Below are 72089 nucleotides of genomic sequence, written 5' to 3'. Positions count from 1 at the left end.
TTTTTGTAATATCTTCTTTTGAACTTTTAAAAAAAGAATTAGAAAGCATATGTTTACTTTGGTAATCCTCTCCTCCCATATAGTGCTTCCCAGTTATCTCAACTCTCAATCTGAATTTTAATTATCTTTAAGAACCATGTTTGGAGAAATGTTTCTGGTGTGTCGAGGTTAGAAACTTTTCACTACTTACCAGAGGCAAGAGAGCTTACCTTGAGTTCTCAAAGATCCTTTTTAAAAGTTATTCTCTAATTGTTCAGTTTAGGGACTCTATTAATTAACCATAATCTATATTAAACGGTTTATAGTAACACTTATTTCTTTGTATGATTAAACCTGATTGTAATCCAAATACCTCACATTTATTAAAATGCACTGTTTGTTTTAAAATATATCAATTTACCAGAAGAGGGAGCAATCTATCTAGTCTCTGCTTAAATACTTGATCTGGCTACCTTTCTCTTTTTTTGTATAAACATAAGACTTTGAAAACTAGCTGCAGTTTTATGTGAGTGTTTTGGCACTTTAAGGTTTTATTTTGTATTTATCTAAATAAAAGGTAAAGGAAATTAAGATTCTTAAGTTATATTAAGTAAGATGAATAAATATTTATGGAACAAATTACTTTTTAATTAACTCTGTTTCCTGAAGAAATTAAATGAGCTGTTGATACAGTTAGGATGGAACCATGGCAGAAAGAGAATGTTAATTAGGCAGTATAATAACTGCAAGGTAGTTCTTCTTACCAATTTCTTTTTTCCATTGCATTGATGCCATTTTGACCATTTGCTATTACAGTTTTAAGTGGCAGGTGATTTTTTAATCTTTTCCCCCTGATTTGACAATATCTGATTAAAATTGCATGTATAAATTGACTAAAGACCAATGTAAAGTTGTTTTGACATCCTTTGGAGATTGGAGGCAAGGGATAATATGACAGATAATTTTTTCTTGTTTTTTAGCTACTTAGTAATATATCACATGTTATCTTAGATGAGTTTGCTGAAAAATTGTCGCTAATTATTTTGCAACTTAATCTGGAAAATATTTCTTTCATACTGGTTAGTCCCATGCTTAGACTGTTGTCTATGATAGATACACTGCTGATTGAGACAGTTCCATTTTTCTCCATATGTCTTTTAAATACTGAATTGCCTATATTAAATATTAGAAATAAGGAAAATATTGAAATATGAAACAATGGATGTACAGGTATAACATAAGGTGCACCTGCTACATTTAAATACAGAGCTAATTTTTGCTTAGGTTATGTTGTGGGAAGGTGAATTTTGGTAACTGAGACATGGATGTACTATCAATGTAGACCTGTGAATCAGGAGGAGCTACTATGCTCTACATAGCAGTTCACTGGCTCATCTGCCTGCAAGAACCATATTGTTGAGTATTCTGTCATATTGCTGAATGCCGTTTTTCAGTGTCTCTTTTGAGCAAAAAGGCACTCCTCAGCTCACTCAGTTTTGGGAGAGAGCCTTGGGAAGAGTGGATGCAATCCAAGGGTGTTACTGGAATTAGGGCTCCACAGGGCCAGGTTAGTGTGAGGATGGTTGTGGTGTGGTTTTAAGTTTTTTTTTTTTTTTTAAGTTGCCTTCTTTGTGAAGCTGTCCCTATTTGAACTCAGTTCCCTCTTCCTTGTGGCCTAGATGGAAAGGCAAAAGAGTTGGGCTTCACTCTGAGGCCTGTTTAACTCTGTGCCAAATGCACCATGTGTCTCTAATAACATGTATATCCTGCGGCTCCACGATGGTAACCCAGGATGCAGTGATTCTTTAAGCTGCCAGGGTTCCATGCAGCACACAGGAAGGTCTGTTAATGGTGACCCAATGGGCAACTGAATGCCATGTATTGTGTTCATCTCTCCTCTTTGGTGCAGTTTTCATAACTGAGCTTTAACAGTGTCAGTCAGACATTTCTAGCCTCAGAGTATTGAAGCATCTTCCCAGATACCTAATACATTGTCAGGGAGGAATGGAATTTTCTCCAAAGATAACAGAAGCCACTTCTGTCAAGTGGTATGACTTTAAACATCAATGAAATGGCATTTGGATTTTAATTTCTTTAACAGTGGAAGAATATGAGCTTTGGCAGGAAGGTGGTATTCTCTTCCATAGTTTCCACTAAAGAGGAGAGTTGAAATTCTCCAGTTTTTAAGGCAGGCTTGACAACTAATAATATTACCAGGTCAATAGGAACCAACAGAACTGGGAGGGATGCTCCTCTTCTCTCTACTCATTTATTAGTACCTAATTTTGTCCCTTTCTTGACATATTTTGATAGGTGGAAGACATGCGGAGGAAAGGCCCTGTTCAGAGGACCGATAGAGGCAGATAACCCTGAAGCTGATAAAGATTCAGGACCTGTGACTTGCCTGGACCCTTTCTGGGACTCCACTAAAAGCATTAGCAATGTTTTCTTTCATTTTGTTTTTTATAAAATCTGCACAATATTGTGTTTTGATAACAGCCATTAAAGAACTCTGGTTCTTTCCTTTCTGTCTCCTCCTCCATCACACCGTCATCTTGTCCAGCAATGTTGAAGTACTCCCGAGATTGCTAGATATATAGGAGATGAGTTGGGAAGTTATTCATTGAGTTTAGAATTACAGGGATGTTTGCATAGTTCACTTTCCTTATAGGTATAATAGATTATTGCCAGCTGTCTGCATTAAAAATGACTCCTTTGATCAATCTTCCTGGACAAAAAATGAAATATCTTTCCATTCTCCACTTGGGAATTAGTACAGAATCATTGTCATATAAAAAGATCACAAATACTATTCATTCAAAGCATAAAATATCAGGTATTATGGAAGTGTTTTATGTACTAATAGATAAATGTTATTTTTCTAAATCAGCCTGTACTCCTTTACAAGGTGTATTAGTACTTTACAAGGTATATTAGTCAACTTTTTGTCACTATAACAACATACCTGACAGAGGCTACATAAAAAGAAAAAAGGTTAATTTAGCTTACAGTTTTGGAGGTCCAGGGGCATGGGGTGTGAATCAGCTCAGTGTCCCTGGCAAATGACATATATGGTGGACACCAATGGTGAGAGTGCTTGCCTGGGCAAGCAGTTATATCTTGAGCCAGGAAACAAAGAGAAAGAATGGGGGAGGCTAGGCTTGTTCCTTTTATATCAACTTTTCCATGAGAATTCAAGGCTTTGCAGGAGAACTATCTTAACGAGAACAACACCCCCATTGACCAAGGACTTCTTACTAGGCCCCATCTCTTTTAGGTCCCACCACCTACCAGTAACACTAACACTTGGGAACAACCATTTAACACAGGAATCTTTGTGGGGACAAAATTAGACCACAATCCAATGACAGGACAGGTTAATGTATTTGTACGAAACTTTGATGAAGAGCTGACAATTCTGGTTAACTTCTAGTCTCCTGTATGGCAAGGTCAACTTTCTGTCAGCAAGTATTTACTGAATGCTTATTAGGTTCAAGACATTGTGCTAAGAAATGGTGACTTTAGGATTGCTACTTCCTAATCAGAAGAAATTGTCATTTCTTCTTCTAAAACAATTTGTCTGTAGCCTTGCATAAACCACATTGTATTTCATATCACATTTGACCATCATGACATCTCTCTGCTGGAGTGTTACTAGATCTCTTTTTGAGATGAGCAAATGAAGGCTCAGCAAGCCTAAGAGAACTTATGTGGCCTTATAGGTTCATGATGCTCATAAACAGCAGAGATCCTATTTAGACTTTATACCACTATATTCCTTCTGATAGAGCAAGTAGGAGGCCTTGCCACAAAATTTCTTGTAGCATATCAATTCTGGTTGACTCTCTCAGTTGCTAGCCTTGATCAAATCAATTAGTGTCTCTCAGTTTCTGTTTGATTGCATGCTCAGTGGAATAATAATCATTTCCTCAATTTGCTAAGCAATACTAAGAACAGGAGCTCTGGGAGGAGACTGCTACAGGATAGGGTAAAAAAGCTAAAGAACACACAATGTAAGGGTTATCCTCTTGAATGGGATCTCTCCATCTCTCTGTTCCTGTGTCTCAAGATGAAAGGTCACAGATACAGACACAACTTCTTGGTATCTATCCTCCCTGATTGCATTCTTCTCTCACTCTGTCATCTTTCTTAAAGGTAAGTTCTATTTCAAGATGATGTGTCCTTCCCATGCATTTTTATCATTCTTTACACATATATAAATTTATATCAGTAATGCTATGTACTTAGCAGAGTTCTTGGTCTGTAGTATGTCTCAATAATGTCAGAATGAGAATTCATCTTTTTTACATCTTGGTCAAAAATTGATATTATCAATATGATGGATTAATAATGTCCTCCATTATTTTAATTTTAATTTCTTTCATTACTAATGAGGCAATACATTTAAAAAGTTTATTAACTATTCAAATTTTCTCATTCTGTCTTTTGAGCATTTCCCCTTATTGGGTTGGATGGTTTATGTTCTTCTAAATTATTTTTGAGATATTTTTGCTTATTCTGAATACAAATCTGTCTGTGATTTGTCATTTAACTTTATTAACATTTTAAATTAAACAAAATACACTAATTTTATCATTGTTAAATGTATCAAGTTTTCTTTTGGGTGTTATGGCTTTTCTGTCTTGTTCAAGAAATTCTTTCTTTGCTTGGTTTTAAAAAGATATTCCTCCTACATTTATTCTACAAGTTTAAACCCCATTCCCACCCCCACCATAAGGATCTCTAATGGAAACAGCATTGTTCTTGTTTATGGTGTGAAATAAATGAATCCGTTCATTTTTCAACCATGAAGGCAATTTCTTATAGCACCATTTGTTGAATGGCCCAGTCTACTTCTTTCTACAAAAGGCCACAACTATTACATATCAAATTTTCAAATATGTGCATGTTTATGTTGTGCTGATCCATTGGTCAGATAGTTAATCCCTGAACCAGCAAGCATGTTTAATGACAGATATATAGGGCATTGTAAGTGGAACGTAACTAACAAGAGGTTCTATGGCCAAGCACCTGGACACCACTGACTATTTTTCCTTTAATTCACACTTAAAGACTGTAGACACTTCACTCTGGGTGAAATCATTATAGGATGCTACCTACAAAGACTGACTTCCTATCAAGTTAGTGGCACCTTCTTGATTTGACAAACACTTTAGTGGGTAATAAAATCCTTTTAAAAGGACACATGAAAATGATCCATTTTAGCTACCACATGACAGTTTATGTTGCTCAGTTAAGAGTATGATTTCTGAAAAAAGATAAATTGGAGGGGTTATAATTATAAAATATCCACTGGAAGTTCCTCTAACTAAAACAATTCCACCAAGTTTTGCTGACCACAGTGCTCCAACAATGGTAGTAACCACTGCTTTTCCTAATAGTTGATCTTTTCATGCCTTGATCAGAATAGGAGGCCTCACACAAGTTACCTACTTTTTATTTATGACTCAACTTGTTTTCTATTTTCTCCAGAATTCATAATTCTGAACTTTTTGAAATCACAGCTAGAATTATTCAATTTTTTCACATCCCATCCAGAACAATTCTAGAAAAGGAGAGAGCTGGTATCTGCATAGATGCACTTTGTCATGTTTTGGCCTTGGAAAGTAAAAAGAATATGTCTTTGATATATGAAAAGAGTTAAAATCCTCCTATGCATTAAATCTCTACTCTCAAGAACTAGGGCTAATAAAAACAATTGAAACGTCTCTGAAAACCTTCTATCTACACAGAGCGATGAAGTGAAACCCATTGACTCCAGTTTTGTAGTTAGACATTAATCTTATCAAAAGCTATATTTCCCCAGTGATTGTTATAACTCTTACCATTTTGCTATAAACACCTGTGGCAGGTGATGTATCTGGTCTTTATAGTAGTCAAAAAGCCATTATGTCTGAGAAATCCATCTGACATACCTTAAGTTTATTTTCATATTTAATTCAAAGTGGTAAAACCATTTAATTGGAAGTCAAATGAAGCAGACGCTTCTTTATGGTTTTAAACATTCAACTTTTAGATGCAACTTTGATATGTAATAAATACAAAGTTGATAGGTTGGATATCATTTGTAAACTTATTCTTCTAATTAGAAAATGAATAATTTGGCCATAAAAATAGGAAAGGACATAGAAAATGTTTGTGTGTGTTGAGTTCTACATTTTTTTAATTCCTTAAGTTATAGTGGTTAAACAGTGATTCTATCAGAGTGGAGTCTAGAAATAAAAGGGTTTTTTTTGTATTGAGATCTAGAAATAGCAAATGAACTAAAAAGAAAATAGAGAACTTTGCAAAATAGATAGAAATAGTTTCTCAGAACATGGAACCAATGTGGTGAGTTATCCTTAGGAGGCACGATGGCCTTTGAGCATACCATATTTAATTAAATGGGCATAGTAATGGAATAGATATCCTGAACACGTTTTGTCTTTGGAGATATAATCTCCATTGGTTAAACCTCAAGATTAGACTGACCTTTGACTTTTTACTGTTCATAAAATAGTCATAAAAGTCATGATTCTTACATATGAGAACAGACCAAGTCAAACCAAATTTTCCTGGTAGGGAGGTCTTGAAATTAGTGCAAATTTAATTTTTAAAAATTGACAATGTTTTGCCAATAATTCAGCTCAGTAAATGTATATACATAAACACAGTATTGGTGATCATGTCTTTTACCTGCACTTACTTTTAAATAAGCAAGAATAAAGAAAAATTTATTTTTTAATGTGCGTTTTTCATCTATGATTATGCCAATAATAATTTGGAATTGGTCATTTTTATAATCACCCAAAGGTATTTATCATGTTAAGTAAATAAAATGGATAAATAAATAAAAGTTAAATGATGAATAAAATACATTTCCAGAGGTCTGTCAAAACTCTCTGTAGGTATTCTCATGGTGTTGATTACCAATGGAAAACAACCAAAGTCATGCAGACTTATGAATCAGTAAGTCATAAGTATTCATAAATGCCAAGACAGAGCTACTTCTGTATAAGGATATTGTAATTCTCCCTTCAATGGTCACAGTGGTATAGCGATGCCAGGTTTATGCCACTAAATGAAGATCAATTGCAAAGGATATTTGACCAAATTAAAAAGCAAAAAAGAAAAAAGCTCAGAAAACAATTCTTAGCTACATGAGGATTTAAGGTATAAACTTGTCAATATTAAAATTAACATGGAGGGTCAGAAACAAGTAGTTGGCTTTTAAAGCAGATAGTAAAAAGGGGGAATTGTGGATGGAACAGTAAAAAGGAAATCAGGAAAAGAGAGTAAGTATATTGTATGAATTTAAATTATTTTTGTTCATGTTTGAATTCCTCTAATTCTATTCCTATCCCTGAGTTTAACAAAGGAAGTCAAGGGCAGACTTTAAACAAATTGTGAGAAGCCAGAAGTGGAATAGGAAACTTGGCTTGATAAAGTAAAGGCAATTTGTTCAACATGTGGGACCAGGGCTTCTTCTTGTTAATAGATGGTCTGTGAGCTGAATTGTTATGAACAGATAAGCTATTAATTTAAAATTGAAATTGAATCCATCTTATGGGATTTGCAGAGGTAATCGTTTTTCTTACATGTTCCTTTCCAGATGTTCTTTTTATAACTACAGGCAATCTTAATTTTCACATATTCCAAATGTATAATTAAAGTTACAGTTTCACCTCAATTTGAAGTATTAAATCTTGAATAAACTTGGATAGACTACTGCTTTGGCAAGCAGGGAAACGTGTCTTGAATTCTTCTGATTCCTCCTCCAGCCGTGCTGTCTGCCATCTGGATATTAGCCACTCTTCAGGTCTCAAAACACATACACCTACTTCTTCCTTCCTGGCACAAGTTTGACCTTACTTTTCAGAACATAACTTCCTTTATATAATATTCTTGAAGGCAGAAAGTCTTTGTACTTCATTTTTTCTTTTCCACATCAAGAAATATGTCTCACCTTGGATTTGACTCTATATACTTCCTGTTGTTCATTTCTTCATACAAGTGAATATGCTTTTTGCACCCCCAGGTCCCTCTAAATTCAAGAAGCCTGCTCAGTCTGAATTATTCTTTCAAGGTTGTTTTTTTCTCCCCATTATGTGCCTTCTTTCTTAAAATACTGTGTAACAATAGCTTAGAATTGACTAACACATACAATTTTTAAATCAAAAAATTCCTTTGGAAAGTGATAGAATTCTTCCAATGAAGAGCAATCTCTAGTCCTAGATAATTATGGTGTAGCATGATACAACTTTTTACACACCATCTTCCTGTTACTCTTTAAAAAGTTGGATTACATAGGCATCATTATTTGCATTTATTAGTTATTTCGTTAAGAGACAACAATCAACATTTGTTAAGGCAAAGAAAGAAAGGGAAAAAAAGAAGAAGAAAGAAAAGAGAAAAGAAAAAAAAAAAGAAACATTCTCAAACGACAAGTCACTGATGAGAATATTTAGCCATGAATATAATTTAGAAACTTTGAAACAAAATGCTTGGCACACAGGTTCTGTATTAGTTGGCTGCTTCTTCTCTACTGCTCCTTACTTCCAATGTCATTTTTGCATTTACAAAAGATTTTTTACTTGCACCTTAAAAAATAGAGTAGTGGGGTGGGGCAGCTGTGGTGGTAGGGATGGAGAGGTTCTGGTAAAGACATTAACTTTGAGAAAAAGATTTATCATCAAATTCTTTTCAGTTAATCTCTCTGAACATCAATAATATTTATTTCACAGGGACATTATAAGTTTGGTACATTAAATATAGTATTTATCAGTCAGCCTTGAACTGTGTGGTAGACAACATTAAAATCTTAGGAGCACAGAGAAACAGTATTCAGGAATCTGGAAGGTTGGCCATGGTCTTGGCTGACCTCAGCTAGAATAAGCTGGACTCTAGGGTTTAGGTCAATTCAGACATAAACAAACTAAAAGAGCCACAGCTACCTGGAAATGCGCTTCTCATGACAAAAAAAGTTCCAAGAGGACAGACAGAAACTTCCCTGTCCACAAAGGAGTTAGTTTAGTAGGCAATCATCTCTTCCACCCACATTCTATCATGCAAAGAAAGTCACATGGCCAAGACACTGAAATGAATGGCAAGATACAGATTTACAGGCACATAATTCAAACTACCACCACATTCATGGTTTGACGTGAATGCTTAAGAGTCACTTCCTTAGAAAAACACATTTTTACACATAAATTCTAGCAAGTACATGTTAAACCTAATTATGCTTATGTGTTTAGATTGCTAAATATTTATTCTAAATAAAATAGTTTCTACTTTTTAAAAATCCTAATACTGGATCACCTGTGTTATGTAACCTTCCACCTAAAGCCTGGATCATCTTAGATCTAAAAAACATGTTTCTAATCTCTAGCAATTAGATAAATGCAAAGCAAAACTACACTGAAATTCCATCTCACTACAGTCAGAATGGCAATTATCAAGAACACAAGCAATAATAAGTGTTGGCAAGGATATAGGGAAAAGGATATACTCATACATTGCTGGTGGAACTGCAAATTGGGACAACTCTGGAAAGCAGTATGGAGATTCCTCAGAAACTTAGAATGGAACCATAATCGGACCCAGTTATCCCACTCCTCAGTCTACACCCTAAGGACTTAAAATCAACACATTACAGTGATACAGCCACATCAGTGTTTACTGCAGCTCAATTCACAATAGGTAAGCTATGGAACCAACTTAGGTGGTCTTCAACGGATGAATGAATTAAAAAAATGTGGTATATATACACAATGGAAAATTAGTCATAAAAAGAATGATTTCATGACTTTTGCTGATAAATGGATGAAAATGAGGACTATCAGGATAAGTGAAATAAGCCAATTTTAAAAACCAAAAAGCCAAATGTTCTCTCTGATATGTGGATGCTAACCCACAACAAGGGAGGGCGGTGAGGGGAAGAATAGAAGTTCATTGGATTAGACAAAGGGGAACGAAGGGAAGGGAAGGGAGGGGAGATAGGAATAGGAAAGACAGTAGAATGAATTGGACATAGCTTTCCTATGTTCATATATGAATACATAGCCAGTGAAAATCCAAACCATGTACAGCAAGAATGGGATCCTAATTAGAATAAGTTATATTTCATATATGTATAATATGCCAAAATACACTCTACTGTTATGTATATCTGAAAATAATAAAAATTAATCAATTAATTAATAAAAATTTTAAAAAGTAAAAAAGCTGGGCATGGTGGCACAGACCTATTATCCCCGCAGCTCAGGAGGCTAAAACAGGAGGAACTCAAGTTCAAAGCCAGCGGCAACAAAAGTGAGGCACTAAGAAACTCAGCGAGACCCTGTCTCTAAATACAGGAAATAGGGCTGGGGATGTGGATCAGTGCTCGAGTGCCCCGAGTTCAATTCCAGGTACCATGCTCCAAAATATTGAAAATAATAAAAAAAATGAAAAAAATAAAAAAAGTGAAAAACAAAAAACAAAAAACAAACCATGGTTTCAGAGTTAACTTTGACTTTCTTTGAATATTTTGGAGTACATGGAGATTTTAGAGTATAGGTAGAATAATTCTATATATTGATAATTAGAAAGGTTTCTTGGAAGGAATAGAATTTCAGATGAAGGAAAAGGAAAAGGAAGAGAGATACATGTAGCAATTGAGAGATGTTTTAATTTGGGGAAGAATTTGGGCAAATGGCACAAAGTTAGAATATTTAGGAGGCAGAGAGATGCCAATAATGGGTATCCAAATTAAGGGCACAACACCAACTAAAATGGAAACAGAAGTAAAAGACACCTTTTGCAAACAATACCTCTGCATAGCATTTAGGTTACAATTGTTTGAGATTCATTTGTGAAAGTTTAAGTACTTAAGCATAGTTTCTATTTATTCATGCACTTATTCATTGTTTATAAAATCATTACCAAAGCTTTTACTTTATAGTTATTTCATTTTTTTTAGAACCAAATCATATCTAAAATCTGTGTTAATGCTTGACCTTTTCCTCAGGAGGTTAGAGGTAACATTGCAAATGAAAAGTTGCCCATTTTCTTCTACATTTTCAATGATTTTCCCTACAACCTATCTAGTTAAAATTAAATTTTATTAACTCTCTCCTACTATCTAGTAAAATAATGAGTTTAAGTTTCAAGTACTACATGTACATGCACACATACTATTTTTAATTGGAGAGGATATATATTTTCCAGATACTAGGAATTCCATTTCACTTTGTTAAATATCATTTTTAAAATCGTCATTAAAAGTGAGCTGCAGGGTTTTTTTTTTTTTTTCCAACTATTTCTTCATAAGCTAGTTAATGATAGTTGAGAAAGCTTTCATCCTCCTTATATTGGGATGAAAAGCCTGTCTCTGACATTAATTCTGCAGATGAAAGGGTGAGTACTTTTCCTTTTACAATGTCCGCCTTTCAACTGCCCTTCTTGGTAAACCTGACAGGCAACCTCTAACCCAAGCACATTGTGAAGTCCTTCTGTGGGATAAAGCGGCAGCTAGATTTCTTTAGCCACCTTGAATGTATTTCAGAAATACTCCTTAAGTTTTAAAATGTTTTAGTGTTACCAATTGTTTATGGCATTTGGATTGGGAGAAATTAAAATACAGTTCTTTAACCTGGATGAACAATTTCATATCAATGAATAACTTTCTTAGTTTTCTATCTATGGCTCTTGTTATAACTTAAAGTCTGCAGAAGTTAACACTGTGCATACTCCAGATCTTCATATTGGCCATAAAGAGACGTATGGAAATGTTAGCCATCAACTGAAAAAACATACATAAAAAAATGAATGAAGTAGAGCATCATTTTGAAATATAATTTGATTCTTCTGTCAATAGAAAACATTTTCTTACAAATGGTTAGGAAGGACATATTGAAAAGAAAAAAAAGATTTAGAAATAAATGCCATTACTTTCTTTCTGTCTTTTTTTTTTTTCTTTTAGAGAAGTGTGTATACATATTTTTTAATCCCAATGAATGGCTCAGGGCAGTACTCCTTAAATTGCTTTACTACTGGAAAAGGGCTAATGTAGTGAATCTGGACATATGGTAGACACTAGTTATGCTGTGCCTGGTTTTTACTTTTAAAATAACCTGAATTGTCTGTCTGTACTAATGTACGTTTATGACATTAATGCTTACTTAAGCATAGGTTGTTTTCTTCAAAGGAAATAGCTCTAGGTGACCACCATCCCCAGCATGGTGTGCTTTGCTCATTTTGTAGATTCTAGTTCTCCTGACCACAGGTTTGCACATCCACAGACATGCACGCGCTTTTCTGAAAAATATGATATATTCAACAAATTCAAATTTGTGCATTTAACATGCATTATAAGCAATAAAAGGTCATATAAATATGATTTCTTCTCTCAAGGAGCTTTTAGCATCGTTGTAGAAATACAAACATGTGAAGAACCGTTATTCACAATACCAAATGTTATCAGGTTTAGAGAAAAATGAAATAACAGAAAATGGCTGCATCAGTGAAAATCTTTGTGGAGAAGGATGGTTTGAGTGTAGATAAGTCAGAAAAAAATGAATCAAAAAGACTTTCAGCACTGGAAACAGTATCAAGAAAGGGTCACAAAAACATAGAAATTACTGACTTTGTCCCCCCCCCCCAATGCTTAGAGGGAAGCATGACTGGTAGAAGAAGAACATTTAAAAATGAATAACTGCATTTCATGATTGAAAACTAGTCAAACTGCAAAAAGACAATAAAATAGGTTTTCTGCAAATCTAAAAATAAGCTTAAATTATTATTTGTCTGCACATCAAGAAATAGGTTGAGAATACAAACAACAATAGGTGTTGGTGAGGATGTGGAGAAAAAGATACACTCATACATTGCTGGTGGGGTTGCAAATTAGTGCAGCCACTCTGGAAAGCAATGTGGAGATTCCTTAGAAAACTTGGACCATTTGACCCAGCTATCCCACTCCTTGGCCTATACCCAAAGGACTGAAAATCAGCATCCTTCAGAGATACAGCCACATCAATGTTCATAGCTGTTCAATTCACAATAGCCAGATTGTGGAACCAACCTAGATGACCTTTGATTGATGAATGGATAAAGAAATTGTGATATATATATACACACACACACACACACACACACACACACAATGGAGTATTACTCAGCCATAAAGAAGAATAAAATTATGGCATTTGCAGGCAAATGTATGAAACTGGAGAATATCATGCTAAGTGAGATAAGCCAATCCCCAAAAACCAAAGGTTGAATGATCTTGCTGATAAGTGGATGATGACACATAGTGGGGGAGTGGGAGGGGGGCAAGAATGGAGGAAGGAGGGACTGTATAGAGGGAAAAGAGGGGTGGGAGGGGTGGGGGGAAGGAAAAAAATAACAGAATGAATCAAAAACTATTACCCTATGTAAATGTATGATTACACAAATGGTATGCCTCTACTTCATGTACAGAGAAACAAGATGTATCGCATTTGTTTACAATAAAAATAAATCTACACAAACAAACAAACAAACAAAAAACAAACAAAAAAAGAAATAGGTTGAATTTCCAGCTAATAGCATCAGTATAGGTCTCAGCACTTATATTTTTAAATAATCCAATTGATTAATTTCAAATACCAGTGATATTTTTCTGTCTTTTAATTCTCAAATTTGAACTTTAAGCAGAGAAAAAGTTCATGAAGAGTTTTATCGTGATGATTGCAAATAATGTAGACTTTTTATATCATCATTGTAATCTTAAATTATTCCTTTTTTACATTATAACACAAAAATTCATTCCAGATGGATCAAAGACTTGAGTATAAAGACTTGAGTATACAATTTAAAATAATTAAATTAGAAGAAAATAAAGTGGGCTTTTGTTAATGATTTGGGGATGGGCAAATACTTCTCTGACAGATCTCACACAGCATTAACTATAAAGGAAAAGCTTAATAAATTAAAGTTTCTTGAAATTAGAATAGTCTGTTAAGAGACAAGAGTGAAAGGCAAATAATGGAGAAGAAAGAGAAATTTATATATATAATATATATATAATTTATAATATATATATATATATATATATATATATATATATATACAGAGAGAGAGAGAGAGAGAGAGAGAGAGAGAACATGTACCCAGCACTTACAAAAAGTTCCTTCAAGTCAATAAGAAAAAGGTCTACAACCCAGTTTATCCACTTGAGTTCTACTTAAGCATACTTTAGCATCCATCAGTTCTCCTACTAATTATATAGCCAATTTAAAAAAGTAGAAATGTGTGCACCAAAAGACACATATAACAATGTACTCAGCAACACTATTTTTAATTATGTTTAACAACTCTAATATTCAACAACATAATGAATAAATAACTTGTGGCATGGTCATCAAAGAAGAAGAACAAATTACTGTTAAGTAAAACAAAATGGATGACTCTTACAAACATATTGAATGAAAAAATCCACACACAAAAGTTATACAATGGACTCATCTGCTCTATATTTATGAGTGTGTGGTCGTGGACGCTAGTGGGTGAGGGGAGAGAGGGGCGGGGGAAGGAGACTCACCGGGGATTTGGGAATTAAACCCAGGATCTTGTGCGTCCTAGACAGGCACTCTACCACTGAACAACATCCTTGGTCACAGAATTATCTACTCTCTGATTCCACTTATATAAAGATTAAAAATAAGCACTGGCTTTCAATTAAAAACTAAGATTATAGTTCTCTTTGAAGAGGAAGGAGGCATGAAGGAGGGTTCTGGAGGATGGTTATGCTCTCTACCTGTAACTCAGTGGTCTTCACACAGGTGTGTTAACTTTGGAAAACTTCATTGAACTGCATACTTAAGATTTTTTCACTTTACTGCATGTGCATGATATTTCAACAATGACATTTTAATAATCAACTGTGCATTTGCAATTAATGTAGAATAAGTGTGTTAAAATTTTGTCATGTATAATTATAGTAAATAATAAAACATGCTAAAATATTGTATATTATATACATTATATACAAGACATTATATACAGGACCTCAAGAAATCATCTCTGTAGAAATGTTTCTGCTAGAATGTTTTAGGCTGCAAGTAACTGAATTCTGAAGTCAATGTAACTTCATTCATTACAACATCCATTACTTCTTGTAGCAAGAACATGGATGAAAGGTGTACAATGATTGGTTAATATCAGGGAGATTCAGGCAATGTCTGTTTTCATGTTTGACCAGTGTGATAGGTCTCTGCCTTCAGGTTCATCTCTCTTCTTTGCATGATAACAGCTGCATCTTTAAATTTCACAAACTTATTGTATAAATCACCTAAAGAGACACTTTCTCATTTTGCATTTCTTTTCATCAGAAAAGAAAACTTTTGCCAACACTTCTGCTCAATTTCAAGTAGATGTCTTCCTTCCTTTCAGTAACCAGGGTTTTATGACATGTCCATGCTGAATTAGTCACTAGCAGCAGGGACAGATTGTGATGACTGGCTTTGGCTTATCAACATTCACCTTCTGAGGATGTCAGCTTGATAATGTTGAAAAAGTGGACACCCTGAGTATATTGGAGGCTGTGGGTTTGGAAGGAAGAAAGGGGTAGAAATCTGGTTATTGATTAGGCAACCAACCCTGTTTGCCACAAGAAAGAAGTAATGCTAAAAATAGTCAGTCTTTACAAGAAATAGTTTAGCCACAGACCAGAGTCACTTTGACATGAATTCTGTGTGGAGAAGTCCCTTTATTCTGTTTACACAGATTTCTCAACGAGTAAACATGTACAGTGTTCTCTTTGAGTATTCAACAACATTATATTTGATTGTTCTTTTCAAAATGATGTATATACTGAATCAGGAATGACAAGATTTATCACTGAAATGTTAATGATTTTAATATGGTGAATTATTTAAAATCATTCTTTTAGATTAAAGTATGGCTTGTATTATCCCAATTGGAAGCCAATAAAAACACTGTTTTTTTTTCTTTTTTCTCTCTCTTACCTAGAGAAAGTTTGGAATTAAAACCTTAAAACTAAATTTTATTTTCTTTAATATAAGCATTTATGTGTCAGATTTGTCCATTGTGTGGAAAGGTTTATAATTGAAACATTCAAGGGTTATCAATGCATTTAACTTAATATCCTTATTATCTTAATTTCCTTTTTCCCAATTTGAGTTTTCTTTGAAAGTACTTTAAATAATATTATTACTTTTAATGTTTTTTATTCAATATTTGGTTTACTTTTATCGCCATGTAAACATTGCAGTATAGAAACCTGTTCTTCATCTGCTGTAACAAATCACTGTTTTGTTTTGTTTACCATGGACTTTGGGGACCTTCCATCAGTTTGTAGGAGGAAAAGTCAGTTTTCTGAACCCAGTGCATGAGAACTAGAAACAATCATTTGAAAAGTATGCATTTTGTGCTTAAGTTGCTATAAAATTGTGAAATTACACCTATGAAAGATTTATGTGCACCAGAACTTGACACCTTCCACACCTTTCAGAAAAATTATGCTTCCTCTTTCTTCCTGTGAGAAGCAAGTTCTCATGTTCACCAGAGGCTCAAAGCTGAGCTTTTCAACTTTGATTTAAAAAGATGGTTAAGACAGGCAGCCATTGCCATGTGAGAGTTGCCAGAATGTTTTACTTTATTTAATCATATGCTAGATACTCCAGTATTTAGACATTGAGATTATAACTCACTGCAAAGGGAAGCAAAGGTAAATGAATTAGGGTTAGAGATGTAGTTCACTAATAGAGGGCTTGCCCCACATGTGCAAACCTCTAGATTTGATCCCCAGTACCATCTCTCCCCTTTTCCCCACACAAAAGTAAATGGATTGAATAAATGCTTTTGAAACAAAAACGTGTCTATAGAAAGAACTGTATTCAGCAGGGTGAGCCTGTAACATTATGGATTGTAACCTATTAATGTTCTTACTCTAGATTACAAGATGAGCAAAAGGGCCACTCTCTCCTTTCACTACCTATTCTAGGACAGAGGTTTGAATTCTGTGAAATTAACTAACTGCTGGTACCTTTATATTAACTCCATAGATGTACACATTAATAGGAAGAAAAAAGGTGCTGGGATCACCTTGCTGCATATTTGATGGTGAAGTGTGGCTCTCAATTGTCAGGCAACCTTAATCACCCGTAGCCCCATCATTTTATGAAACCCATTCCCCATCTGGACCTCATAAAGTCTTAATGGAGCCAAAGAGAACAACTCCTCCATTCTAGATACTAGGTCCTGGAACAGATGCAGACCCCTGGAGAAAATGAAAGAAAACGCCTTGCTTTTTCCATCCCGCCCCGAGTTCTCCTTTTGTGTCTGCAGGATTGAAGGTGTGAAAATAACCCCATATCTAGCCCCTGTTTTCAGGCAGGGCAGTCACCTCTCTGTAAAGGCTATTGAAGCATTTTAGAATTTCCTCAGAAAGGAACTAGGAGGAGGATCTTTGAAAGTAGGGGAGCCGAAAGGGGCAGGAGGAATTGGGGGAACCTCCTTACACACACCTCCCACAGGGTGCAGACCATCCCCGCCTGGGTCTCTGAGGTCCAAAGCACGCCCACAAAGGCCGGGCGCCCTGGCTTCTCCGCGCCAGGAGAAGCGGGGCGGGCTGCTGCTGCGCTGCAGCGGGCCTGGGGCCAGGGCCGGGTGAGGTGGAGGTGGGGGTGGGCGAGGAGGAGCGCCCACGTCACGTGCGCGCGCAGGGACCGCAATAAATGCCCGGGAGCGCGAGGGAGCGGCGGAAGCGCTTGGCGCCTGGCTCTGCGCGCCGAGACTGCACCCGGCAGGAGCGCGAGGTCGCTGCCGAGCCCTGCTGGTGTCCCCGCCCCTTGCTCCTGCAGATAATGCTCAGAGACGCTCCGGCGCCCACCCTGGCAAGCTAAAGAGGCAGCTCTTTCCGCCCCAACCTCTTGGTCTAACTTTGGAGCGCTTTGCCTGCTACTTCTTCCAGGTTTGAAAGGAACCGAGGAGTCAGAGGCTCGCGATCCCCTGCAGTCAGCGCCCTCCTTACTCAGGGACGCGCTGTGCCCGGGTCCTTCCCGGACAGGGCTGTGTGTTTGCGTTGGAGTGTGAAGACTGGAGGCGGCTGCGGAGGCCGACCGTCCTGCTGGACTCATATCTCCTAGGGAACTTCACACTGGAGAGGTAAGGGCGTTTCTAAAACGCATCGTTCACTGGTCACGCTGCCACCTTTTCCTACCTCCCCTTTTCTTTTTAACTCTAAGAATAGTAAAAAGCCAATTTGTAGAGAATTGTACAGTATGGAGGGTAGGTGGGCTACCGAGAGAGCAGTGACTGTGGCGATGAGCGGGATCTTGTTCTTGTAAGTCACTTTGTTGGTTTCACCTCTCCTGGCGCGCGCTCTTCATTGGGTTAAGCGTGTGCCTGTGGTGTAAGGAGGAAAAACTCCAAAGTTGCTGGCTCTCTTCGAGGTACAGGTTAGGCACAAACCTTCCAAGAAAAAGTGATCGAGTTCTTGACCTAGTGCGTAGATAAGACTTTCCCAGGTGACTCGAACCATTCATTGGGTCCTCTCTGTGTATCCATGGGTACAAGTATGAATAGCATGTAATACTTCTTTAAAACATTCACCCTCAATTTCAGAATGTAATGGACATTATAAATGCCTTTTAACAAGAACACAGGCATCAAATAATGGCTTAAATTAAAAAAAAAAAAAAACTTTAAAAGTGAAACATTGAACCTCCAGATGGAAATAAACACCCTAGGTAGATACTACCTTTTTCAGGTTGTATGTAATGTATAGCCATTTAAAGTCTTGTAATTCAGAATTTTTTTTTTCAAGCTTGGACTCTCCTGAACTACTTTTCCCATTTGTTTTTGGCCTCATGGTTATCTTGGAAAATATAATTATCTATTTTGTGGAAACGGTGCATTGTTTAAAGTACTTACTCTGGAAGAAAAAAAATGAATTGGAGATAATTAATTTCAGAATGTAGATAATCAATTTAAGAAGGTGCAGGTTTTATATAGACAAACTGGCACATTCCCTTTATAACTACTGTTTTGCTTTTGTTAATAGAATATTTATATCTGTTGGTACATTCATCTTAATCACGTGACATGTCGTTATAGCCAAAAGGAGTGGAAGAGCCTGTCTTGGAGATTTTCCCGGGGAAATCCTGAGGTCATTCATTATGAAGTGTACCGTGCAGGAGTGGCTGAGAGTAACCACAGTGCTATTCATGGCTAGAGCAATTCCAGCCATGGTGGTTCCTAATGCCACTTTGTTGGAGAAACTGTTGGAAAAATACATGGATGAGGATGGTGAGTGGTGGACAGCCAAGCAAAGAGGCAAAAGGGCCATCACAGACAATGACATGCAGAGTATCTTGGACCTTCATAATAAATTACGAAGTCAGGTGTACCCAACAGCTTCAAATATGGAGTATATGGTAAGGACATTTTTCAAGTGGTATTTACAAAAGAAATGTTTATTGATGCTTTCAGCCCCCATGGTTAGATTCCTTCATGCTTTAATATTTCACCATTTGTCCTGTATGAAATAAAAAAGCTTTTTTTCAAGGATATCTTCCTCTGCACATTCTTTTATTAGTGTTCCCCTTGTTTCTAAGAGCTCTTTGAATGTTGAGAATTAACTACCTTCACATTCATTATTCCTACTTAGTGTTCCAAATTCTACTCTTACGGTAGGAAAGTTTCTATACTGCTGAACGGCAGGTGCATTGGCTTTTAAATGACTTAATAGAATAATGACATCCTAATACTTGATAGAATCTTTATGTATGGTGGTCTGGAAAGTTCAGAGATGATGAATTTGAAGAAGCTTTCTGGATATATATTGCATATATATGCAATATATACACACATATACACACACATATATACAATATGTACTACATATTGTGTATACAAGTTTCTAATGGGCCTTTGCCTCTTACACATATACAAATGACATTGTAAAGGAAATATTTCTGTGGTTGCTTTATATGTTATTGTGCTTTGGCAATGACTTTCTCCTTCCCTGAATTCATTATTTATGAACTTTGAAGTACAAAAAACAAGATAGGGCAAAATATTAAATAAAAATATCCACCTTATCCTTGATAACCTTATATTTACTCAGCATAAATTAACAAGTTTGGGATATTAAATTATTTCTGTAAGGCTATTAGTATACCCTCCATATTTAGAAATCTTCAAAAATTCATAATAGGCCATGGATTATCTATGCACTAGTAAAGCCTGATAAAACTAGTAGTTGTGACACCAAAGATTAATTAGTGAACATCAGAAATAATAATTCATAATAGGCCATGAATTACCTATGCACTAGTAAAGCCTGATAAAACTAGTAGTTGTGACACCAAAGATTAATTAGTGAACCTCAGAAATAATATTTCTCCTTTGGTTACATTGTAGGGTGCAGTTATTTTTAATGCATTCTGGTTTTTCCTTTTTTCTACATTTACAGTAGTTGTCTTGGGTATTCTTCAGTTAGATAACTTTCAAGAAATATGGAAGTCTAAGTTTCCATTACCCATTACAAATTATTACATTATATTGTTCTGATTTTTACTGGACCCAATATTTTACCCCAAAGAAGGTAGGTAGTACTCAAGAGAGCTTGAGAACTGGAGGCAAGGAATCAGGCTGTCTGGGTTTAAATTTTGGCACTGACCCCCACTAGTTGTGTGACATTGGGTAGTTTTTCTGTACTTCACTTTCCTTTTATCTGCTGCATGTACTCATCTTAGAGGGTTGTGAAGATTAAGTGAGATAGATAACCTGTGCAATGTTTAGCTCATTAGCTGGTGTATCGCAAGATCTCAGTAAGTATTCCTATGACATATATAACTAAATTTATTTCTTCCTCATGCTTAAAAATATCTACAGAAATCATTAACTCTTGACAAAATTCAGTAATGTCTTGTGTATCTTAAAGTGTGTGTGTAGTGAAAAATAGTTTGACTTCTTCATCTACCAACCTTCAAACACAGCCAGTTATGGAACATTTCCAAGTAGGCCACTATATGCTTATTCCATGTGGCTAGGTATTCAGTTGCTTTTTCTTTAAAATAAGGAAGAACTTTGGCATTCAAACCCACAAAAGGAAATCTGAAAATATTTGAGTGTGATTTAAGGATATGTATGGAAATCATGAAAGAAAAGTTCTGTAATTCCTTTTCATGTCTGAATTCCAAAAAAAATAACTGCCTATTGTATGATGTCTGTTCTGGGATGTTTATATGAGTTTCTTTTTAGTTTCATTGGTTTTATTCTGTTTTGAAATGTAGATTCAGAAACCAGCCAGGGTTTATGTTGTGTTGCCCTTAGATACTATTACCACTGGAACTCTGTCTTGGCCTTTAACCAGGCTTCAGAGGAGTTCAGAACCTCATTGTGATATTGGAATACAGGTTTTTTAAAAAATACACTTTCAAGGGGAAGTTTAAAAAATATTACTTGTTGGAAATACTGTTGATTTATATATTTTATGATGGTATAAATACAGATGTTGATCAATCTCCTAAAATACAATTTATTCAAATCATTTTGGGGAATGTGTTTATTCTGAGAAAACAAAATTAAAAACTGTCTGAAGGGCTGTTTTCATAAAATCTGCAATGTCCTGTGATAGAGGCCACCATTTTGGCCATGTATACCATGTATGTCATTTCTTATTACATGTTTGAATAACCAGTTACCTTATTTACAATTGGTGCTTATTTTAGTCCAGTGGTAGCCAAGCCACATCCACACTTATTAACATCACATCCCCACCCTACTCTTATCCACATTTAACTTGGAGGGTTAAACATTGACCCTGGAAGGATGAATCTTCCCTTGCAGAACTTATAGGTTGATTGAGAAGAAAGAGTAGAAATATCTGAAACCTTTGTAGTAAGCGAGGACACAGCATTCTTTGTTTATGGGCAATGCCAGGGGAACAGGGAAAGTTCTAACTGTGAGAGTTAGGATGCGAGTTGTTTGCTGTTTCTTGAAGGTGGTCAGCACCAGGAATCGTAGAAGAGATTGGAGGATAAAGGTCAGTGAGAGGAAGAGGAGCAGACACATGCAAGGTGGCAGGGATTGTCAGGCCGATTATCAGGCACTAGAAGCAGATTGGGCTGATGGACCCACACATGTGGCAGATAGGAAGGGGAGAGAGGAGTAATTGATGACAGGAACCAGTAATCCTGAAGGGAGAGTTTCTATATTTAATTTAGGGCAAATGGAGAAGTAGAAGCCTTTTCATCATTAAAGGAAGCTCTTGCTGAAGATACAATGGATTTTGAAGGAAAAAATCCTGTCTTTGGAATTGGATAGGGTCACATTTTGTCTCAGCCGCTTACTGGTATTAACTCTGATGGTTGGTAACCATTTTGGTTATTGTTTCTTTCATTGGTCAAATTGGTGAAAAAAATGAAAAGCCCACAGGTTGTAGTGAGAGGAAATATTTGAGTCCGTTGAACAGATCTGCTTTCTTCAAGCCTTCCCGTCCGTGAGCTGTGAGACCCCATTGTTTGGCTTAATTCCTATGTCCTTGTTTCTTGCTCATCCTTAAAATTTCTTTGCCAAGATTTTGTTTTTGTCTTCCTTCTACAGGGCCTTTTCTCCTCCTTGATTTTAAATACACTCTGATATTCATGGCTTCATGTTCCATGTCTCTGTCTGACCGCTCTCTGTGCACAGCTTTCTCATACTTCCTCCAGTCCATTGCATCATTTCCATGTGATATTTTTCCACAAAAATTTCAAGCAAAGGATGTCTGAAAAGGAAACTAACTACCTTTTCTTTCCCTTTACCCTCATTTGCCCACCTGCATGCCTTCCTGGCATCTTTCTCAGTGAGTGTCACTGATGTCCATTCAGGCCTAAGAGAGAGACTAATGAACAAGCAGGTAATTGGCCACATCCTCAAGTCCCGCCACCTCTTTCCACACACAAACACAAATCCCAACTATTGCCATATCAGTAGAGTTTGTCTCAGAATCTCTTCTTTTTCTTCCTCTTATTTCATTTGCTCATTGCCTCACATCTACATGGGCAGACTATACCAATCAGTTCCTACTTTATTTCTAATTTAGTCCACCCTCCTCGCTTTTACGGAAGTTGACTTTTTTCTTAAATGAACCTGAACTGATCACTCGGCTGCACTAAAGTTCTGTTGACACCTGAGCAACTCACAAGTTCATGTGCAGTCCAGTCTGCCCCATAACCCTCACCTTCCTTTACCTGTGTCCACATCGAGCTACTCACTGTTCTTAATGATGATCATGTTTCCTCATACTTCTGTCATTTGGTGTCATTCTGCTCATTCTGTGTCCTTGGGGCCTGAAGCACCTATACTCTGTGTCCTTCTAGCAAACTCCTCTTTCCCCCTCAAGACTAAGCTCAAACATTGTCTTTCCTATGAAGTTTTCTCTGGTGTAGTTATTCCTACCCTGTTCCTAAAGTACTTCATTGTAGCCTGTTTATAGTATTAAAGTTTTGTTGCAATAAAATATTTGCATCTCTTTTTTTCCTTTCCTAGAACATTAAGGATCATATCTTATTTATCTTTAGTATGTAGTGCTTGGTGCATAGAAGAGGTACTCATTAAGTGTTAAGTGAATATTATTGAATGTTCAGTAAATATGTGTTGAATAAAGGGATGGATAAAGAACAGATAAGATTATATATGATGTACCTATGGAGGTCAGGTATAAGAATTAAAATTATTATAAAAATAATAAAAATTCTAGAAGAAAGAATATCACCAGCACCAGAGGCATTGAATGGAAAATTAGAAACAACTTGAGAGGAAGGCATAAATACTTCAGATAATTCAGAACAAAAAAAATTTTTTTCAAATACTCAAGGAGTGCTAAAAATGATCAAGTGTCCTGGAACTTACATAGTAAAATGTAGTAATGGGTATTTACATCTTGTTAACGTTTTTAATATGTGGTCTCTTAAATCATTATATAGATCAACTAGAATCTAATATCATTTACTATTATACAAAGTGTAGCTATGTCTAGATTGTGCTTCAGCAACCAAGCGCTTGACCTAAGAAGGACACATTGCCCAATTATATAAATCATTTCCCGCTATTACTACTGTTTCCATGTCTTCCTGAAACCTGTTGGCAGCCATCAAGGAGGGCCGATGGCTGGGCATATTTACTTTCCCCTCACATGTGGGTGAGGATATGGGCAGAAGCTTGGCAGGACTTTATTCCAAATGTGAACAAAATACCACTGAAGGCCTCTCTTTTTACTAAGCAACCAGAGGCTATGAACCCAGTGGTACTTGTAATCTGCAATGTGTGAAGAGGTAAACAGTGGCCTGGTTCCAGTGTGTGTCCCTTGCATTCTTTCTAAGGCCACGCTTAAAATTGGAAATTGAGTTTTTCCTTATGTGTTTCAGTACATACATAATTCTAGAAACTCAACACGGGACAACCTCGTTTGTTGAACAAGGTGTTGCTAATCTGGGTTGTGCAAAGGATGTGCAAAAATATTTAGCTTGTGGGTTGCTGTTTGCTATCATAAATCTCTTATTTGCCCTCAGTGACATATATCTAAAATAAATGCAGATGATTACGTGATGACTTTAGACTCATTGATCCATAGCTTGGTGTTTACACATTTCTTATTCTAAAAGTGTCCAGAGTTTATCACAATTAAGGTTTCATTGTAATGGTTTCCTGTGAATAGTGCTTGTCCGGTTATTTTCAAAAATTAAATATTTTTAACTTTGTGCAATATCTACATGCACTTAAAGATACATGAAATCTCTTATGGTTCATAGAATATCATAATTATTTCAAGTTACTAGAATTTCTTTATTCTAAAATTAAAATAGCTTATTTAATTGGCCTAAAGTGTTACTTCACTTTAGTAGTAGTGCTTAGAAATAACAAAGTTAGTTTTGGTCTTTATAAAATTTTAAAGTTTATGAAAACTGAATTTTTAAAACTTCAATTTTCTTCTTTTGGAACTTGCACTGTAGAGAATAGTGCTTTTAGAAATAAAGTGATTTTATAGCCCAGTTCTACTGAACTTTATAACTGTACAGTAACTCCTTGGAGTTCTGGGAGTTACTAAATATAAGCAAGGTAGGGCTTTAGACAGGTAAGACATGGTCTGGAGTTTCAATGGAATAGTCAGAGCTAGAAGAATGTCACAAGATTTTGCAATTGTAGTATATTCATTCCTTTGTTTAACGTATGTTGGAATTTCCCCTGTACTGTTTGGGGCTCAGTACTGAACACAGCAAACATTGTTCCTAGCAAGGACTTAGATGTGAAGGCCCTGAATATCCAGACTCAGCAAGTAGGACCATGTGGCTGACAGAGAGAGCTGGGGAAGTGTAGCAAATGAGATTGGAGAACTAATTGGGGAGGGAAGATAATAGGTCATTATAGAGATTCTCACTTTCAGTGACTAAAAAAATTTTGAGCATTTGAATAGAGGAGGAGCTAATCTTCTGCTTACTCAGGACTGTTCTAGATTTGTTGAAAAATCATCCTTAGGTGGTGAACAGAGGGGCAATGATGTGGGCAGAGACCGACTGCAGTAATCACAGTGATGGTGGCTGGGACTGTGGTGGCAGCTGTGAAGGTGTTGAAAAGTGGCAAGAGTGTGAACGTAAACGTCTTTGTAATCATAACATCGATCCTAAAAAATTCAAGGAAGCCTTGTTGCAAGACTGTGCGATTGACTTTGCTGCTAGTAAGTTGGGATTTTCTGCATGTAGTACATGATCTAAATCTATCTGTGCCTAGGCTTCAGGAGTTTGAAAACTGAGGGCATTATTCACCCCGGTTTAAATATTGATGGGGAAGTTTCTGGATCCTTCAACTTGAGGGACTTCCAGAGTAATTACAGAGATTCCAGACATCACCAGTTGCTTGGTACCCATGTTATCAGCAGCATCCTAAAAGATTAAAGGTGGTAGAAATCAAACTCTGCCTTCTAACTTCCCTGAAAAGAGATGCCTGCTGTTTTCCTAATTTATCTCCTCCCCAATCCCTTAACCCAGCCATTTACAGTACTCTCTGAATAACAGAAGATGAGAACATTAGCATGAGATGTAGAACAGGACAACAGCCCCGTTCTTGTCCAGATCCCCACTGTACAATCATGGGGTGTGATGTTTTATTTCAGTTTTGAGGGTGCACAGAGAGATGTTGGATGTGAGATGTGACAGTGCAGTTTTTGCCTGAGAAACTGGAAGCATTAGAGATGCTCTTTTCTAAAATGGGAAGGAAGATACCAGCTTTGGGCAGAGAAAGCTGGAGCTCAGTTTTGGACATTAAACTTGAGATTCAGCTTAGATATCCAAGTGAATTTGTCAAATATGCAATTGGACATATGACAATTATATTTATATGGACCATTTTCAGTCATAAAGTTAAACTTTATAAGCACTTAGGTGTTAAAGTCAGGAGGAGAGATGAGAATTTGAAGTGAATAAATATAGACTGAGATGTTCAAGAAGTGAGCCCCTGACACCCTTTTAAAGTGTAGAACTGGAGAAGGTGAGGAGGAACTGCAAAGTGAATGGAGAATTAGAAAGAAAATCAGGGAACATGATGATTTTGAAGCCAAATGAAGAAAGGTAGGAAGGATATCAATTCCAGCTAATGCTGCCTATAAAATTCAAGTAAAATGTGACTATGACAATTTTATAAGATATTCCACAACATGGAAGCCATTGAAGATTTGATAAAATAGTTTGAGTATAGTCATAATGGTCCAAGAGTAGTTCATAGAAGAAACAGACAGGGGAAATCATCAGGCTTGTTCCCTCATTTTTGCATCAAACATGCAGCATCTCCTGTGGTCCAGGTGTTATTCATATTCTTTTCTAACAAATTTTTCAACTTAATTTTAGAAGAGATAATTCAGTTAGGGAACAGATCTCAAATTTAATGGCAGTTATATGAAAATTCAATTTCCTGGTGTGATTTTTTAATTTTGTTATCTTCACTGAATGTTTTTATGAAAAATGAAAATATTTATTGGTAGCTATATATAATCACAGTTAAGAGTGATAATTCAGGAACATTTGTTCTTTGCCATTCAGGTCGAATTCTCTGTTATTCCTTTTAGGAATTCATACAACCAAATAATTGTACATGGTTTAAGTGTCTGTTGAGGACATTACAATACCATGGCTAAGGAACTCTTTCCATATTTTCCTGAATTTTTGTTACCTTTATAATTTTAAAGAGGAGTTTGTAATAGATTAAGCAATTTAGTTGTATTGGAAATTTGTGTTTCAGAAAATGCATTTAGTTCAATAGATATTGACTGAGCATTTATGTGCCAGGCACTGTACTTGATTCTGGGAAATACATTAATGTAAGAAAAGTTCATCAAGTTATGAAAAGAAGCAGAGTGAGATGATAAAGAATGATAGCTATGAAACTAATCCTATCGTATAGTAGGGGAAGGTTTTTCTGAGTTGCTGGCTTTTGAAATGAGAGCTGAATTACAAGGAGCCATCTAAGCAGAGATACACAGACTATCATTCTAGGCAGAAGAAATACCAAGCACAAAGTTTTTAAGTCATCTTTTGGAGCTTCACAAAGATGGTCTTTGTGACTGTATGTTCTTCAGTAACAGGGGAAGTGAAAATGAAGTAGATATACAGGCATGGACCAGAGACCTTTTGGGTCTTGCTGGATTTTATTCCTAGTTATTGAAAGCCATTGGACGGTTTCTTTTTAGGAACTGATGTGACCTTATTGCCAGTGTCAATCTCTGGCAGCCCTCCAGAGTGTAATCTGAAAGAGGGCCAAGGCTGAAAGCAGAGAGCTGAGTTAGGAATCCATCACTACATTCTAGGTAAAAGACAATGGTGATTTAGACCATTGGTGACTGATAAAGATGGAGAGAGGCCTGTGCTTTTGGTGAATGTTTTGGCAATATTGCTGGTAGTTTTGTTGATTGCTTTAAAATAAATGGTTAAGTATAAGGAAGAAAGTAGAATGTTCTGAGGTTGTAAAAGCCCCTTTGTGGATAGTTGAAGCATTTGATGAAACAGGAGGAGAAACAGCAGGAGAAGGTGAAGGTGGAATCAGGAGTTTCATTTTGGCTAAGTTTAGTTTGAGGTTCTTTGACATCCTCAGTGCATTTAACTGTCAGTGAAGAAGGAAAAATAATTGAGATAATAATATTATTAGGAACTATCTGAACTAAATTTGTTGAACAACATTATTCAAGGAGAGGACTTATTTACAGGGGTCGGATGCCTTAGATGGAGCCCAGGAGCATATTACTGGGTAAAGGTCCAGCAGAAAGGAAAAGTCAACAAAGAAGTTGGGAACAAGTGTCCAGCAAGCTTGGTGGGGAAGACAGGATAGGCTGGTGTCTCAAAAGCCAGGAGAAGAGATATTGACATGAAGAGGTCACTTTTTTCAGTATTGTTGAAAAAGCTGCAAGAGTTGAAAAGTTGGTAATGGTTTTGTCAGTATGGAGGCCGTTGGTAACCTTCTTAGGAGGAATTTCAAGGATGAAGTGTGCCCAGAAGCCCTAGTGAAGAGTTAAAGAGAGAATGGAGGATGGTCAAGTGAAGTAACTTACCTGTTCAAGATGGCCCTTGGTGTGAGAGGGAGAAAATAGAACTACAAAATCAGTTCATTTATTCCAACAGGAAAGGCCGAGGCTTTTGGCACTAAAGCAGGTAGCTTGCTGTGTTTGATAAAGAAAAGGGAATTTTGATGTGAATGCTTTTATTACCTCCAGTGAACTACAAAGCAAAATCATCAGCTGGGATTGAGTGGGCAGGAAAGAAGGAAGAAGGGGGTCTAAGGATAGGACTGTTATCACTATTATGAAATAGTGATTATCGTGGTTCTGTGTAAGGGTACTTGCTGAATCAGATGTGTGGGAGTTGTTGAGGTACTTCAAGTTCACTTTTCTCTCAATACTTTAAAAAGTTCAAAAGTCAGCTAGGTATGGGAGAAGTTCACTAGTATGTCATGATGTTACCAAAATAAATCAGAGAAATGGTAAATAATGTTGCCTTCTCTGGTTTACTGTTGGTCATCCCACTTTATCCAGCCACCGCCTGTGGTATCACCATTTGCTGGACTGGGCAAGAAAGAGATGATTAAAGTCATGATAGTAGGGGATTCATTTTTTAAATATCTGGATATTACACAGTACAGATCAGAACATAGAACAGATAGTGTATTTGAGGTTTACATTGAAAACTGAATGCTAAATATAAATATTTGTATAGAAACTCTAAAAAGGAAATTAGGTACCATTGACCCAACTATGTAACTTGCATTCATGGGTCACTAACTGGCCAAAGATAAGAACCTAACACTGTGAATCTTACTGGTTTTATTTTCTTTCAATTAGTTAATAGAATCAAGAAGGTGTTATTATGTCAACTACTCACATATAACTTATTGGGGGAAAGACAACAGATAGCCTGTATTGGCAGCTCATCAGCCTCAGAGGCAAAATACGAAAACCAACACAATCTCTTTTGCAGACTGTGCATGCTTTATATTTTAAGCTTTTAGCCAACACATATTTTGAAATCAGTTATAGGATATGAAGGATAGAAAGTGTTTTTCATGAACAACAAGGTATGGTTTGTGGGATAGAAATAAGGGGTACCTGATTCTCATCTTCAAATTTTAATGTGCATAGAATTCCCTGGGAATCTTGTTAAAATGCAGATTTATGATCTAGTAGGTCTGGGGTGGATCCTGATATCCTACATTCCTAATAAGCCTCCAGGTGATACAGTAGCTGCTGTCCTGGGATCCCCACTTAAAGTAGAAAGAAGTCTTTCCACCTCCTGCAGGAAACAAGTTTTAAAATGAATGAATAACTGACTCCAGAATTCCGCTTCTTTAATTTTCCCTTCTTAATGATTACCTTCTCCTTCTCCCTTTTTATAAGATAGCAAGTGTAGAAGAGGCAGGAGAAGAGAAGCCCCCTTCACTCCCTTGTACATACTTAGACTTCAGAGATGAAGAGGCTTGGACAATATGATTCTCCAAGGCCTACTTTTTAGATCCATCTAATTGGAAAAGGAGTGGAAAATGAAATATCAAAATTAGGTAATGACCCAGTTCTGCTGGATAGTGAAAGTGCTGCCAGTGACAGGAGACATTTCAAAGGCATATGAGTGAGAAGGGAGGAGGGAGAATTTCAGAGTGGGCAGGTGTGAATGGAGTGGAAACTAGAAAATAGGATAATCAGCTATTAGGCAAGACCTTCCATGAACACAGGGTTACTGTTATGAGCTGTCCCTTGTATGTTGCAAACCCAATGATAAAGAGTAGCCACCCAAAGGCCAGCATGATAATGCATTGGGGTGGCTCTTGAATGAAGATGGAATAAGCACATTAGAACTTATCTGCAGAGAAAAAACCATGAGGTCTCTCATGCTGAGATTTTTGTGAACAGAATAAAATAGGAACAATAAAAAGCTGTGCTATCACATGGGGACATCTTTGTTCTCATTCCATATGCCTTGGGGTTTTGATGCCAGTCTAATCTTGCCAAGCTCACTCATCTCTGTAGATTCTTTCTCTCTAAGGAATTTCTACTTTTCCTCATAATCAGCTTTTGAATAAACCTTCCCTCCAAAGTCAGATACTGGCCCCACCCCAGTTCTGGCTTCCATAACCTCTTAGACATGCCTCTGCCTCTTCCCTATACATCCCTGTGTGTGTCTCTCTCTCTGTCCTTGCATTCCTTTGTGGTTAAAGGCTGTGCTGTGGTAATCTTTATAGTCCCTAGCTGAGCAGCTCACAGGTGCTCTAAGCTCAGTTTATGCTAGTTGGAAGGAGAAACAATGTGATGACCAGATTTTCAACATTTTCAAGTAGACTGAATGCAAAGGATTTGATTCTGTTTTGACAAGTTAGTTCCGTTAGGAAATTTCAAAGGCATTCTTCCCAGTGAAGTATAGAGCTTATGTTTTACTTAATTTTCCATTTTTAAGTGCGGCAGCTTTTTGATTAGGGGGAAAAACTTCCTTAATGAGCATGACAGGTTTTTAAATCATCATGGATTTTGGTGACTTTCAGAGTTATATGGGGTCACTGACATCTCCGTCATGTGATATGGGATGGCCAGAACCTCCCTGAAGGCAGGGAGGGGATCTTCTTGGAGATAGAATGACCACAGTGCCAGGATTTTGATGAGAATTGTCTTCAAAATATGAATCTCCATGTGGTAAGAAGAAAACATTAATATTCTATAAACTGCATAGACATAACAAATTCAAAATGAAGGGGAGGTGTATTAGAAAAGGTATATTTTGAAATGGTATTTGGAATAGGATATAGTCATTGTGTGGCAGGGACTATGGTAGGGAGCATTTGGATGGTTAGAACATTATAAGTTATTGATAGGGAAACATGAGTGCAGCTTTGAAGGGGAGCATGTGGCTGATGTGATCTGTGTGAACTGATCTGGGCCTTTATTTTGGAGCTATTTGAGGGCATTTTCCCCCAAATGATGGAGAAGCCTGTTCTATTGAGGGTTAATCATGGCATACTTGAGCAACATACTACTATTAATTTTTTTCTCTGCCTACCTATAAAGAAACATTTCATTGGAGGTAATTTGGCACCATTTAGTTTGTTTTTTGTAAGTTATTGTTTCAAAATTTGGGGTTTATTAATATTTAAAAAAATATTTGTCTTAGTATATCTAGTATATATAGATACATTTATATGTATATGTATATATACATATATGCATGTATGTATACATGTATATGTATTTACTATTGGTATCACCTGAACTCTAAAGGTAGTTAGAAGACTTAGTGGAAATGTCATCTTGGGAATGCTAACAAAGGTCACCAATTAGTTAACCGCTAAGGGATTCAAAACAATGCTAGGATAACTTACTCTAAATTTTTATATATATTCTGAGATTACACTTTCATTAGAACTGTAGATGGTAGTGATTATCTTGTTTTTAGATCATTCAAAACTTTGGAGTACAATGGATCAATGCAATCTGTAAAAATAAAAAAGATAAAAAATAATAATTATGTGCTACAGTTAAATAGGTCCTATTTCTGCATAAAATTAATGCTCTTATTTTAATTTCACTTTAAATTAAAGGAATTCCACTGAAATGCATAAAAACAACACACACACACAAACCTTTGGATTTAGGGAACTGAGGGCATAGCTTAGTACAGAGCACTTACTTGCCTGGCCTGCAAGAGGTCCTGAATTTGATCCCCAACACTGACAAAAAAAAAAAAAAAAAAAAAAAAACGGATTTGAAATTCAGCCTTGGTCATGTGAATATCAACAGGATTACAAATGGAAATTAAATTATTAATGACAGCAGATGTTGTGATTCTTAGAGTAATAGGAAGAAGAGAACATTTATTGAAATCTGATATGTTTCAGATAATATGTTAGATAGTTTGGTGATAAAAATTTTGAGATCCTTTTATTCTCAGGTATTTGTTTCTCACAGGAAACAAAAGATACAATAATGTGTGTTCTACAGAAAAAAAAAGAAAAACAAACAAACAGAAAAAAACAATGAGAGATCTATATGTAGAGTGTGGACTGGGTTAAGGTGACACACAGGAGATGGTTGGAGGCCTAGGCTCGAATGGTGGAGCCACAGTCTAATGGGCCTGGAACCTGAAGCAGGACTCTGTGAGAGAACACCATCACCACGGACAGGCGGAGAGGAGAGGGCCCAGAAGGCATAATTAGTACTTAAATTGCCCTGATTTCTCATCCATGTCTTCCATTGGCGAAATGCAACCAGAAATCAGAGAGCCTGAGGGGACTCAGTGTGGGTAGTGGAGCCTTTTGAAGCATAGTATATGACAGCTGTGGCTGAGATGGCTGTATGGGGACAAGGGAAGAATAGCACAAGGTTCTTTCTCAGGTATTCAGCTTTGGAAAGCTGTATATGTGTGTTTATCATCCTTATAGTCATTGTTTTAAATGTCAGGAAGGTGATGCTGAAGGCATATTTCCCAGAAAAGCTGAAGAATCCGACATAAAATGCTATGGTTATTGAAATAGCTTGCAGCTGCCTAGCAGTCAAGAAAACAGGAGACCATAGAATTTGCATGACTTTCACTGACTGGAGGCGTAGCAACTTATTCTTGAGGCAGGAATGATCAGTGAAAACACAGAATTCTCAATACAGTGATATAGGTAACATGAACAGTGTTATATTAGAGTTTCAGTGTTATATTAGAGTATACAACATGCATTTAATGTTTTTTATGTTAGTCATTGATTTAAGTGGGATGTTTGATGTTAAATTGTAGGTGTCTGTTTCTATATGTACCTGAACTTTTTCTTTTACTAAATTGTCCAAGATTTTCATTTGTTAATCTATTTGTTTTTAAAGTAGGCATCTCTAAGTGCAGTAAATAAAAAGCAATTTTTAATTATCTTCAAACTCTAAGTTACTATTATTTTGATACTAAAATATAAAAAAAAATTAAAAAGTGAAAACTGAAGTCTGCTCAAACATTTGAGAATATAGTAGTCCTGAGGAGTAAACTACTCCTATCTTTACATGACAATGAATATAGTAATGGCATTATTGTAGCCTTTGATTTATCAAGAAGTCTATAAAAAGTTATGACATTTACAAAAAGAATTCAAGTTCAACTGTGTAGGGACTTACCTTTATGTAACATAGGTGTGTAATGGACATCCTTCCACTTAAATTTATATCATCACATATGTCTGAGGCTGAGAACGTAGATTCTTGTGGATCTGACCTAAGTTATTACCCAGTCCCCGGCCAACTGTGAGACTGGAAATAATCAATAAATGCTTATCTTTGTTCTAAGCCAAATTTTATATCGGGTACAGTGGAAAAAAACATAAAAAGTATAAGGCACAGTTTTGATTTAAAATTCTGGTTTAGTAAGACTCAAAGCAATAGAAAGAATTAGGAGAATATATAGCATGGTAGTTAGCTTTTCATTCATGTGACAAATACCTGAGAAAATCAGCTTACAAGGAGGAAAGATTTATTTTGGTTCAGGGTTTCAGAGGATTCAGTCCATTGTGTGCTGGCTCCAAGGCAAAAATATGGTGGAAGGGAGTGGCAGAGTAACACCGTTCAGATCATGGTGGCCACAAAGCAGAGAGTAAGAGAGAAAAAGAGATAGAAAGTGAGAGAAGAGAAAGAGTGTGTGAGAGGGCATGGGAAGAGGGAACTTGAGACATGGTATACTCTTCCAGGACATGCACTCACTGACCTACTTCCTCCTACTAGGCCTCACCTCTCATACAGTTTCGACTACCTCTCAATAATGCCATCAAATTATGAATCTGTCAGTGGATTAATCCACTGTGAGATCAGAACCTTCAGGATCCTACCACATCTACAGAGACCCACTCTGAACACTGCTGCATTGGGGTCCATGCCTGCAATACATGTAATACATGAACCTTGGGGGACATTACAGATCCAAACCACAAAGCATACAGACCATAACGTATAGTAATAGGTAACTTTTATGTTTAAAAAAGATTCAGAGGAGGGTGAGATAAAGGGAGTTTTGTAGTTGCAGTTGGTTCCAGTAGCAGGGACTTTCCAGGAGGAGAAAGGATAAGGCTTAAGTAATTAAGGAGGAGAGGTGAGAACAATCCTGCTGAAGGTAACCTGTGGTTATCTCTGATATGACCATGAAGTATAAATGGACTGCTACTGAAAGCATGGCTCCTCAGAGGATGTCCTGGCACCAGGTGATAGACATATCATTTCTCTCCTGACCAAATGAGTCAGAATCTATATTTTGACAGAATTCCCTAGTGGTTTATAAGCATGTATATCTGAGACTGGGAACTTAGGTTATTGTGCATCTGACCTAAGTTATTGCCCAGTCCCAGGCCAACTAGAAATAATCAACAAATGTTTATTTGTGATCCATTCTAAGCCAAATTTTATATTAGGTGCCATGGGAATAGTTTATTAGAGCAGCTGTAAGGGCCCATTTTGAGGAGAGTGGGGCTATAAGGGCCTTAATGGTGAAATGAGATGAGATTAGTTAATAGATATTCTGTAGAAAATGTAACATAAGGGTTGTGTCAAATTAATGGCTCTACTGCCCCATGTGTACAATCTGCCCTGTATCATGCATCTGTTATAATATTAAATATAGTATTAGTGTACTATTAAAACAATGGGGTTATTTGGATATTGAATTTCCATATCAGAAATTAATTTTAGTAAAATTAAGAGGCATTTCTTTCAGTGGTTACTTCTTTTCTTTTAAGGTGATGAGGCTTTTTTTGAGAGTCTATTTTAAGGGAACTTTACCTGACATACCTCACAGTCTCTCTAGTTCCCAGGAGACCTCAGTGTATGCATGGCCTTGAGGTGATTCTGCTGTCTCAGAAGCTGGCAGTGCCTCTGTGCTGGTGACTTAAGTGCTTCCTTTGAAACCTGAGCCTTGTGCACTTTCCCCACAACTACAAAGTCTTCTCAGGACAGGCGAAGCATAGCAGTTGCATACCTGTAGTAACCCTGAATGGCCAGGAGCGCATAGTGGCTCTTTTCCATTGTGCTTTTTAATACTAAGTGACTTGCTGACTAAAACATCAGACGTCTTTTCAGCACAGAATTATTTATTTCGTTGATGTCTGTTTGGAAGAAAAGAAAATGACTTTAGAGACTTGGAATGAGGAATTGTATTCAGAATTTGAACTGGATGTCTTTTGAACTATCTGATGTGTTGCTTCCATAGAATAATGAATTGTTGAGATATCCTGGTGATCAAGTTATTGCCAAAGAGAGGATCACATGAGCATCATATTTCATCAGTTTTTTTATTGCAATTTTTGATTTAAATAAGAAAACACAAGTAACTGGGGAGGAATTTAAGTTTGAAATAAGATAGTTAATTTAAGAACCTGTCTTTCAGAAGTGGTGAGATAGCAAGAATAATTTTGTAACGCTGTTATTTAAAAAGATAATTTTATGTATATTTAAATTACTTTGACATTCATGAATTGACAGAAAAATCACTGTGTTCCTGTTAACTGTCAGAAAAATTACACAGAGTTGTCTGTGCTTTATTTCTTAGGTATTACAAACGTTTTCAGGACAAGGCTGAAGAGAGTCCTGGTTTTAACTTCTTAATAAAAATATATTCGTATTCTCTTAATTGGAAATTTATACTATTTTGTTATATTTATCCATTTTTGAAGAGTGTTAGATCAAGTGACTCAAACAATTGAGCTCTACTTTAATAATTAACTCACAATTACTGGAACATCTGAAACCTACTTGGTTATGTGATCTGGTAAATCACAAAACTGCTATTTCCCCACAGTTGAGAATCTCTTTGTTGCCAGCAAAAAGATTATTTTACTGTTAATAAGTTCTTATGGGGTGCTGCAAGTAATATAGGGTATCTCCAAGAGACTGTAAGTACAAATAATAGCATTTAAAGCTAAAAGAAAGGAAGAACACTTATTCAATTTCTCTGATGTTACAGATAAGAAAAACAGAAACCAAACTTGACATCATCAAGAGATAGAGATGAAAATGTACAATTTAAATAGTAAAGAGAATTCTTTCATGGTGTATTTAATTATAGTTGAGTAGTTTTTACCCTGGTCTCTGCCTATAGAAGAAAATGGGAGGAAAATCTGTTACTCATGCCCTTGCAGTGTATGTCCAGAACATACAGCACTCAGGAAGGGACATTTCAGCCTCACAGAAGGCTGCTGTCATTGTTCAGAGGTGGGGTGGGTAGTATGGGAGATACAGAGGGGTGGTTTTCTGAATTAAGTAAAGTATTGTGAGTCCCCAATGAAAGATGTTTGTGAAATTAATTATTTTTCCTCAAAGTGAAGTATTCCCACCCCTTCCATAATTAATTTTTTATTTTTATATTTTATTTTTCCTATATCATATTGATGCATTGTAATTATACATATGAGAAGATAGAACAAAATAATCTGTTCGATATCATTGTTATTTCCTCATTTCCTCCCCTTCTTCCCCACCTGGCCTCTTTCCTCTACTCTACTGGTCTCCTTTCTACTTTTACCACTGAAAGAAATGCCTCTTAATTTTACTAAAATTAATTTCTGATATGGAAATTCAATATCCAAATAACCCCATTGTTTTAATAGTACACTAATACTATATTTAATATTATAACAGATGCATGATCAAAAAGTAGAAAGTAGATCAAAGCCCCATGTTTTTTCCTGTTTCCTTTCTAGCTTCCCCATATGAGAGAAAAACATATCACCCTTGACCATGGAATTCATTTTTCAAAGTTTATTACAAATGTTTAAACAGTTTTAGAAAATAATTTTGTCATGTTACTTGAAATTTTCAGTGGTGGGAGGGTAATACCAGAGCATCCAACCTACATCCAGACTTCCAGCATAACTGCTTTTTCAATGCCACCATGTTTATGTTAGATTATTACTTTGCCAGAAAGCAGTGAATATTTTAAAAGTCCACATTAAATTGCAAATTATGTCCTGGGCTTGCATTTGTCATTTGATTAGGTTATCTAATAGTATGTACTACCATTTAAGATTGTTTAAATCACATTCATCTTGGGAATAAATGAAAGGTATGTTACCTTTGTGAAAAAGTAACAAATTTAGTCTTATGTATTTTTGTGCTATTTACAGTTTTTCAGTAATTACAATGAATTCTGTGTGAAATGAATGTTTAAATTTTACTTGGAATATGATCTGTCTTCTACTTTTAATGTTGTGTTAGTCAGCTTCACATTACTACAACCAAATACATTAGACATTTAACTTTATAAAGACAAAAGGTTCATTTAGCTCTCAGTTCATTTAACTCTCAGTTTTTAAGGCTTAAATTTAGGCTTAGGTTGCCCATTGCTTTGGGCCTGTGGTGAGGACAGCACATGACAATGGTGTGAGCGATCATAGAACAGGCTGTCAATCTTGAGCAAGAAGCAGAGAAGATGAGCAAAGCCTACAATCTCATGAGGTTATGCCCCCAATGACTCTCATAAGGCCACACCTCCTAAAAGTTTCTCAACACCTCCCAACAGAGCAACTCTGGGACCAAGTCTTCACATATGTACTTTTGGAGGGCACTGTTCACATTCAAATGATAGCAACTACCAATCTGGAAAACTCAGTTATCACACAATGCTCATCCTCAGGCAGTTCTTAGTGACTAATCAACAGTCATCTTCAACTCTTGTATGACCTAGTGCAATAATAATTTTGAAGCTATGAAAAGTAAATAATTCCCCAAAGCATGAATTTCCAAATTATATAAATCTGAAAATAGCTATAAATTTACTATGTTCAAGAAGATATATTTGTAGATACTTAAACTTTTCAAGAAAAAACTTCTCAATAACAAAGAGAAAGAAAAAGCTAAATTTCTAATGAGATTTTTGCTTAATACACAGTGATATAATTACTGGTAGGCTAGCAGTATTAACTCTACTAAAAACCACCTTTTTGAATGATTTCCAACTACCACTGAATGTTTTTTTGAGCAGAGTAGCAGGCATCCTGGTGGGAATATGAACTGCACATGCTCATTCATATTTCACAAAGGAAATTATTCAAAGTTTCATGTGTGTCCAGATACCTGCCTAATATCCACTTTCTACAAATACAGTATATTAGTATTAATGCCATTATGTGTTAGAAGTCTTTCGTTAAGATTTAAATTCACACACACACATACTTGAAATAAGTAAGCCTCCGTGTTGGGTTGGCTTAAAAATGTAGAGCTAGGGATACAGCTCAGTGGTAGAGCACATGCCTAGTGCACACAAGGCTCTGGGTTCAACCCCCAGAACCCCCAGAAGCAAAAACCAGGAAAAAAAAAGTACTAATAAAAAGAAGAATGTCCACAGTATTCTCAGTTTCTTTTAGCAATAAAAATTCATTGAAGACATAACTATGTTCTAAGAAGGAACAACTTGTAGATGTTGCTGGAAAACGAAGATGTTTCATTTCTATATACCCCACAGATTTTATAAGAAATGGTAATTTTAATGTGGTTTGACTTGTGTGCTGGGTGAATAGTTCACAGAGGGAAAGAAACAAAGCAAAGACCCCTACCACCATCTTGGCTTAATTTTCTCAAACCTGAATTTAAATAGCAATACTTAGAGACCACCCTACATTTAAATAGGATGGGTTGCATGAATTATTGGCAGTCTTAAAACCTGAAATATCATGTTGTAGAATAAAAATATACACATATCATACTGTTGTCATGTCATGACAGTATTTCTTCCAGAACTGCTACATTTCCAGTACTTTATTTTTTAAGAACCTTTTTGATTTGTATTATTGAAGTTGATCTAAACATCTATTCTTGATTACATTCTTTCAATAGATAATTTATTTTAAATTGTCACTAATTAATATTTATCAATTATTGATAAAGAACTGAATTTGGTTGTATGCCACCTCTGCCACTGTTCTTATGTTAAAATAATAATGCCCTTATTGGCAATTTTATAGTTTATTCACTATGTTTTCCTGTTTTCAGTAGGCTGAACAAAAATTGAGGTTGCAAGTTAAAAACAACTTCTACATGGTATATACACAATAAATAAATTTTAGTCCTCAAAGTCATCTTTCTGAGTAACCAAATTTCAGCTGACATGTTTTATAAACAAGAAAAATTAGCCAAAAGCATATGAATGATATAATTTAGATTTTATTTCAAATTTCACATAATATGTATAAACAAACTTGAAATGTACAAATTTATAAGTTTGAAACTAGTTGTATATCTTCTCAAAAATGGGTCCATCTACAATTTCATCAGGAAAAAAAATTATATCTAAGATTATAGAATCTTGTGAAACAAGAGCAAAATGACCTTGAGTGAAGATCTTCAGGACTCTAATACAGGCTCATCTGGTGGCACTCCCTTGGGGTCTTACATGACCTTGACCCTGACCTGGACCTCCATCATCTGAGGCCTTGCACAGGCTCAGGCTTCATGCCTGGGCTGGAGCTCACAAAGCGGAGCAAAGAGTTCTTGATCTCTGTCTCTGTAGTTTGTCTATCCACATTGTCTTTCTAGCTCTTTCTTTGCTGTGGTTCAACTTGTAAATTGTTGATCAAGGTATTCAAAATGTTTCTTAAAATTGAAAATAAACATAAACCAAAAGCTGATAGAAGCTCTATTTCCTAACCTAATCTCAGAAGTCTCACAACCTTATTCTGTTTATCAGAAGTCACTATGCAGTTCAGACTGAAGGAGAGAGAGGGCAATTCATCTATATCTTTTGTGGGGAGGACATTTTAAAATAATCACAGTGGTTATTAGGCATTATTTCCTTAGCCATCTAGATCTGTTTATGATCTTCCTCTGGCTCCTGACTGCTTCTGACAGGAGGTAGCTGGATTGGACACCTTGGAATAGCATAGTTTTGTAGTTTGTCTTAGCAAGATGCAAGAACCTGATTTCCAGCATTGAGGACAATTTGTTTGTCCCTTAGGGACAACCTACTTTGCAGACAGTTCTACCTGGAAACATGACTGCTTTTGAGAGATGATTATTTCTCCAACTTTTTGGAAATAAGAGGAAAATCAGCATTTTGCCCATTTTCTGGGACTTGAGCCAAATTCATTAGTTTTTACTTAAATTTTGTTTGGACAGATAATGATAGCAACTTGAATTATATCTTTGCATAATAGATAAAATTGTAATTATAAAGTTGTCAAACTAATTAATAGATACAAGTAATGAATAGTATGCCCAAATTAACAAAAAATACTTGTCTGATAAATATTTGTCACATGCATTTCTCACATCTGTTGTAAAACTGGTTATCTTGAATATTTGCATTAATTAACAGTAAAATTTAAGTTTTTCTGAAAGTCAATCATTCTTACAGCTCCTAAATTTTTAGCTGCATGTTAATATATTTCCTTGTATTTTCCTAGTCAATAAAAGTGTGCAGTAATAGGAATATACTTATTCTAACTTGAATAAATTTTACTTTGTCACTTTGAAAACATGATTTTCTTTATTTTAGATTCACAGTTGAATGGGGAATAATGATTATTTAGGAAAAATTATATGGATGAATTAAGAGACAACTCCTCACACTTGTCTTTGTGTGTGTGTGTGTGTGTGTGTGTGTGTTTGTGTGTTTCCATGGTTTCTTTCAGTTTTTAAAATCAAAGCAACAAATTCTCCCCACACTGACTTCTTCCTTTCTTCAACTTCTGCCTCACCTTTCTTCCTTCTGTGCAAAATACTAATTTGCCCACACTTGATTTATTCTTCATTTTCTTTCCATCCATTTATTAAGATTTCTCCCTCTCTCACCCATCTGAAATTGCTCTTAATCAAGAACTGGTACTTAGCAAACCTCATATTTCTTGACCTTTCCATGGCACTGGGTCTCATTGCCTGTTCTTTATTCCCCAAATCTCTCTTTCCATCATTCCTGTAATCAAGTCCTTTTTAGAGTCTCTTTCAACTTTCCGATCCCATTTTCCTGACGTAATTACTATCTTAATTGTTTCTTCTCCTCTTTGATTTTGGTAACCCTAGAATTTTTTTTTTCATTACTCTTCTCATTGCACATTTTTTTTCCTGAAGAAATTAATCTCTGGGTGAATAACTGCAAAATTCTGCACATAGTTTTTTCCTCAGAACCCCAATTATTTATTTCTGTGTTCTACTTGGCAAATATATAGCCTTCAGACCTCCTGCCAAGATTCTGCAAGGGAAAGCCCGAGATACATACTTCTTTTGCAACAATCTAGTTCTCTTGCCCTTTTTCCTTTCTGCCCATTTGATAACATGTCAGTCTTCACCTTTTCTTTTTCTTTACCACAACTTCAGTCTTTCGTCAACTTCGAGGAATTTAAATTCCTCAGTGTTATTTCAGTCTGTCTGCTCTTCTGCAATCTCATCACTAGTCTTGTGGTTGTTCTCATGTTCTCTTCCCAGAACTCTTGAACCCAGTTCTACCTGACTCTATGGTTTTACTATCATATTTAGCACACTGCCTATTTCAAATTAATAACAAGTTGAATAACTAAACCCAGGAAAGCTATTTCTGTAATCATTTTTATAAATTCAATAATTTCCTCATAAATTATTTTAAAGTGAATTGGTTGTCATTGAATTTTATGTATAAAAACCATGTATATTTTATAGGAATCAAATTTATTATTCATTCATGTATTCAACAAGCATTTATTAGTCACCTTGTCTCTATGACAGACTCAGAAAATGCATGAGGTAAATTGCCCTGTGACAACTCCATGTCTCAGGAACATGATCAGATATGTAAACAGACATTAACACTATAGTAATAGATGCTAAGTAAAGAAATATAAAAAGTCTTTGAGAACTCCAAGGAGAGTATAGCTTACATCTAAAGAACTGAAGAGGTATTGCAGAGACTATGTTATGTAAAGTTGGATAGGAAAGAAGAGTAGAGGTCTATGTGACAAATAACTGAAGTTTAAGGCAGAGGAAACAGTGCCAGTAAGGAATAGCATGTCATCATATGGAACATGGACTGTGGGTTTTATGTGTTTGGGATTTTATTGGGTGTGTGTAGGCAGAAAAATATATTTGTGATTGCTTTAGTAGCTCTCAACATTTGTAAGACATATTGGTTAGAGAAACTACATAGTCGAAGAGATTAATTAGAAGGCTAATGCAAAAAGCTAGATGCTAGATAAGAAGATTAAGATGATAAGACCAAGATGTTGACTTTACAGAGAAGAAAGAAATCCTAAGAACGGAATAATGCTAGAATCCTAAGAAGTGTCCATACTCTCTATATGCACACCTTATGCTTGTAACTATTTTATTTCTGTTTTGAATTGTAGACCTGGGATGTAGAGCTGGAAAGATCTGCAGAATCCTGGGCTGAAACTTGTTTGTGGGAGCATGGACCTGCAAGTCTGCTTCCATCCATTGGACAAAATTTGGGAGCACATTGGGGAAGGTAGCTTAAAATGTGAATTTTTGTTTTTGGAAACGTAGTGCTAGCAATGATATACTTATTCATTTCTCATTACAAACTTTCAAAGACTTAGTGCTTTAAAGAAAAAAATCATAAAACAAATAACAAAAAACAAATATCACACCAGAATTGTCAGCAGGCTTTTAGGCTTATTTTAAATTATTGATATATTGGTAGTATAATGGTCACAAGTGTTTAAAATATGTAACTTACACAAAACTATCTTTCTACCAAGTTTTATTATATGTTTTGCCATATTTTGTTTTAAAGTTTTTCAAACTTTATTATTCTTGTGATTTTTTTTTCCTGTAATAGATATAGACCCCCAACATTTCATGTGCAAGCGTGGTATGATGAAGTGAGAGACTTTAGCTACCCTTATGAACATGAATGCAACCCATATTGTCCATTCAGATGTTCTGGTCCTGTATGTACTCATTACACACAGGTATGTTTTGGGTATGTTACACTCCATTCTTCCAAATCTAATTATGCAACAGGAGGAGAACATAGCTTACTGAGTGTGTTTTTATTATGTTATTTGATATGGTTATTATTTTAAAAATTTACATAATTACTGATTACATGAAACAGCTTATAAAAAGTCCAAAATATTTAAAAAGACATTATTTCAATGATTTTTACATATGAAACATCTTTTAAAAAGGCCTTAATAAATGCATATGGGGAGCAGTTTTTTATCTTCAATGTCAAAGTTTTATTCCAAATAATAAAATTGTAGTTCTATTTACCAATGGCAATTCAATTTTTATAAAAATAGGTGTGCAACATTTATGTATTTTTTTATATTTGTGTTACTATTTGGTATTTAATGCGTTCTAAATTTCTAAATCCAACAATAGGCAGATTAGACTAAACAAAACTCACTACTGATCTCAGTTTCTAGAATTTGTACAGCCTATTATCAGTGAGACTAATCTATCAGTGAGATGAACCCTATATGTCTTTGCCATGTGATAAGATTTAAGATCAACTTGGACCTTCCTAATTATAGTGGCACAATGAAAAGATCCTGTTATATAAGAAGTCTCAACACTTAAGTTTTTATCTGAGTGTTCTTTGTTTAAGATGTAAAATTCAGTTCATAGACACGTTAATATGGCAAACAGGTTTGCGAAGATATTAAATTGTGAATTATTTAGTAAGTTTATATTTCATAAATGCTGACATTTTATTCAAGAAAGAACTATTTACCTTTAGACTGCTTTTAAAAATTTAATTCGGCAAAAGCCAAAGTCTCGGGGAAGATAGTTGGATGATAAATGTTGGTTTCTCAAGTTCAGTTTTTATCCATTTTTCTCCGAGATGTGTTATCTTATTTCATCTTAGCCTGCTTTTTCTGAATCTTTCTTTTCTAGGTGGTTTGGGCAACAAGTAACAGAATAGGCTGTGCCATTAACTTGTGCCACAACATGAACATCTGGGGGCAGATATGGCCCAAAGCTGTCTACTTGGTGTGCAATTATTCCCCAAAGTAAGTAGACAAAACATTACATGTAACTTTGTCTTAACAACATGAAAATAATTTATATTTGTGACTTTTTTTCTCATTTTCAGTGTATATTGAGTAAAAGCACATTGTTTTAATTCAGCTTATCTAATATGATACTGATTATAGTTGCATAGTGTATAAAATCAGTGCTTAAAGGGTCTATAAAAATTGAAAATATAATCTTTGTGAAGACAGGAATCATAGTTTTATGTCTTCGGTTTCACTCATTGAACTATTTTGTTCCATAGATGTTTAGTAATTTTGATTAGAGATTATCAAATATAGATTAACTGAGAAATATATTTTTTATCTTTATAAAGATCATTTGAATGACTAAAAAAATTATACAACCATTCTTAGGGTCAAATTTAAATTTGTGAGCTATTTTTATTAAAGCATGTGGGATATAGTTTAGTTTTAGTTTTCTGTAATTTTTTAAAATCTTAAACAGTATGTAGCAAACTGTTTTGATTATTTTCAGAAGAATGAGACAGAAATCTATATTTAAACCTAGTAACCAAAGGACTTCATACTTAAATATATACATGCAATAAATACATCAAGATCATTACTTAGAATATTCAAATATGGTGATATGTTGCAATGTCTTATAAATCATGCCATTAGACCATCTCTTAATGGAGTGGATCATCTCTTTAAGGGGAAACTGGTGGGGCCATGCCCCTTACAAACATGGACGACCCTGTTCTGCTTGCCCACCTAGTTTTGGAGGGGGCTGTAGAGAAAATCTGTGCTACAAAGGTAAATGCTATTTTGTTGTAATGTTCACTTTGGTTTATATTTTAATTCAGTTTCTGCATTAATTTACATTAAAAATATAAAAAAATAAAACTGGGGGTGAGGCTCAGGGTAGAGTGCTTGCTTAGCTTGTGAGAGGCTCTGGATTCACTTCACAGCACCACACACATTTGAAAAACAATAATAATTAATTCAAAAATGCACTTAATTATACAAAAGTACACTTAGTTTCCAGAGCTATGTTTTAAATATTTTAAGAAGCCATTTTAAAAATGTGTATAATTTATTTTAAAATAATTGTTATAATAGTATTATGTCTATTATACCAATGTATATTTAAAAGAAAGTTACATGATTCTTTCAGATAACCACTTCTAATTCTACTTTGAAATTACTCCAGAGGTACAGTTTATATTCTTAAGAATGACAGTATATATTCTAAAAGCTCTCTGGATATATTGTTCACTAGAGTTGTTTTCATAACATCATAATTGTTTAAGACTTTGACAATTTAATATAGTTCATTTTTAGTGATTTTAGAGTTTTCACAAAACTATCTCTCCATGTACCTTATGCTCAATGAATTATATTGCTTCTCCACTTCTCACTGTAGGCTATACAATTGTTTATGCCAAAATATCCAAAAATATTATAATGGTTCTATAAAACTGTTAAAATATTAGTGCATTTGTGGTATCATAAAACTGTTATAATAGTGCACTCACATGTATTTGAAATCTTAAAAAGTCAATATAAATATGGTGTCATATTTATAGTACACAAAGACACAATATATGCGACAGAGCTTTTCCAAGGCTTTACTTCTCTTAGTTGACTTTCCCCTGCCTTCATACTTCCTTTTTCCTAGATTTTGAGTTCTGGACACACGTAAACATAATACACTCCTTCAAAACATGCTTCTGATGAGCGCTTGCTATAGAAGTGTCTGAGAAAAAAAAATTATATTTAAAGCTTAAAACTAACTCCTGTTGTCAAGTTAATATTTTTGCACACTGAATTCCTTCTGAAAACAAAACAAAACAAAAAAACTTTCTAAGGAAATGAATATTTTAGTAAATAACAACAGCACATCAATCCTTCTTTCCAAATTTCCATGTGGGAGAATCCTAAGAATATGATTCATTTGGGAAAGTAAGACTTGCATTTCCTAAGCCCTGGCATTATTGTAGATTTTCTGATGTCATTATGAAAACCAAACACTGATAACATACTGAAATATAAGCAGAGTTTAGAAATGACTCCATTGACTATTAGTCAGACACGAACAGAGATGAATCAAGCCAGATACTAACACAGATGAATCAAGGGCTCAAAACCCTGTATGTGTATTTCATGTACTTCAGTGCAGGAAATAACATTATGACCTTGCACCAAAATCTTTGCCAAAGGATTACTGATTTTTCTAGTTTTAAATGTTGAACTTTGTATACAGGCGTTTCATTATTTAGTAATTTTTGCTCTTGTAAACTGGGATTCATATTTCTCAAACATTTCTTTCTTTCTGACAGAAGGGTCAGACAGCTATTATCCTCCTCGAGAAGAAGAAACCAATGAGATTGAGCGGCAGCAGGCACAAGTACGTGACACTCATGTCCGGACACGATCCGATGACAGCAACAGAAATGAAGTCATCAGCACACAGCAAATGTGTAAGACCTCTCTCTGTATCACGTATAGGAGTTTAAATTTTTTTTATCGATGACCAGGCTGTGTATATTTTATTAATTCGAATGTTTTTAGAATGAACCCAAAACTTGTCATTACATTATACATAACAAATGTGTCAGCTTTTACGTTATCTAGATGATGTTGGTGATTTCTTTTCCTTTTAGCCCAAATTGTTTCTTGTGAAGTAAGATTACGAGACCAGTGCAAAGGGACAACCTGCAATAGGTATTACTTAATATTATTCTCAAAATCAACTAACAAAATATAAGAAATATTTTCATGGTATACTGATGTACAGAGAAGCTAAATTTTTGTCCCCATTACTTTCATTTAGGTATGAATGTCCTGCTGGCTGTTTGGATAGTAAAGCTAAAGTAATTGGCAGTGTACACTATGAAATGGTAGGTATTATAAATGTTAATTTTATGGAAATTGAATCCTTCCATATAATTTTTAAGTTTTGCATGTGGAATGTTAGCAACTTATATTAAGTATATTTTTCTTAGAAATATTTAATTTAGATTCATATAAGTAGTAAATAGTTGTATCTTAGGCAAAGCTTAAATATTTTAACTTTCTTATGTCTCTTCTTTATATTTCAAGCAATCTAGCATCTGTAGAGCTGCAATTCATTATGGTATCATAGACAATGATGGTGGTTGGGTTGATATCACTAGACAAGGAAGAAAACATTATTTCATCAAGTCCAATAGAAATGGTGTTCAAACAATTGGGTAAGTACTCAAATGATCTTTTGGACCAGATGATTTTAAATTGTAACAATGAACTAAAACATTCTTTTAGAGCAAAGTGTAGAAGCATTTAATTTATGAAGAGAGAAGTTGGTAATTTTCAAGATTTATTTTAGCTACATGATTTCCATAGATTAAAAAGGAGAAAAAGGATCTAAATTCAAAGGTGAAACCTTTTTACTTATAAAGGGCATGGTCTCAATTTTCAGTAGGTTCATTAAGAATGTGTGAATTTACAGTTGATCCTTAATGTAAAGCAGTGACTTTTTCAGCTATTACAGATAATACCCCAGAGAAGACTAATTAATTTGCATATTCTTTCTACCCTGTTTAGAGAAAATGGCTTATTTCATGCAACAGTAATTTTTTAATCAATTAAATTAGATCACTAGGTAAAGAGCATTTGGAAAAGTTAACTAAGTCTATAATGTACCTTATTGCCTTCCTTTGTCAGTCTAAATATAATTCAATACCATAAGAAGCATTGGTTACCTTTTTCAGTGTTTTTTATATTATGTACCCTATGTAACTTATTCTGAAACACTACATTTTTGTTCATTTTCTGTAGAAGTTGAAATAATTTTTTGAAATATCTTTGTGTGGTAACTTTTTTCTTATTTTGATACTGAGGATTGAGCCCAGGGGTACTTTACCACTGAGTTATATCCCCTTTTTATTTTTTTTATTTTGAGATGGGATCTTATTAAGTTGCTAAGATACTTGCTAAATTGCTGAGGCTGGCCTTGAACTTGCAATGTCCTGCCTCAGCCTTCCAGCCAAATCACTGGGATTACAGGTATGAGCACTGTGCTTAGCAGCATTCTTTTTTTTTTTTTTCTTTTTTTCTAAGTAAAACAGCAATAACAATTAAAAAGAAAGAAAAAGAAACCATTGTTGAACTTCAGATGAATGTTTTTCTTAGCACATATAATGTAGTCTCTTTTCTTTGTAACTGTATAAGTTCATCAAACTCCACAGCAGGATTAAGCTGGAATTCATAGTTATAAAAAATAAGTTATTAAAATCCCTTAAAATTTATGGAATAAATTTTGATATAGATATTTTGTTCAGAGACTTGATATGTAGGTTTTAGCTACTTGTAAAACACTCTCTAGTAAAATATATTTGTAGAAATATTTGTTAATTTATTCAGCAAAATTTATAAATTACATCAATAAATAATTATTAGTTATAAGTTTTATTAAGCCAAGCATTGAATATTGTATTAAAGAACATTTATTGTATTATTTTTTTCCCTTAAGGTTAATTTTTGCTTGTCTATTATAGAAATTCTCTTGAAATATGAAGTGTACTACATTTGATAGGTTATATACTTTTCGACTCAAATGATGTTATTGGGAGGGGCTGTCACATTACAGATGATAAATATTAAATATTGAATTTGAAACCAAAAGAAAGAAAAGATTTTTGAGATTTTACACCTTTAGTCCTGAGCTAATGTGTTCAGAGGGTAAACACATTATATCCATGTTAAAGTACCATCACAAAATTCTTTACTTTCTGCAATAAGTGTTTATCTGAAAATCTGGGTATGCATAAGCCAATTAAAATTTTGACATGTAATGGTGTACCTAATTTATATTCCTAGTTTTAATAATTTATATTATGAGGAGAGGTTCGTCTGCTGTAGAACTTCACTAAATATGAGGGTAAATAAAAATTGATTAATGCACACTCCTTTAAGGTACTTTTTATTTTGTAACCTTTTATAACACTGTCTTGTATTTGCTACCGTGGGTTCCATGGAAACAAGGAATTAGGGTTTGAGAATTTTAATTTTGATATGAAGCCAATGTATAGATTATGTGTATTGCTTTGTGCTATTATCAATTTTTGAGATTTATAATGAAAAGAAACTACCCTCTAATGCTAAGAATTGAAAGTAATATTGATTTAGCCTAAGCAATATATTCTTATGTCACTACTGACTAAGTATTTTAATGAAAAATGTTTTTAAAATATAGTGTGCATGACTCTGAAAGGCTCCAGGAGTTATACTGATGATGATGTCTAAAAAGTAAATGATTGATATTTCTGTTTTTTATCTTCAGCAAATATCAGTCTGCTAATTCCTTCACAGTCTCTAAAGTAACAGGTGAGCTCTTTTTTATTTTATTTCCTTATTACTGTGTGTTGGGTTTTTACTTAACAGTCACTTATTGTTTTGTGCTTTTATTCTTCAGTTCAGGCTGTGACTTGTGAAACTACTGTGGAACAGCTTTGTCCATTTCATAAGCCTGCTTCACATTGCCCAAGGTAATGTTTTCAGAATTTTCTTATTTTTAACTGTGTGTGTGTGTGTGTCTGTGTGTGTGTGTGCACGCACGTATGTGTGACTTTGCCTGTTTTTACATGAAATGCTGTGTCTCCGGGATTCAAAGTTGTGTATGATTTTTAACTGATAAGCAGGAAGGAGTGATGGGACTTCACAAACTCCACACACTCCTGGCCCTCCTGTTGTGTATCTTTTCCAAATGCAAAAGTACTTCCTGCTATTCTTTATAGCAGGGCTTTTGCATATGATTTGTATGTTCCAAAGAGTTCTGTATCAGTCTGCTTGGGTTATTGTAACAAAATGCCTCAGACCAGATGGTATAAACAACAGAAATGTATTTTTCATAGTTCTGGAGGTTTGGGATATCCAAGATCGTGTTGCCATATGATTTGGTTACTGATGGGGGCTCTTTGTAGCTGGAAGGCAGCCCCATATATGTTTTGTCCTCACATGGTGGCCAGAACAAAGAGCTTGCTTCCTTGTATTTCTTCTTATAGGTCTCTAATCCTTATATTTGGTAAAGGGCCCTCTCTTATGACATCAGTTAACCTTAATTCCCTCCATAAAGGCCCTGTCTCCAAATAGAGTCACACTGGGATTTGGACTTCAACATATGAATTTTGAGAGACAAAAACATTCCTTCTATAACATGTTCTTTCCACAGAAACTGAAATGATATATTTTTAGCATCATCACTCAGTTTCAATTAATTGCAACTTGTAAGTCAAAAGACCTACCTCTGCTTTTCTGTTATAATGGAATTTATCTACTAAAAAATAATGAAGAAAAGACTTTACTTTTTCTTGGCCAAACTAAGATGAAAACTATGAGAGAAGAATTATGTCCACAAGCCATCATCAACACAGAGGAAAAGTAAACTATGTGCCTACACCTCCTATCTTAGTAGTAGACATTCTGCCTCCCAAACTGGTAATGAGATTTAGAGAAATAACGGTAGTTTGATGATTTATATTTTCTAAGAAATTTAAGAAATCTAATTATATGGTAAATGTATGTACTTAGGAAAAGCCTTTTTAAAACTGCAGTAGTATCTCACTGAAAGAATGAGCTTGTTGACAAGGTAACAGAAGACTATGTTATTGATACAGGAAAGCAAGTACTTCATTTTTTTTGTTGGGAAGAAGTTTCTCAATTATAGATATGATGTAAACAATCAGTTCCTTCACATAGGAATATCTAACTTGTTTCCTTTTGAACACCAGTTCCTTTTGTTTCTACTCTAATGCAAAAATACTGTTGTCATGTTTTTGGTCAGCTATCTTGGTGCACACTGATTTGATACTTCTTAATTCTTCAGCATATATGTTTTATGAAGTCAGCAGATTACAAAGTGAATGGAATATTTTGAGGATCCCTTACTGTATGAAATTCTTTGTATACTTTTTTATCATCTGACTACAATTGAACTATATGAACATTTTTGACCTAGGGAGCACTTGACCACTGAACCACATCCCCAGCCTGATTTTGTATTTTATTTAGAGACAGGGTCTTGCTGAGTTGCTTAGCACCTCGCTTTTGCTGAGGCTGGCTTTGAACTCTTGAACCTCCTGCCTCAGCCTGCCAAGCTGCTGGGATTATAGGCATGTGCCACCATATCTGGCTATGTTAAACATTTTTGTTATGAAAATATGATCTTCTGAGGCTGGGATTGTGACTCGGTGGTAGAGCGCTTGCCTAGCATGTGTGAGGCACCAGGTTCAATTCCCAGCACTGCATGTAAGTAAATAAACTAAAGTTTTATCAACTAATAAAAAATATTTTAAAAAATAGATAATCTTCTGTTACTAGAGCTTCACCAATTATACTATTATGAAAGTCAGATTTGATTAAATCACTTTATTGCAATTTTAGAGAATTTTGTAGGAATTTTCCAGATTAATCCTGTATTTACAGACTGTATTTTTACAGGGGGAAGTAGAGATATATTGCTAGGTGAAGTTGGTAAACTTTAGAATCATAATATATAAGAAATGTGGGGATTTTAGAATTATACATTTGTAAATATTTCTTACCATATGCCAATACTATGATAGGGCCCATGCAGCCAAATGAGTAGGACTAAATAACAAGCTTAATCTCTGTGGAGCATTCCCCTATAAAGCCTTTCTCTAGTAAATGCTCCATAAATGATAATTTTATCTCTCTCACAGTCTGTATATCAAATTTTTTTCCCAAAGATAAAAATCATTCAAGTAAAATATTAATTGATATTTCCTACTTCTTGGCTTGTTCCAGGAAGGGAAGCATTCAAAAAAGAAAAATGATATATGGTTTTGAATTTTAATTTTATTATATTTTCACCAATATAAATAAATCTATAGAAGTAATAATTTATAGATAATTTTTTTAACTTTTTAAAAATTTTAGACATTAGTAAAACCAAGATTGTCTTTTCTCATAAAATTTTTAATAGTTCATAAGGTAGGTCCTAATGATATCATTGATATAAAAATTTATAACTTTTAGGGAACCATGTAATTGATGTATTTGCCTTAGAGTTTCATTTCACTTACAGGGTATATTCTGGAGAAGAATGGAAAGAATAATAAAAGTAAATTAGCTAACAAAGGACGTGAAGAAACAGAACTTACTTGCATGCTTCTGTAATGGGCAGAACAACCCAAAATAAACTGTAGAAATTTGTGTGTGTGTGTGTGTGTACGCGTGCACATGTGTATTAGTGGAAATCTTATCCTACTTTATGTAGATCTATAAATAATTAGGTGTTTAAAATCTTTTGAATTCTTAAGATGTAAAAGTAGGTGTCAAATGGGTCAACATATTTATTCAAGGTTTACTGGCAGAACATAAGTAACGAATGTTTGTTTACTAGATCATTGCCTACCTTCTCTGTAGAATGTAACAAGATGTTAAAAATAGAGATATTACACAAGCAAGAAAGTTCCCGTCTTTTTTTTTTTTTTTCTTTTTTAATCTGAACTTAAGTAGCTATTAACTCAACTTGAGGCTGCTGACCTTGGCCTTCCACAAGCCAAATGCCAACCAAATATGAGCAAGGTAGAGTTCACACAGCATGACCCTAAGGGCACAACAGGTAGTTTTACAAGCAAAGGGAAGGCAGTGAGTGTCCAACAGTTCCCAAATACAGTCAGCTCATTTTCCAGTCTATGGAGACACCCTTCATTCTGCAAAATGCCAGACACTGTCTTTTATGACAGTCAGTTGTTTAATTCAAAGTTACAAAAACTAAGATTAATTTATGTCTTATTTTTTAAATGTTTCTGGTTTAGACATTGTATGAAATATGTACATTCCAAAGTGTATAGTGTTATACATATTTTAGAAATAAGAACTGTAGCTGTTTTTTAAAGGCTATCCTAAGGAAGAGGTGCCTTAATTGGCAAAGGTAGTTTCAATGGAAGTTTCTGGAATACTTTTGGAAAAATAATTGATAGCATCATCCACTAGTGATTTTCATGTAGTTGTTATGTTGAGAATCTCATTTAATATGTAAAAATCAGTTATATTTTTCCAGTGTTAGTTTTTATGTGTTGGCATGTCCGCTTGCGTGTGTGCAGGTGCGCAATAGGGGGTAGAGAATGAACTAAGAAGAACGATTGATTTTTAAAAAATGTGCCACATGACAGTTTCTTGAACTGTGGGAGTAGATTTGAAAATATTTTTGATTAGACACTGAGAGTTGGACTTTATGTTTAAATAAAAAAAAGTTTTTGTAAATTTGTTTTAAATGAACTAAACCAGTCAGATAACAGGCAATAGGATATCTGGAGAAAGAACGTTCTATGAAAAGAAAAAGATAAGCACAAAGGATTATATCCTGAGGCAGGTTCATATTGTGTTTGAGAAGTAATCATCAGATCACAATGACTAGAGCAGTGAGAAAGGAGGAGTATTCTATAAAATCGGAAAGTTAATGGGGTACTGAATATGCAGGACTTATTGGCCATTCTAAGCATCTTGCCATTTCTTGTGAATGAGATGGAAAGCACTTGGAGAATTTGAAGCAGAGAAATGACATGTTTCAACTTGTAGACATAGTAGATTAGAGAGGGCCAATAAGGAGCAAGGAGATCACAGGAGAGCCCTGTTCCTGTTTGACAGTAGATGATAGAAAGAGTTACTGAGCTTAAAATGCTTAGGGATGCTCTGATCTTAGATATATCTTAAGGTATAGCCAATAGAAATGGCTAGGTTGAATGTAAGGTGTGAGATAAAGAAAGGGACCATGGGTAGAATGAAGGTTCTGGCTGAGATTCCTATAATAATGGATTTATGATGTATTGTGTTGGGGATCCTACAAAGTAATGGATTTGGGGAGTAGAGATTAGGTATTCTGATTTATATGAAATAAATTTGAGATATTTATTACATCTAACAGGAGGTGTTGAATAAGCAGTAGGACATACAATTTTTTTAATAAAAGAAGTCCCAACTGCAGATACGAATTTGGAAATCAAGTGTTTGCAGATGATGATTAAAGCCATGAATTGAAAGTAAGACAAAAAATGTAAACAGAAAAGAGAAACTCCGAGATGTTATGATAGTGACTCAGATTTTCCTAGTTGTCTGTTTAGTACATTCTACAGACAAAATGAGTATCAGATTCTCAAGTTCATAGGGGTGCTTCTGATGTTTTCTTCTGCTTTGAATCCCCAAGTTAGAAGGCTTTCTGAGTAAATTTTAAAAATCACATTTGCTCTGGATCCTGGAATAGATAAAATAAACAGAAGCAATTGTGCCAGCTGCCTGCTTGTACAATTGACCTACTTCAGGAGAGAAAACAATGAATAGGGTTTACAATGTTGAATTTAGTTCTGTGTATGAATGACTATGTTTTTCTTAATAAGAACGACTGAAGTGAGCAGCCTACTTATACATTTTTTTTCAGAGTATACTGTCCTCGTAACTGTATGCAGGCAAATCCACATTATGCTCGTGTAATTGGATCTCGAATTTACTCTGATGTAAGTATCTTAATTAACACAGATCTCAATATTCATGCATATATAAAAATATATACCTGTATTTAAATGTATATATGTGCCTTTATGATCAGAATAAGGAAACAGTTTCTTTACCAACAGAGATATTCTTGGAACGGTTACTTAATAATATCACTGAAAGATGGATAGTCAGATGAGTGTACGATAATTTATTTTGCACAAATCTTTCTTTATATCTTTTAAATATATCTTTTTTCTCACATTTTTTGTTGTTGCATTGTAACGATGAGATTTGTTACATATTCCTACATACACACAATATAACAATATAATTTGACCACTATCACTCCCCAGCATATATCTTTCCCATATATCTTATATCAGGCACTTAAAGAAATAACCTGGAGGCATTCTTAGAAAGGAAAATGCATTTTGATTTTCTTTAGTCATCGACATCTGAAATATGCATTGGACAATTACCAGTTTGCTAAATGTTTAGACAATATTCTAGTGGTTACACGACTATGTTTGTCAAAGTTGCTGAACTGTATGCCTTTTTTAAAAAGGTTGAATTGGTAAATTTTGCTCTATGTAAATTATTCCTTAGTAAACCTAGACAAAAATTTTAAAAAGGTGCACTTGAAAAATAGCTTAGAGTAAAAATCAGATCATTCCTTAAAGTACATACAAAAGGAAACTAGTTGCAGGAATGCTGTAGTAGCGTGAGTTGAACCACAGATATTAAACATGATGACTTTCTTATGGATAAATGCACTTTGAGCCAGGTTTAAAGTGTTGATTGGTAGAGGGGATTACAGAACATTCTGAGTGGTTTGAGTGATATCTACAAAGACATGGAGTAAATGTGTTGCCTGTAGCCATAGCAAATAGTGTTGCCTGTAGCCATAGCAAATAGCTTTGCTCCTCTCTGAGCTGTTAAAAATTGGAGGTAAGAGGAGCCATAGCCAAATTAGTCTGAGAGAGAGAGAGAGAGAGAGAGAGAGAGGAATAATCTGCTCCTGAAATGTGTAGATGAATAGTCTGAAAGTGCATGCTGATACACTTAGGTTTTATGTTGTAGATATCTAGAAATTGTTATAAATTTCTAAGCCAGAGAGTCATAAAACAAATGTAGCAATCTTCTTAATATACATATTCAATAGAATATTACAGGAATCTGTATAAAGAAGTCTGAAATATGCACATTATCCCCTTGTTTCTTTTGACAAATTCATTTGGATGCCAGGATTTTTCCCAATTCAGCTTCACCTTTGAAATTATTCTCCAAGTTTCCCATGCTTTAGAGTTGTATTATTATTGTCTGTAGCTTAAATGTCTTCAAGATACCTGGAATTTGCCAGTCTTCACATTTGTGTTTATAATCTTATCTGTTGAAATACACCCTTTTTGAAATTTCTCTGTCAAAGTCATGGTCATTTCTTATATTCTACATTATTGCTACTTTCTCTGTGAGGTGCATTGCTGGCTCTCCTAATCCAAATATGAATTCATCCTGCTTTCAACCCCTATGGTGTTGCTTTTTAGCACTTAGCCTATTTTGTTAGGTTTCATGTTGGTTACTCTGTCTCTTAGTTTTTGAGTTGCTCAAGGGCAGCAGCTGGGCTGCCCATCATTTTTTCATCACTTCATTGATTTCTGCCAAACCATGCTTGTTCCTGCCCTGACAGAACTTAGAATACACAGTGACTCAGACACTAAGCAAGTACCTTACACATAAATATTTGCTGAAAACAATTAATGAATTGTAGGAATCATTCCTTCCAGCTTTTCCCTTTAAGCTTCAGAACTTTTAATTTTAGTCATGCCTGTTAAGTCTTTTAAAATAGCCCATTCACTTCTATACCTTTAAGCCATCATTTTCTAGAATTAGGGTTTGTTAGATCTTACATCCTGAGATCATTTTATCTTCCTGTCTCAGTGACATGGGTAGGTAATATGTATTATTATATAGGTCCTTTAAGGATAAGTTGGCTATATAATGATTACAGTCACATGGGAAGTGCAGAGACAGATTTAAACCATTAATTGCCCGTCTTCCCAGCTCCTATGAAATACATGATCTCTTCAAATAAGGTTGATATGGAAAGGTAAGCATGAGTCTATCAAATTGCCTCTTTCTGGCTTCCTTTTCCTCTCCCTGGTCTCTTTCTTTGTACTGTAAAGATAGAACTTGCACATTTTACTGCTTTGAATTTTTATGTATAGTTCATTGCAGATTGCTAATTTCACATTTATTAAAAAAATTCCACTGTGTTCACAGATAAAATTCTTATTTCCTTTCAATATTACATTCTTATAAAGTATGGCTATGGGAAAAAAAAAGCCTTCTGACTTTTGAACTCAGTAGGAATGCCTGCTGACTGCATAACTGTAAGCAAAACAATAGTCTCAAAACATAGTAAAGTGTTTGGATTTAGTGAATGTTATTATCTAAGCACTTTTGTTGCCTTGGGAAAAAAATGCTGATATTACTCTTTTAACAGAACAGGAAAAATGTGTACAGAATTGTTTCTATTTCCATCTGTTATGAACTGTATTGGATACAATTATGAATTCAGTGTGGGACTTTAAAATTGCAAATAAAATGCCTCCTCATAACTCAGACACAAGGTTTTAGATGTGTGGTATTTTTGTGAGATAGGAAAAGCATGAAAAGGATTAAACAGCCTGGCTGCAGGCTCTCTGAGCTAATAAATACTGACTGATGGCACAGAGTTCAGAGCACAGTGAGAAAGCAAGGTCATGGAAGATATACACGCTTATGTGAACTTAAAAAAGCATATTCAATCACCCGCATGTGCAGAGAGATAAGAGCAGAACATGCCAGTGAGACTGAGAAAGACCCATGGGGATATGATGTGGGTCACTCTATACTGAAATAGTTCAAGTATTTCCTGTTGTGGGATTTCCTTAGCCTACACTCAGCTATTGACAAAATTTGGTAGAACATTTGGATTAAAGCCAATAGTAAAATCTAGTAAAGGCTGTGATAGACCAAGAGAAGTTATTTGGCTTTTAGAATTCATTTAAAAATTTTGCAATTATTAGACCTGAAACAATAGTTTTCTCCACAGAAATTTTATTCAATTGAGATTATGTAACTGGTACATTATAAACAAAACATTTTTGTAGTATTCAATGACAGGTCTTTCAAATCAGGGCAATAGGCCTATAGGCCTTGCAAATATAAGTAGAAGCTATAACTTTCCTTTTTATCACAAATATTTTATTAGTGCATTATAACCACTCATGATAGTGGAATTCATTGTTATGTATTTGTACATGCACACAATATAATCATATAATTTGGTCAATTTGTGTTATCTTTTTTTAAAATATTTTTTAAGATTTGATGGACCTTTATCTTACTTATTTATTCATATATGTGTTGAGAATCAAACCCAGTGCCTCACACATACTAGGCAAGCATTCTACCACTGAACCACAACCCTAGCCCCATCAATTTGTGTTATTCTTAAGGCAGAATATTTCTACATAGATTATACAATTAAATAGGAAAAAAAAAACTCCCCATTTAATATATACCCATATTTTGGCAAATGGACCATAGAGCTATGTAGAGCTATGGTTATATGTAAGTCAAAACTGAACATAAATGAAGTACAGATAGTCCAACCTATGAACATTTCATCAGATTGATTTCAGTATACATCAGTAAAGGCTAAAATTTAATAATGACAAAAAGGCCCCTGAGGAGATGAAAGGACCTAATTTGCTTTTTTATTACTTTGACTATAAAAGCCTGCTTTTTTGTACAGGACTAGTGTTTGTAGATCAGATGGTGGAGGGCTGTTACCATGGCAGCCACCTTCAAGATCTACCTTCAGACTTGCTCAGAATTGGCTTTGACTTTGTGACTTTTGAAACATTCCTTTATGTGCAAAACATTGTCCAGTAACTCCTACATGGCTGCATAGACAGATGTCAGCAATAGAAAAATAGGCTGAGCAAGTTCAGCAGTACTCTCCTAATAGTGGCATGTTTTTTCCTTGCCTCTTCAGCTGTCCAGTATCTGCAGAGCAGCAGTCCATGCCGGGGTGGTTCAAAATCATGGTGGTTATGTTGATGTTATGCCTGTGGACAAAAGGAAGACTTATACTGCTTCTTTTCAGAATGGAATCTTCTCAGAAAGGTAAAAACAAGCACGTGTACATATGTGTGTGTGTAATTGTTTTCATGGACCTGCCTTATTATGTATGATTGCTTTACAGTGGACCCACTTTAACACGATTTCAAAGTTAAGTGGCCAAGCTTGTAGGTTTCCTTTACATACTTGTATAACAACTGGTTTTCCTGGGGTGGGAGAATCTACAGTACCAGAGGTGCCTGTCTCCTGCAGGCTTATAAAAATCAACATGAAAATCGGATTACAAGTCAGAACCACTCTTTTGTTAATTGCTCTTATAATTAGGAAATTTCTTTCATCCTCTTTTGGATTTTCTAGATTAGTTTTTATATTTAATTCTTTCTAGGTGAACAAGGCACTGAATATTTCTCTAATCCAGTTATCTGATAAAGTATTTGACAAAAACAATGAGTCTGATTTTCCCTAGAACCAAATTCTCTTTTGGACTAGAACTCGGATGCCTCGTATGTTGTAGAGAAACTCTTTCAGGTCCTTTCATGGTATTTAGCTCATTCATGTTATATATACTCTAGGGATTTGAGAAAATTCATGTGACTTACCTTATCAAGTATTAATAATAAGATAAATAAACCTTCAGTGAATTTTTGAAATTATTGGTACTGTGGAAGTAATGTTAAGTCCCATTTATTTATATAGACACAGAATAAAATCCCTAACTTTCCATATTTCCTGGGATTTTCAAAATTACCAATGGAGTATTTACATATCAACTAGTTACTCTAAAGAACACCACAGGATGTGCCATACAAAATATCTAGGTTGTCTTTCACATAACCATCTGGGTGTCCGCCTCATAAAAAACAAATCTGCATTTAGTATCTATTTTCAGATGAGATCATATCAAGAGGCCACTGCTGAGAAGGGGATTTCTCAATAACCTGTCTTCTGGCCTCGAGAATTTGATATGCCCTTTTATAAACTTAACTTGAGTGATGTGGTTCCAATTACTGCTTATATTTCTTAAATTCATTCGAAAGCTATAAAATGATGTCCTCACAAAACTGAGAATGATAATTTCATATGAAATTACTCAAATGATATGAGTATCTAATATGAATATTCCAGACATGCATTCTTGCACAGCTTCATCAATGGCCCCATAATGTCAGTTCAGTACTGCAAACTCTGATTTATGTATTTGTTAACTGATGTTCCAAGTTGATTAAATAATTGACATGCCCAAGGTCATATAACTTAATAATCCCTGAATTCAGGCTCTGCACTAGGGCTGTGGGCTCAGAGACACGCCTTGAACTTGACCCTTTGCTTGTATGAAAAACTTGGTGTGTGCATGTTCCTGCATACATGTGTTTGTGTGTGTTGTGTGGGCACATTTGTGATTTCTGCATCATTTTCCACTTTAAAATTCTCTCCCTTTTGTTGTATATAAATAAATACATGAAAGGACTTACACTTTGTTCCTTAGCATTCATTATGTTGCTCATTCATTGTTTTTAAAATGTTTTAAGAGTATTAAACCTATGTAAAAGAGTAAAAACTTCAAAAGCTTCTAGTTGATTAGAAGAAATAATGATTAATGACCTTATCAATGTTTTTATTTCTAGACATTTAAGCAAAATGTAACTTAATCATTGTTGCTAAATAAAAAAATAACCAATTTAGTAAACAGTAAAATTTATGGTTCTGCCTTACTTTTAACTTCCATTTTAAAAGTACTTCCAATATGACACTACATGCTCTTTGGGGTATGTGTGTGTGTGTGTTTTTCCATTTTGGTGAAGAACTTTTTGGATCTTTTCAGACTTCACCATTAAATTTCCTCACTGACATTTTTCTCGAGGATGTAGATGTTAAGAAGAATTAATCTGTGTGATAGAAACATAATTTAAATTCTGTCAGAAGCAACAATGACCTAGTACTCTACAGTATTGCTGAAGTATCAGACATCTTTTTGACTTAACTTTTATCTATAAAAATCAGTTGTAAATTGAGTCTCAGCATTACCTCAAGAAAACAGAGCTTTGGGTGCCTGTTTTATTAGAATTGAAGGAAATAAAATATGAAAACTATCCAGGCTTTGTGACATTTCATAGAGACTACTATTATTCCTATTGTGCATCTTAAATTCCTTTAATAAACTTGCAGTCTAGCATACAGCCAAGATTTAAAGAATTATGTCATCCTCCCTCACACGTTCCAATAGCTACGAATTATAGTGGCCTTAGAAAGTTGACCATCTGGGTTCGTATAACTGTTTTCTTAACTGTCATAAGACAGCATGATTTATTAGAAGGATTATGTGTAGAGATGACATCAATTTTTTTTTTCATTTTTGCAGTTTACAGAATCCTCCAGGAGGAAAGGCATTCAGAGTATTTGCTGTTGTGTGAAATGGAACACTTGGAAGGGGATCATAAAGACCATTCCAAATGTCTGAAGTTTGTATAAAACTGTAACATTATTGTACAGAAGATAGCAGCTATTTTCAGCCCCCAAAAGTGCCAACTGCATATAAATTGATAGACAAAATCTATAAAATCTATAAAATAAAACATGGGACATTAGCTTTGAAAAAAGTAAAGAATATGTAATAGTTTTAGAAATCCTGTGTTAAATATTGCTATATTTTCTTAGCAGTTATTTCTACAGTTAATTACATAGTCATGATTGTTCTACATTATATATGTTATATTGTATGGTGCTTTGTATATGCCACTAATAAAACAAATCTCAATATTGAATGTGAATGACCCTCAGAAAATTATCTGATGCATATAAGAATAATCAACTCTAAAAGAAATCTTTTTATCACATTTTCCTCAGCGATTGTGTTACTTATACCTAATCTCAAGTTGTTTTCCACTTAATACCCGAATTTTTTTTTCTTTTGTTAAGTTTAGGAATGTAGAATAGTAAATCCTGTTATTGCACTTGTTATTTTGTATAAAATAACCCTCTAACATCCAAATGAATCTATTAAAATGTTGGGTTTCTTGGGAATGGCTTTAGTAGTAAATGGAATAAAGTCAAAGTAGTGGTATGAAAACATTTCTAGTGATCATGTAGTCAACATAGGTTAAGCATGGGCAGCCATAGCTTCCTGTGCAATGTTTAAATTGAGGTCATGCATTGTCTTTTGTATCCTGGCAAATACTCCTGCAGGCCAGGAAGTATAATAGCAAACATTCTAACAAAGATGAACTAATGTATTGCATCACCATTGCCACTGATCTTCATAATGGCAAATGGCCTTGTGTATAAATGTTGTCATATTATGGTACCTATAGTGGTGATATATTTGTTTCTATGAAAAATGTTTTGTGCTTTGAGACTAAAAATCTGTAAAATGTTACTTTGGGTATTTTTTTCTGCTGGTGAATTTATTCATTTCCTAAAACATATTAAAATTAATACTGTTTCAAAGTATTGTTTTCAGTTCCTTTGCATGATGCATACTTAGATTTAAAAGAATTGTGATAAATAAGCACAATTGGTAGAAGTAGTCTAAATTTAACTTTTTAACTATTTCAGTTAGTTTTTGCATCACTCTGACCAAAATACCTGACGACAACAGCTTAGAGGAGGAAAAGTTTATTTGGGGTTCACAGTTTCAAAGGTCTCATTTCATAGACAGCTTTCTCCACTGATCTGGGCCCAAGGTGAGGCAGCACATAATGGGGGAAGGGCCCAGCAGAGGAAAACTGCTCTGCTCATGGCTCATGGGCTCATTCTGGAAGTAAAAAGAGAGGGAGAGGGGAGGATGGACCCTTTCAGTGAACCAGTTCCTCCAGGCACACCTCACCTGTCTACAGTTACCACCTAATCAGTCCATTTAAACTAGGATGGACCAATTAGATTACAGCTCCCATAATCTCATCATTTTACCCCTGAATTCTTTTCTGCATTAACAGGAACTTTTAGGGGACAACTCATATCCAAAGCATAAGTTTGATATTAGTATAAATAGCATAATAATAGAAGCTTGCATAGTCATGCAATTGCTTAGCTATTTTTATGTGAAGGAGAAATCAGTCTTTTTTTTTTTAATTTTGGTACTAGGGATTGAACCCAGGGACACTTAACCACTGAGCCACATCCCCAGTTCTTTTTTATATTATTAATTTTTTTGGAGACTGGATCTCACTGAGTTGCTTAGGGCCTTGCTAAGTTGCTGAGGCTGGCTTTGAACTCATGGTCCTCCTGCCTCAACTTCCCTAGCTACTGGGATTACAGGCATGAACCACAATGCCCAGCTATAGTCATGTATTTTTAGAAGCATAATCACAAGAAAAAGATTTGAATAAAATGAGATAAATGCATTTTTAGAGTAGAAGAGTTTGAAAGATATGAAGTGACTGTAATTATAAAAGATTCAACAAGACAATAAATACCTAAGGTATTTTTAGAGAGTGAACAGTGTTTAAGAATAGAAAAATGGGAAATCATTTACATGCAGGGATCAGGGATAGCAAGCAGGCTAGATAATTCAAAAGAAAAAAAGAATCACATAAATAACTTCAGGAAGGCAAATTGTGAATGAACCAAAATTTCATAATTATTTATCGAGATTCAACAGGCAGGTGGGTGGCTCAAAATATGGATAGCCAAAAATTAATGATTTATATGTTAAAAATCCAAAACTTATAGGAGATTTTGTGGGAGCACTTTTTCCAAAATATACATTACCACCTTTTTAAATAGTGTGTATGGATTTACTCTTCTGTTCCTCATTGCTTATCCCACAGTAAGGACTTCCCATCAATTCTGTTAGTTATATAGTTTCTTGAATTTGTCCCTAGTTAGGTCTCCCTTATCCGATTCCCATTAAGTATTGCATCATCACTCACTGGAGTCTCTCTGTTGTGTCCCTCTCATTTCCTTTTCAATGCATGTTTCTTTTTTCAGTGGAATCTCTCCCTTTCCTGAGTTTCCATTGCTTAAGAAAACCAAACTCCATTGTAAAAGCATTTACGAACCTAAATGGTCAAATTTATATTGTCTGTCTTCTACACAAGGCTATAGCTTTGGGTAAGTTATTCAACTTTCTACTCTTCTATTACCACACCTATAAAATAGGACATATTACATCTCATAGAGAGTGCTGTCAGAATCAATTGTGACATTATGAGTAATGTACTAAAAAGAAATATTACAGAAACAATATGCAGTCAGTGTTCATTTCTATCATTATTTTTGTTATTATTTACCTTGAAAAACTATGTACCTATCATACTATCTCATTTATCCTTTGGCACTTCAGTAAATGTGAAATCTTCCAGGAATTTTTCTTTAATTATCTTGGTAATAATTAAATGCTCCCTACATTATAACATTTTAATTTGTCCTTATTAATTATTAAGTTTGTCAAGTTCTTTAAACTTGACAGTAGTCTTTGAGAATGGTAATACTCTTATCTATCTCTACCTAAGAGCACAATTAGCCAAATGAGTTTGCACTTATTGCACTCTCTAAGTAGAGTGCACTCTATTTTGTTAAATGAATATTACAACAATTCCTAATTTGATTGTGGATAACATAAGTGAATATTTTTTGCACATTATTATAGTGGAAGTTCAACACTAATATAAAGTATTATAGCTCATGAAGCCAATAGATATTTTTTATGTGGATTCAAAACAGGTCAATACTTACAGAATAGTATCGTTATCGTTATTTTAACTTTTAAGGTTTAATAGACCACATGGTAATTACTTTAGTGTCTTCATCTATTAAAAATAATTCCTAAATTTCAAGCAAACAAGAATAATACAAAAATAATTTTCTCTCCTAATCAATTAGGTAATTTACATATTAGTGTCTGCTTTTGTATTCAATATTGTATTTTGAAATCTACTGTTCTTTAGTATTTCAAAAATGGTTCTGAAAGAAATTTCAACTCTTCTAAATAATATGGTGAGCTAAGCCAAGAAACACACTATCATTTGTGCAAACATACCAAACTTCAGATTTAGAGTTAAAGCTAATTTATTTCACAAAGAATTACATTGTTTAAGTTGACTTAAAAAAAAAAAAAAAACTTGTATGAAGTGATATGTCTACCCTGGCACCATAACATTCAGGAGCTGAAGAAATAGTTTAGTGAAATAATCTGATCCTCTTTCATTCATTTGTTGGAATTAAGGCTAAATTATATCAGTTTGAGATTTTAAAAAGGCAGACACTCTCCTTAGAACTCTGCTGTTACTGCTTAGCAATTAAATAGTCTGTTTCTTCTTAACCTCCAATTCTCATGTATGTTGTACAAAATAATTAGTGTGGAAAATAATGCTAATAACTAAACATCCTTGCATTTGACCATTAAGTTGTGGAAACTAATATTTCAATGATTACTAAAAGCTATTTTCTAATTAAAGCCATAATTGTTGTCAATTATGTTTATGACTATGCTCATGAAGATGAAAAGCAGAGGGCTCACACAAGATTAGCTGGGAAGCTTAATTTTAAAAGACACATGCACAGAAGATGAATTAGAAATCCAGGATTTATATTTAAAAGGGATGAATTGATTTAAAATATCAGGTTGCTAATAGCAATCAAGTTGCTAAAATTCAACCTGATTGAGTCCAGAGGGTTAAACATAAAAGAATTTTTAAAAACCTATGTGAAAACAGCATGCCTAGGAACAATACAAGGCAAAAAAAAAAAAAAAAAAAAAAAAAAAAAAAGACATAGTGGTCTCTCCTGAAGCTTTCAGCTCTCAGGTTTCATTCATTCAAAAAAATATATTGAATTCCTACAATCTGATCAATGTAGATATGTCTATAAGTAAGAATGTCCTCAGGAAACCAGAATCTAGTGAAGGAGACATATTAATTAGACATATTAATTATAAACACACAAACAGGAAGGAAATACCTTATTGCAGAAACAACAGCAACATAAAGGAAGGTCAGGATGTTTTGAGGGCATAGAGCAAGAGATGTGTATATGAGTCTGGACCAGAGTGGGGGAGCAGGGAAGCCTGAACAGAACCTCTTCAGGATTAAAATGCACTGTTGGAGCTCAAAGAGATACCCTGATTGAATTAGTAACTTGATATGACAGATACCATTACACTCAAAAGGCACTCAGGTATTCAGAGTTTGAGCAGAGAAGCAAAAGTACTGAATACATTCTCTAAATATATCAATTTTGGAGTTCTCTATCACTTTATAATAAAGTGCTTTAATACTTGGGAACCTAATGAGTTTGACTCTGAAGTGATTAAAATGTCTATAAACCACGGATTGCGAATGATTTTATGAGGGGAAGGGAATGAGCTGTATTGAGCACCAACCATGTGTTAGAGAAACTACTGTACATTTCATGTTGATTCTTAAAACAAACCCAAGAGACAAGATTATTTTTCCATTCTTAAATGCTAGAATGTAAATTCTAAAAGGTTAAGCAAAATTGTGTCTCGACTTTGAGAAGTGTAATTCACATCTCCATTTTCTAAGTGCAAAGTCCTCGCTGGGATCTATGGGATCACCCCCACAAGACCTTTCTGCTGGGACTGTGAATGACCTCAATATTTCCTCCCGTGCCAGGTTTAGAAACATAGAAAATTTTATAATCCTTGACTATGCCAAGAGTTTGCTAGATGTAGGAAGCTCTGTAGAAAAGGAATAGAGATAATAGCTCTCTTTCCAAGTGGCCTATAAGAAAAGATAAAAAGAATATTGGTTCAGGAAACATCAAAGGAAGCTGAGGTTTGTGTTCCACAGATTTTGAATCAGTGGGCTACTTTTCCCAGGAAATACACTGAATTCCCCTCCCCCAATTCATAAAAGGGAAAATAAAGAGAAACACAAATGTGCTCATAAAAGCAAGAATGCCCTGATGATGGATGTCAGCTGGAATTATACTGGTGATTAATTCAGAGCACAAGGAGACTGGTTTCCGCACCCACAGCAGAGAAGAATGTCACTAGGAAGAGGACTTTTCTCTATGGTAGAGTCACAAACTAAAGTGACTGGAGAATTTGCTTTCTTGTGTGCAAGTTGTTGGCGGTTGGACTTCAATTCTTTACTCTCCGACCCCAGCCTCCCACATAACAGCAAAAGAGGCCAACTAACCAACATGCCACCAGGTACACAAGGGAATTTTAGGTCAGGCCTCCACTGAACAACAAGAAATTCCTATGTTCATCAATCCATTTCTTCAAACATACACATAAAAACACAAAGGAACAGACAAGTGAGCATGATGTTGAGTGACACCAGAAGAAACCAGTGTTTCGGGTAAGAATGCCTCTAACACTATTGTCATTAATATCCTCAAGGAAAGGTTAGGGGACAGTATACATTTAAAACAAGATCAATCTGGTATATAAAAAAATGATAATAAGCGAACAAAAACAGTATCAGACTTTGAAAATCAAAGGAGAAAAGAGACAGTTATTTTACTCTAAGAACTGAGAATGAAAACAAGCTTATAAATTGTGATGGGGACTAAAAGTCAGAATCTTACAATAAATGTAGCTGTGGAATTTGCAATAGAAAAATTTCTACAAGATATAAATATAGAATGTAAATATGTCATCCAAACACATAGCATTGCTACTATCAGTAATCATGTAAAATTAAGGGTAAGGCATGCTATAGCACTGAATTTCTAGTAAGAAATGTGATTTTGTAGCAGTTTTGCCTTTCTCAAATCAGATAATGCCATATTATTGAGACATTTTATTAAACTTCTCTGGATATAGTTTGCTTACATATAATTCTAGAATGATAATAACTTCCTTACAGCATTGATATGAAAAATTAAAAAACAGGTAAAATTGCCTGTCACTTGCTGAACACTAATTAAATGATATTACAAGCACACATACACACATAGGGGAAGAGAAAGAGATTGTATTCTCAGAGGTTGCATGGAATTTCTTTCAGATTTATTTTATAAAATATATTCAATAATTTAAAATCAGTACCAAATTAATTAAGGTACAATTTAAATACAAATAATGTGTGCTTCATTTTGATGAGTGGTATTAGTTTCCTAGGGCTACTAAAACAAAGTATCACAGAAGGAATGGCTGAAACAGCAGATATTTATTGTCTCATGGTTCTGGAATCTAGACTTTTGAGGTCAAGATGTTGGTAAGGGCATGCTCTCTGATTGTATGAGGGAGTGACCTATCCCATGCCTCTCTCCTATCTTCTACTGGGTTTCAGGCAAGTTTGTGTATCCCTTGGCTTGTAACTTAACCTGTTTTTCATAGAGCAAAATTCAAAATTCTTCTTTTTTATAAGTATTCCATTCATACTGAATTAGAGACCTACCCTACTTCAATGGGACCTCATCTTAATCAATTACATCTGTGAGGTCACATTCTGAAGCACTGGTAGTTAGGATTTAACAGATGAATTTGGGGAAACGCAATTTAAACCATTATCTGAGTGCGGACAAGTGTATACATTCATATATACCAATGCCAAATTCCTTGGCATTTGGTCCCTCTCAGTCCCCAAATGCCCTCAGATTCATCAATGACTGTTGTCCTTTATGCCACTATTGATTAAATTGATCATTTCTAGGGTTTCATATAAATATAATTACATGATATGTACTGTCTTGTGCCTGGTGTCTTTTGCTTTGCATATTTTTGTGATTTATTTATATAATTATATTTATCAGTAATTTTCTCCTTTTTCTCACTGAGTTGTATTTATTTCATTGTGTAAATATACATCAAATTGCTTAGCCATTTACCTACTTACAGGCATTAAAATAATTCTACATTTTAGCTAATACAAATAAAGTTGCATGACCATTCATGTCCAAGTCTTCACATGTACATATATCTTCATTTCTTTTAGGTAAATAGATAGAATTGCTGTATGACTAACTTTAAAATATTTTGATAAATTATTTATCAAAGTGATTGTGACATTTGGCATTTGCACAGTGAGGTATCAGAGTTTTCAGTTGATCCAGATGTTTGGCAAACTTAGTATTTTACACCTTCTAATTTTAGCTTTTCAATGTGTAGTGACATCTTATTCTGGTTTTATTTTATGTATTATTTGATGAATATGGTGTTGAGCTTCTTTTAATGTGATATTTACATATGTACTTTGTGAAGTATTCACATTTTTTGCCCATTTTTCAATTGGGTTGGTTGTCTTTTTATTATTGAGTTATAGTAGTAAAAATAAATATTTGGTATCTTTGATACAAGGCCTTTGTCTGACACATATAGTCCAAATATTTATTTCTAGTTAGTACAGAAGTTTTAAATTTTGATAAAAGCCAAAGTGTCATATTTTTTGTTCTATGGATTATGCTTCTGGTGTCATCTCTAAGAATTCTTTTCCTATATCAGGTTGCAAGTATTTTCTTCAGTGAGTTCTAGAGAGTTTTGTAGTCAAAGTCTATAATCTTAGTGGTTAAATTTGTGTGCATTCTATGAGGTAAGAGTGGAAATCTATTTATCTGTTTATTTATTTATGTTTCCATATGAATATTCAGTTTTCCAAGTACCATTTCTTGAAAAAACTGTCCTTTCCCATTGAATTACCAGGATATCTGTGTTAAAAAAAATCTGGACACATGACTCCAGCACTATGTGATAGAGATTTATTGTGAGTCACATATATCATCTTAAAATTTCTAATAGTTACATTAATAAAAGGAAAAAAGACCAAGTTCATTTTAATAATATGTTTTATTAAATTCTAATGATTCTGAAATATTATTGTTCCAACTTATGAGCTCTAGAATATATTTGGTAATAATTTTGTTCTGAAGACTAGTTTGTCACTCTAGGATTTTTATGATTGTTCTTGAAAGAGATTTTCACTTACTTTTCTATGAGACCTAATTATCATGCATTTTACTATATGTACATTGCATAATTTTTAGTGTAATATTCCCTGACTTTTGACAAATGCATATAGTCATTTAGTAAACAACACAAGTATAGAAAAGTTTTATCAACATCAAAATCTCTCTGATGATCATACTTCATATAGAGGACTAATCTCCAGAATCTATAAAGAACTCAAAAAACTCTACAGCAAGAATGCAAATAACCCAATCAACAAATGGGCTAAGGAAATGAACAGACACTTCACAGAAGAAGATCTACAAGCAATCAACAAACATATGAAAAAATGTTCCACATCTCTAGTAATAAGAGAAATGCAAATGAAAACCACCCTAAGATTCCATCTCACCCCAATCAGAATGGCGATTATCAAGAACACAAGCAACAATAGGTGTCGGCGAGGATGTGGGGAGAAAGGTACACTCATACATTGCTGGTGGGGCTGCAAATGAGTGCAGCCACTCTGGAAAGCAGTGTGGAGATTCCTTAGAAAACTTGGAATGGAACCACCATTTGACCCAGCTATCCCACTCCTTGGCCTATACCCAAAGGACTTAAAATCAGCATACTACAGAGATACAGCCACATCAATGTTCATTGCTGCTCAATTCACAATAGCCAGATTGTGGAACCAACCTAGATGTCCTTCAACTGATGAACAGATAAAGAAACTGTGGCATATATATACAATGGAATATTACTGAGCCATAAAGAATGATAAAATTATGGCATTTACAGGCAAATGGATGCAATTGGAGAATATCATGCTAAGTGAGATAAGCCAATCTCAAAAAAACAAAGGTTGAATGATCTCACTGATAAGAGGATGATGACACATAAAGGGGGGTGGACGGGTTAGTGTTAGGGTTAGGGTTAGGGTTAGGGAAGGGGGGGCAAGAATGGAGGAAGGAAGGACTGTATAGAGGGAAAAGAGGGATAGGAGGGGTGGAGGGGAAGGAAAAAAAATAACAATGAATCAAACATTACCCTATGTAAATTTATGATTACACAAATGGTATGCTTTTACTCCATGTACAGAGAAACAATATGTATCCCATTTATTTATAATAATAAAAAAAAGGAAAAAAAAATTACTCTGATGCTCCTTTGAAGTCAGACCTGTCTCCCACTATCAGTTCCTGAAATTACTGTCCCTAGTGTTTTGCCTTTTCCACAATTTCATATAAATGGAACCAACATAATTTTTTGAGTCTGACTAATTTTACTTAGCATAACCAATTATTCTATGGCTCATTATGGTTTTCTGACCAGTTTTCCACCAGCTGAAGGACATTAAAATGTTTTCATATTTTTTCAATTATAAATAAAGTTTTATAGGGTTTGCCTTGAAAATTACATTGTATATCTGACCATTTTTAAATCTTCCATATAGTTCTCTAAAGTGGCTTTACCATTTTGAATTTCCTCAAGAAATGTCTGAAATTTACTTAGCATCCTTGCCAGCATGTGGTATTAGCCATTCTAATGCAGTGAGAGTGTATTGTTATAGATTTACTTTCAATATCTCTATTTTATTATATTTATATTTAATATGGTTTTCTTATAGTATAGAGCAGTCATTTTAAATTCAGTTTGACAATTTCTTTGGTTGAATTAGATATTTAGGTCATATGTATTAAATATAATTAATATAGTCAGGTTTCAATCTTGTAGCTTTTAATTTTTATTTTACTTGCAATCTTCTTTTACTTCTTCCTTGTCTTCTTTTGGGTTAATTGAATATTTTTAATATTCCTTTATATCTCTACTGCTGACTCCTTTTCTGGGCCTCTTTGTTTTAACTTTTTAGCAGTTTCTTTAGTGCTGAAATATGCATATTTAAATTATCACAGTTACTCTACACAAACATTTATTCTGCTTACATATAATATAAAATCCTTAAAGTAAAATGTTCCCATTTTCCCCTTCACATATTTATGCTATTTGTTACATAAGTCTAACTTACATTATTTTAAAATTTTACAATACACCATTATGTTTGTTTTCAATTGTCAAGTGTATTTTTGATATTTTTAAAAAGTGTTTTTTGGTGTATTAGAATTATCCATAATAGTGGAACTCACATGCCAGATTCATACATGTACATAATTAGCTCAGTCTTCTTCCCCACTACCCTCCAGCTCCCTCCCTTCCTCCTTCCCCCAGTCACTTTCACTTGCTCTACTCTACTGATTGCCCTCCTATTATTGTTGTTATT

The 72089-nt window shown here is 34.7% G+C and overlaps 1 protein-coding gene across 2 annotated transcripts; it reads left to right on the top strand.

Moving 5' to 3' along the window:
* Positions 1–17824: 17824 nt before the first annotated feature.
* Positions 17825–62442, top strand: Crispld1 (cysteine rich secretory protein LCCL domain containing 1). 2 transcript variants are annotated; one of them, XM_047562991.1, is made up of 15 exons: positions 17825–18132; positions 19084–19403; positions 42793–42911; positions 43245–43377; positions 44309–44424; positions 45104–45204; positions 46731–46871; positions 47055–47115; positions 47225–47291; positions 47494–47624; positions 49715–49758; positions 49847–49919; positions 54833–54908; positions 58931–59061; positions 61376–62442. In XM_047562991.1, exons 2-15 carry the CDS (start codon positions 19146–19148, stop codon positions 61425–61427), a joined length of 1503 nt encoding a protein of 500 aa, XP_047418947.1. In that variant the 5' UTR covers positions 17825–18132; positions 19084–19145; the 3' UTR covers positions 61428–62442. The 2 variants fall into 2 exon arrangements, with proteins under 2 accessions (XP_047418947.1, XP_047418952.1); XM_047562996.1 differs by lacking the exons at positions 17825–18132; positions 19084–19403; positions 42793–42911; positions 44309–44424 and having other exon boundaries at positions 43310–43377.
* The last annotated feature ends 9647 nt before the right edge of the window (positions 62443–72089 follow it).

Source organism: Sciurus carolinensis, chromosome 1 (assembly GCF_902686445.1).
Source record: "Sciurus carolinensis chromosome 1, mSciCar1.2, whole genome shotgun sequence".
Lineage (NCBI taxonomy): Eukaryota > Metazoa > Chordata > Mammalia > Rodentia > Sciuridae > Sciurus > Sciurus carolinensis.
This window is presented reverse-complemented; position numbering and strand designations above follow the sequence as displayed.

Excerpts from the sequence above, each read along its gene's own strand:
- Crispld1 (XM_047562991.1), top strand. The coding sequence starts at position 19,146 with ATGAAGTGTACCGTGCAGGAGTGGCTGAGAGTAACCACAGTGCTATTC. Across the intron at positions 44,425-45,103 it reads GTGTGCAATTATTCCCCAAA|GGGAAACTGGTGGGGCCATG; the intron begins GTAAGTAGACAA and ends CATCTCTTTAAG. Across the intron at positions 49,920-54,832 it reads CCTGCTTCACATTGCCCAAG|AGTATACTGTCCTCGTAACT; the intron begins GTAATGTTTTCA and ends ATTTTTTTTCAG.